Source organism: Halichoerus grypus, chromosome 1 (assembly GCF_964656455.1).
Source record: "Halichoerus grypus chromosome 1, mHalGry1.hap1.1, whole genome shotgun sequence".
Classification (NCBI taxonomy): domain Eukaryota; kingdom Metazoa; phylum Chordata; class Mammalia; order Carnivora; family Phocidae; genus Halichoerus; species Halichoerus grypus.
In genome coordinates, this window is record NC_135712.1 from 111,813,502 (window position 1) to 111,867,685 (window position 54,184).

Here is a 54,184-nt window from a genome sequence, read left to right on the forward strand (position 1 = left end):
TTTACATGCATGTAAGTAAAAGGAGGAAAATAAAAATCCCTTAATTCAACGAGCTAGTGGTATCTGCTATAAATACGTAAGTGTAAATTCACTGAGAGGTATGTGTATATGGATGTGTAGTATGTATTAATTTCAATCACTGACTCCATTGGCAAAGATAAAGCTTGGTATTTTTTTAACTGAACTTAATTTATCTTATACCTTCGGTTTGCCTAATGGGAGGTAACTTAATTTAGTGACTTCCAGGTAGCTCAGGCATTTTAAGATTTAAAGTCAATTAAATACAAGTTTCAGATTCAATCCCCTTTCTCTTACCCTGTAGGCTATGTTTGGGCTCCATTCACCTTCAGCAGGCACGACTACTGAGCCTTCACAGTGCTGGAGGCTCACTGGGAATTATGATAAGATTTTGAAAGGCTGCCCTTGAGCTCCTTAACGGAGCCACCTTATTAGCTTTTACTCTTTTATTGCCCTGGCACATTTCTGATCTCTTAAGACTCTTAAGATCTGCAGAACCTTGAGGCTACACTCTGGAAAATGAAGCATAGCTTTCTTTTTTAATGGGATCCCCAGAAATTACTGGGCTATTATCCTTCCCTTTGTGGTGCTTGGCCTAGGGTGATGGCATTCAGGCCTTTTCCCTGAGATCCACTTAAGAGATTTACTCTGTGAACTCTAATACGTCATTCCTGAAAATTCTCCTCTTCCATTGAACTTTGTCTCTATCTCCTTATGGGTGAATAAAGCAAGCAAACAAGTAAACACACAATATCATACATTCTTCCAGAACCTATTAGTTATGACATAAACTTAGAAGTTTATGTATTACAGTCAGACTTTTGGAAATTCAGATTCTTAAAGTTATTTTCTTTGCCAAGGGTTTCAAAATTCTATATTATTAACAAACTATAAAAAAACATTTTTTGTAGACAATTGTAAAAATTTGATTATGTTATTACAAGTTATTAGAAGACACCAAAGATTGATTTATTATTAATTTTGTTGGGTGTGAGAATGGCCTTGTGGTTCTGTATGAAAATATTCCTAACTTTTAGAGAAGTTAGTGAAGGGCATTATAGGCAGGCTGGGTTGGGAAGTGATAGGAGTGGGAGGTAGGGGACAGATTATAAAGAGCCACACCTGCCGTTCTTTGATTTCAAGTTCACAGCATCAAACAGGAGAGTGACATGATTAATGTGCATAAAGGGGGGATGATGAGAAAGCGTGTTTGTGACTGGGAGGTGAGTGGCTGGAGGAATTTTTTATTCCTTCCCCTCTCGGCATCCATACCCAAAACCATCAGCACACCCTGTTTGTTCTCTTAGCTTCATCATCTCCCCATTCCAAGCCACCATCATCTCTTAGCTGGACACAATTGTTTCCTAATTATCAACTAAGTAGTCTACTTCTGTTTTTTCTCTAAAATCTCCATAGAGTTGCCAGAATGAATTTTTTAAAGCCTAACTCACTTTGTTATTCTCACCCTTAATGAGGGTCTACTGCATTTAAAATAAAACACAAACTCTGCCATAGACCATAAATTTCTATGGAATCTGGCTCTTATCTTCCTCACCGTCCTCTTTGTGCTATGACTAAGTGAAAGAGTGTTCAAGTTCAAATGCTAGATCTGAGATGTAAAATAGTGACAAAGTGGACAAAAAAGTTGACTTTAGATAGCAATTTTTTTTACCTTAATCTGCATTCTTTAACAATGGGGCAATCATTACAGATCTTAAGGAGTCAGGTTTACCTGTATTTTCATATTTGCAATTTCATCTTTCAGTCTAACGATCATGGCTTCTTCATTGATTTTACACATACAACATTTTCAGTCTGAGCATTTTCTGGTGTATTTTCCAAGAACTTATTTAGACTCTGGCACACCAAAAATTGAACTATATTGCCATTTGTCTAATACTTCCAGAAGAAAGTAAATTAAAATAATTTGAAATGCCACTGTTTTCCTCTTCCTCATCATCTTCTGTTTAGTGAAATGAAGTAATAAATTGCTGCAAATTCTATTTCTCTTTCCATTGCTGGTTCATGCTTACAGATTATAGCTTAAGAAAATGAACAAATGCCTCTTGAAAAAACTGTCTTATTGACTACTCTTCATACTCTGCTGAAGGAAATGTAAAATGGAGCACTCTATGAAGGGCAAGTATCATATTGACCACGTTCACAAATACATTTCCTCTTTGATCCTACAATTCTCCTTTGACAGTTACACGGAGACTTAGTGCGGTTCAAAACCACCACCAGCTTCTTACTCTGGCGCTGCTGCTGCACCAGTTTAAAGGTCAGCTGACTTAATTTCTTCTGGGCTCCCAAGGTGCAGAGCTCAGCCTTGCCAGGCCCTTGGTTGCAGCCAGCCCACTGTACCCAAAGTACAGTTCTCTGATTCTCCTCAGACTCAAAAGCCAACTGTGGAGCTCTGTTCCTCCTATGGTCCCCGAGGAAAACAAGCTTCTTCCCACCTATTCACATGGGCAGCCACATGCCTCAGGTAAAGCTGGTCGTGCTCACTACTCCCAGCAATCACCAACTGCTAGAAATGAAAATTTTCCTTAAAAAAGAAAATGGAGGGGGGAACTCTGTAAACCTAAATTCCAATTAAACACTTCTGAATTCGTTGTGTCTCATAGATTCGCTAGTGACGCTTAAGATGAATAGTTTGAAGGCAACCACCCGAGATTCACCCCAGGAAATGAAAGAAAGTAACTTGTTGGTAGCTCCGGGGCTCGTAATATCGCGGAGCTTATTCAGTGGAAGATCCTGTTACAGGTCACATCAGATGAGGTAGGGATGAGGCAGGATGAGGTAAGGCCTGAAGAATGGGGCTGAGACTTAGGGCCTGGGGCAAACAGTGGAAAAGAGAGTCGTCTCTCTGTGTTTGAAGCTGGGAATCAAGCCGATAACGCAGACACCACCTGCATGCCACTCGTACTCCTGGGGCCGCGTGGCTTTCCCGCGCGCTCGCCTCGGGGGCGGGGAAGAACCCGGATGGAACCGCCCCTGCAGCCGGGACCCCCTACAGTCTTTGAATCCCTGCGTGGGGCGGAGTTGCCCTCCCTTCCATGCTCTGATTGGTTCGTTTCCGTAGGCTCCTTCCTCGCGATTGGACTTTGACAGTGTCAGTCACAAAGCGTCACTGGTCTCTCAGATTGTTGCTAGAAGGCGACTGCGTCGACGTCTGATTAGACTCGCGGCGTCTCACTTCCATCGGAGCGCTTTTCCTCCGGCGCTCGGATCCTACTCTGTGCTTCTCGGCTGTGGGGCCTGGAGGGAGGCGTATTGAGCCGGCTCGAGAGCTATCTGGGGCGCACAAGCGTTCCGTTCGTTACCCGCTCAGCGCCATGTCGTGGATGTTCAAGAGGTGAAGGGGGCGAGGGGGTGGGGCGCAGGGGGTAACGGCCTGTCGGCGTCCCCAGATGAACCTGACCTTCCCCGCGTTCCCTTCGAGTTCTCCTCGCGTTCTCGGTGCAGCTTGTATTCGTCCTGCTGGTGGCTCATATCGCCGCGGGAGAAATAAATGCATAGCCTTGGCTGGCGAGGGGAGGCTCCTCAGGCGAGCCTCATGCCAGGGCCTTGGAGAAATCTCTCTCAGGGGCTGTGGGGGGCCTAGGGTTCAAAGCTCCACTCTTTAGCCGGGATCCTGATCTGACCTTTATTCAACGAATACACGTTAGATGCTCACTGTGCGCTAGACGGTGTGCGCGGAATAAAGGGCCAATTAAGAAAGCCCTTGTCCCCAAGTAGCTCACAGTTTATGTGCATGCACAGACATAGAAATATGTATTTGCAGTGGAGCCAAAGGGGTATGCGCGGCGTACAAGGAAAACGCGGGGAAATAGCTTCCATCTGTTCTTAGGAGAGTGGAAACTTTCAGGAAGCCCCTCAGCGAACTTCCCCTTATTTTTCATTTTCCAAATTGGTGTACATGCCTGTTCCTGGAACAGTTATCCATGAAAGGATTGAGGGTACCCTTAAACCAACGGGAATGGGAGGCTTGAGGTCAACTTCCCATGATGGCATGATTTAGATGCCTGAATAAGGGTTCTGTTTGGAGAGAATTAAAACAGTGGATGCTGGATGTATTATCTGTAACCGTATAAATGGCTTCACATATAATAATAGTTCCATATTTGCAAGTTGTTTCTAGTTCAATTCTTATTGAAATTTAGTGTGTAATTAGAGTTACATCATATACATCTCAATTTAAATAGATGATCATCACTAGGGAAAAGATTTGTGAGCCCTTGTTGGAGTTTTCATTTTGAGTACTCGGTAGGTAGAAGAGGCATTACTGAACAGGTTAGGGTTCCTGGAAACCTTCCCCACTCACTCCAATTCCTGCTTTACCCATAGTAACACTGTCAATCTTTATACAGCAGTTCCCACTAAAGATTTAACATGTTGAAATAAAATGAGAAAACAATTGGCCTATAAATATAATACAGTCTTTGGTTAAATATTGTATCATTTTCCTGTGCTTTTTCTTTTTTAATAGAGATCCTGTTTGGAAGTACTTGCAGACTGTCCAATACGGAGCCCATGGAAATTTTCCACGCCTCTCATATCCAACTTTCTTTCCCCGTTTTGAATTCCAAGATATTATACCTCCAGACGACTTCCTAACTAGTGATGAAGAGCTAGATTCAGTTTTATTTGGAACTTTGAGAGGTCATGTAGTTGGACTACGCTATTACACAGGAGTAGTGAGTATAATAATATTAGATATTAAGTTGAAATATATTTATCTTGTTAACCCAGAAGATAAGAATTTGAAGGTGATATGTACAATTAATACTTATTTTACTTTAAGTAGAATGTATCTGGGTAAGAGATAACAAATATTTAATGGCCAATTTTCTTCTGTATTTATATGCTGCTTGTAGTGTATAAAGCACTTTTTCCTGTATAGTTTCATTTGATGACTATAATGACTTGAAGGTAGATAGAACATCTATTATCCCCTTTTTATCACTGAAGAACTGAAACTTAGGAAGGTTAGATGATTGGCCCAGAAAGCAGATACTAGGAGTGTATTTGTAGAATAACTTCCAAGTCAGTTCTTTGCTTTCTCCTCTTCTGTCCCTTAGCGCATTTCTGTACTTCAATATTTTTAATTTAGGAAGATTAATTCCTACTAGATAAGGGAATTGTCTATTTTTAGGTCCTTTTTTTTTCCTTTCTGCAGTAAGACTATCTGTCTACCAATTTTTCTCCCTACATCTGTCTTTCTGTATCTCTGTTTGCATTGTGTGTATGTGTGAGAGACAGAGATAATCTATGACTTTATATCTGGTGAGAAGTTGTCTTTGTTATGGTTATGTAGTATGTTTCTGTGTTATTTGGCTGATGTGTCACAAGTTTTAGTCTTTATTATGAAATATTTTAAGCATGCATAAAAGTAGAATAATAAAACAAACTCCCATATGTCTGTGATTCAGCGGTTAACAAATTTTTCTCACATTTCTTTCATCACTTTTCCTTTTGTCCTTTAGAACAAAAAAAATCTCTACTGTTTCAGGGTTTTTTTTGTTTTTTTTTCTTAAGATTTTATTTATTTATTTGACAGAGAGAGAGACACAGCAAGGGAGGGAACACAAGCAGGGGGAGTGGGAGAGAGAGAAGCAGGCTTCCCGCAGAGCAGGGAGCCCGATGCGGGGCTTGATCCCAGGACTCTGGGATCATGACCTGAGCCGAAGGCAGACTCTTAATGACTGAGCCACCCAGGTGCCCCTCTACTGTTTCAGTTTACATCCATATAATTCAGTATGTCTCTCTAAAAAAATTCAGACCTTGTCATTTTCATACTTAACAAAATTAGTAATTCCTTATTACATCTAATAACTAATCCATAATCAGTTTTCTTAATTGTTTAAAAATGTCTTTTTATAGTTCTTTTTTGTTTTTGAGAGAGAGCAAGCCAGAGCATGAGCAGGGAGGGGCAGAAGGAGAGGAAGAGAGAGAATCTTAAGCAGATTCAAGTGTGGAGCCCCACAAAGGGCTGGATCTCACAACCCTGAGACACTTAACCGTCAGAGCCACCCCACCTAGGCACCCCTCCTATATTTTCTTTATATTGGAGCTTCTTAGATTATTTTGTAATTGAAATGTGTTGTCTAGGAGATTTCTTAGGAAAGAGGATTTCCTGAGTTTCTGTATGTTTCTAATTGTGACATTTATATTGAAGGGCAGTTTGGCTAAATATAAAGTCCTTAGCCCGTATTTTCTCTCTATATTTTGATGTTGCATAAAATGTTGGTGAGAATTCTGATGACAATATGATTTCTCTCCCATATAAGTGAATTGGGAATTTTTGCCTCCATAACTAAAGGGTATTTTTCCTTATCTTGAAAATCTAGTCGTTTTATTGGGGTATGTCTTATGATTGCCCTGTAACTTCATTTTCTTCTATTTCAGAAAATTTTTCTTTAATTACAGTTTTAAATGCTTGCTTTGTTTTTCAGGGACTCCATTCTACCATCTATGTATTAGATCTCCTCTGCGTGTATCTATGCCTGTGTATATGCCTATTATTTTCTCTGAAATCCTTTCTATCATACTGCTTCATTTCTTAATTTTTCATCATTTATTTCCCTTACCATGTTTTCCCCAAGGTCTGTGCACTTTGTGTTCTTTCTGGTTTTTAATTCTGAAATAGTTTTACATTTCTAATTTTTTCCTGAAATCTGTTGGTTCTTATCTCCTATCCATCTCTCTTCTTTAATTCTTATATCTGTCTCTGAGCTTGCCTATTTCTGATTTGTGCTATTTTTTCAAAACTTAGATTGTTTTCTAAATTATTTTAAGCCATTGTGAAATACTAGATTATGGTTTCTGATCTTAGAACATTTACTATTTGTTGAGCTTAGAATAATTTCTATGACACTAGTAAGCTAATAAAAATGTTGAGCCCATTAAAAGTAATCACTTTTTTATTTTTAAAATATGTATTATTGGGGCTCCTGGGTGGCTCAGTCGTTAAGCGTCTGCCTTCGGCTCAGGTCATGATCCCAGGGTCCTGGGATCGAGCCCCGCATCGGGCTCCCTGCTCTGCGGGAAGCCTGCTTCTCCCTCTCCCACTCCCCCTGCTTGTGTTCCCTCTCTGGCTGTCTCTCTCTGTCAAAAAAATAAATAAAATCTTTAAAAAAAAAAAAATAAATAAAATATGTATTATTTATTTTATAAGTAATACATATTCATTATTTTAAAATGGCTAAAAGAAAAACCATTAAATCTCCCTGTAGTTTATCATCCTGGACCATAAGTTATTCATTTTATTTTTTCACACTTTACTCTGTGGGCACATGCATGTAAATTGAAATCACATTATGTATTAAAAATTGAGATCGTTATTATGTCTATTATAGTGATCACCCTTTTTTCTCCTGGTAAAATATTAGGACTATCTTTTCATGTCAGTACAAATCTATATTGTATTTTTAATTTCCTTATTGATGGACGTTTTGAGGTTGATCACTATTATGAAAATATAATAAAAATTGAGGTATTAATCTTTGCATACTTATTATTTTCAACTTTTTCCAGTTTTATTGAGATGTGATTTATATGAGAAAATACACTTTTTTTTTTTTTTAAGATTTTATTTATTTATTTGACAGAGAGAGACACAGCGAGAGAGGGAACACAAGCAGGGAGCGTGGGAGAGGGAGAAGCAGGCTTCCCACGGAGCAGGGAACCCATGCGGGGCTTGATCCCAGGCTCCTGGGATCATGACCCAGCTGAAGGCAGACACTTAATGACTGAGCCACCCAGGCGCCCCCCCCCCGCCTTTTTTTTTTTAGAAAATACACATTTCTAAGTATATGATTCCAAGAGTTTTGATAAAGATAAATACATGATAATCACCATTCTAATCAAGATACAGATTATTTCTATCACCCCTGAAAGTTCTGTTGTGTTTCGTTGTAGTCCTTTCTGCTGGACCTGCCCTAACACCTACAACCTAATTTCTCTTGGTATCAGTTTAGCCTGTTCCAGAGCTTTATATGCATTAAGTCATACATTAATGTACTCTTTAATTCTAGCTTCATTCAAACTCAGCATAATTCAAATACTTATTGAGTCAATTTTGGCAATTTATATTTTTAAAGAAAAGCATCTATTTAAATTTTCAAATTTATGCTACAGAGTTGTGCTTAGGAACATTTATACTTGAAAATATTTTAACTGTGTTCATTCTCTGTGTTATATATTTGTGTCTAGTTTTTATCAATTAGCCTTGGTAGAGGTTTATGTTTCATCTTTTCAAGCAACCTTTCTTGGATTTTTCTTATGGTTATTTTTCTTGTTTTCTGTTTTATATTCTGTTATCCAATTTCCCTAAGTTTATTTTATTTTATTTTTAGATTTCTGATTTGTATGCTTAATTTTAATCTTAATAATAATAGCTTTTAATCTTAAACATTCTTCAAAGTACTGTATTAGCTATATCTCCTAAGTTTTGATATATAAAGTTGGCATTGCTAAATTTTTTAAAGATTATTTAATTTATTTTTATTTTTTTAAAGATTTTATTTATTTATTTGACAGAGACACAGCGAGAGAGGGAACACAAGCGGGGGAGTGGGAGAGGGAGAAGCAGGCTTCCCATGGAGGAGGGAGCCCGATGTGGGGCTCGATCCCAGGACCCTGGGATCATGACCTGAGCCGAAGGCAGACACTTAGTGACTGAGCCACCCAGGCACCCCTATTTATTTTATTTTTAAAGATTTTATTTATTTAGTTAGAGCACCAGTGGGTGGGGGGGAGAGGGGAAGGGCAGAGGGAGAAGGAAAAGCAGACTCCCCGCTGAGCAGGGAGCCTGATGTGGGGCTCAGTCCCAGGACCCCTGGATTATGACCTGAGCTAAGGGCAGATGCTTAACCGACTTAGCCACCCAGGCGCCCCTATTTATTTATTTGAGAGAGCGAGTGCGCGCAAGTGCTTGCACCTGAACAGGGGGAGGGGCAGAGGGAGAGCCTGGGACAGAAGCAGACTCCCTGCTGAACACAGATCCCTGTGTGGTGCTGGACCTCCCTGAGATCATGACCTGAAACGAAGTCAAGAGTCAGAGGCTTAACTGACAGCCATCCAGGTGCCCCAGGCATTGCTAATTTAAAAATTTTTTTTTTTTAAATGTGTTTTTGTAAGCTTATGGTTAAATTTTTTATTTCTTGACACGTCCAAGTATTTATAATAAAGTAGATTATTTCTTTCCTATTCTAAAAATATTGTTATGGGGCGCCTGGGTGGCTCCGTCATTAAGCATCTGCCTTCGGCTCAGGTCATATGCCAGGGTCCTGGGATTGAGCCCCACATTGGGCTCCAGCTCAGCGGGAAGCCTGCTTCTCCCTCTCCCACTGCCCCTGCTTGTGTTCCCTCTCTCGCCGTGTCTCTGTCAGATAGATAAATAAAATCTTAAAAAAATACATTGTTATAATTAGTTGTAATTCTCTCTCTTTTTTTTGTTTTTAATATTTTTTAATACGTCCTTTTCTGTCTTGGTGTTCAGACCTTGTTTTCTTTGTTTTTATAGTCTCTAGCATTTTGGCCTATATGTATTCTATTTTAAATTCTATCATTAATTATTATCTACTATCTACTATCAGTAATTAGCTATCATCTGTAGTAAATCACAGTTACCTACTTTTAATAAGTGATGATTTATTACAATAAAAGAAAATTATCTAATTTTGTTTGAGATGAAATCTAAAAAAAGTAAGTTTTTTTACCTAACTTTTTGGGGTTATGTATTTCTTGGGATTTGCATAATTTAGTTTAAAAAAAGATCATGCTTACAGGCATTGGCAGAAAGGATGGGACTGGGAGAGAACAGAGCTGTGCTTTATGAATATCTCCAAAGGGCTAGAGAGGAATATCTGTCTGATAATCTTGACTGGTCAGGCTATAGAGAATCTTGAATCAGTACACAGATGGTGGTGGTGGTTTGAAGCAGCATTTCTTTGTCTTTTTCAGGCAATTAAAAAAGTGATAATTTACTACCATAAAATTCATTTTTATTTATTTTATTTATTTTATTTTTTTAAAGATTTTTTTTATCCATTTGACAGCAAGAGACACAGCGAGAGAGGGAACACAAGCAGGGAGAGTGGGAGAGGGAGAAGCAGGCCTCCCGCAGAGCAGGGAGCCCGATGTGGAGCTCGATCCCAGGACCCTGAGATCATGACCCGAGCCAAAGGCAGACGCCTAACGACTGAGCTACCCAGGCGCCCCACCATTTTTATTTTTTAGAGATTTTTTAAAATTTATTTGTCAGAGAGAGCGAGAGCACGCGAGCGTGCACACACAAGGAGGGGGAGGGGCAGGCAGAGGGAGAAGCAGGCTCCCTGCTGAGCAAGGAGCCTGATGCAGGACTCTATCCCAGGATGCTGGAATCATGACCTGAGCTGACGGCAGACACTTAACCAACTGAGCGACCCAGGTGTCCCAAAATTCACCATTTTTAAAGTACAGTTGAGTGGTTTGTATTCACAAGGTTGTGCAACCTTCCCCACTGTTTGGTTCCAGAACGTTTCGTCACTCCAGAAAGAACCCTGTACGCTTTAGAAATCACTTGCTATTACTCTGTCCCCTCAGTCCCTGATATCTACTCATTTATTTTCTATTTCTGTGGATGTGCCTACTCTACACATTGCATAGAATGGAACCATACAATATGTGGCCCTTGGGTCTAACCTTCATTACTGCCATCTTTTGCGTTAATATTTTCTAGTGTGCCATTTTAATTTCCTCATTTCTTTTACTATGTATTTTGAGTTGTTTCCTTAGTTGTTGCTCTGGGGAATTACAATTAATAACTTAATTCATAAGAATCTAGTTTGGATTAGTGCCAACTTAATTTCAATAGCATACAAAAATTTTGCTTGTAGATAGCTCCATTTCCCTCTTCCCCCATTCCTTTGTGCTGTTAACATACAAATTACATCTTTATTTACAGTGTATGCTCATCAACACAGATTTATAATTGTTTTATGCACTTTTATTCAGGTAGGAGAAAAAAGTTACAACCAAAAAAAATTATACTTTTTATATTTACCTATCTAATTACCTTTACCTGTAGTCCTTATTTCTTTGTGTAGATTCACGTTATTGTCTAGTCCTTTGATTTCAGCCTGTAGTTCTCTCTTTAATATAGGACAGGTCTTGGTGGTGATTTCTCAGTTATTGTTTAACTGGAATGTCTTAATTTCTCCTATACTTTTGAAGGGTAATTTTATCAGATATAGAGTTCTTGGCTTTAGTTTTTTTTGAAGCACTTTGAAAAGTTATTCCACTATCTTTTGGCCTCTATGCTATCTAATGAGAAATCAGATGTTAATCTTATTGAGGATCCTCCTATAAATAAGGAGTTGCTCCTCTTGTTGCTTTCAACATTTTTTTCCACAGCTTGATTATGATGTGTCTGGATTTAGATCTCTTTAGTTTATTTGGAGTTTGTTGAGTTTCTAAGATATGTAGATTAATGTTTTTCATCAAATTTGGGGAGTTTTCAGCTATTATTTCTTCAAATATCCTTTCTACCATTTTTTCTCTTCCCCTTCTGAGACTGATATGTATCTTAGATATGGTTGCTATTGTCCCACAGATCTCTGAGGCCTGTTCATGTTTCTTCATTCTTTTTTCTATATATTCCTCAGACTCTGTAACTGTTCTTAGACTCCCATCTAATGTCTTCATCTTCATTGATAACTTCTGCCTTCACATAATCTGCTGTTGAGCCTCTCTAGTGAATTTTTTTTTTACTTTACTGTACTTTTGACAACAGACTTTGTATTTGGTGAGACATAGTTTTTATGTTTTCCTTTAGTTTTTTAGACATGGTTTGCTTTAGGTTTTTGAACATACTTAAAATTTAAATTTTTTTCCTAGTAGGTCAAACATCTGTGCTTCCTCAGGGACAGTTGATAGTTTTTTTCCTATGAGTGAACCATACTTTCTCATTTCTTTGCATGTCTCTTTTGTTGTTATTGTTGGAAAGTAGACATTTTAAATAATGTGGCAACTGTAAAAATTAGATTCTTCTCCCTCTCCAGGGTTGTTTGTTGTTGCTGATTTTGGTAATTGTTGCTTGTTTAGTGATTTTCCTGAATTAACCCTGTAAAATCTACTGATGTCTGTACTTGGTTAGCTTAATGGTCAGCTTATGATTAAACCAGAACCAGTAAATCTATCAGTCTTTACTGTGGGGATCTGTATGCACTTGGGGCACTCCTTCAGTTGACAGTTCTTCCTTAACCTTAATGTCCTGCTTGTTCAGAGCCTCAAGTTTAGCCAGAGGTGTGAGCTTACGGTCTTCTTAGGTCTTTTCCTGATCATATGCACAGCCCTGGGCATGCATACAGCCCTCTGCTTGAATATGGCCTTCTACGTTCCCAGGAATATATTGGAGCTTTTCAAAGCCTTAGTGGACATCTTAGTCCCCAGCTTTCCTTTTAATCCTTTTGGTTATTGTATTGTTTGCCCCAGCTGTTACCCGTTGCCTGTAAAATTGTTTCTAACAAACATCCACCCAAGGAGGGTTTTTTTGTATTGGATGAGCTCAGAGATCAAATCGAAATCACTTTGCAAGTGGGGATATTCTGGAGAACCATCATACAGGTCAAATAATGACAATTCTTTGGGAATGAATCTTTGAAAGATTCTGTTCCATTGCATTCCCTTTGGTGACTACTAGACTGCACCAAGAATTTTAGCAGGTTATTTTTAAAGGCTATCATGCAGCTGAGAGTTGGAGATGGGACTAGGACACTGATGTTTAGCTGTTTTGTTTTGTTTTGTTTTCTTTGAATTAACACCCTCCAGGTTTCTGCAATTCTTTGGTTGGTTTCCAGATGTCTGGAAAAGTTGATTCTGACAATTTCTGCCATTTTTTTCATTGCCATTATGGAAGAGAGAATTTTCAGAAGTCCTTTAACTCTTCTATTTTCAGTGACATCACCCTCAGGCAACTTTTAATCTAGTAGAATCAGAATGGCATGAATTGAAGGTTGGATATATTTTCTTAATTTCATTCCATTTTGACTTATAATTAATATCTTTTTCCCCTTTTAGAGCCTGGAGAAATCAGCCTTAGGAACCAGCCTGCCTGGATTTAAATTCTAGTTCTGCTACTTAATAGCTTTATGACCTTGGTCAAGTTACTTAACTTTTCTGTGCTTTAGTGTCTTCATCAGTAAAATGGGGGTAATGATAGTACCTACCGATAGAGTTGTGAAGATTTGAAAAGTCAAATCTAGGTAATGTACTTAGAACAATGGCACATAATAAGCACTCAATAAAGATCACCTGTTTTCGGAAGTTATGATGTTGAAAATTTTAGTGTGAAACTTTTATTTAGTTTTGATTGTATCTTTCAGATATCAAGGATTTGTTAACTTCCCAGTGAATGTAAGTTTAAAAAATACTGTAAAAAACATTATAAAATATATTTTTTATATTACTATAGAAATATGAGTCTAAGAAAATCTACATTTCTTATATGCTGTTATTAAGTAAGTATTAAAAAAATAAATGGAAAGCCCAGATAAAGTTTAATGAAGAAAGCTCCTATTGTATGTTTATTATTTATAATATTATCTGTTTATTATTTTATTAGGTTAATAATAATGAAATGGTTGCGTTACAACGAGAGCCCAATAACCCCTATGATAAGAATGCAATTAAAGTAAACAATGTGAATGGAAATCAGGTTGGCCATTTAAAGAAAGATCTTGCAGCTGCTTTGGCCTATATCATGGACAACAAATTGGCACAGATTGAAGGGTAATGTACTTTGAGAGTTTAGTTTTAATAATTATAAGTTGTGATCTTTGAATTTGTTAAGAGGCTATATAGTTGCCCTGACAACTTTTATCACTATGCCTTTAGTATGTGTTCAATAAATGTGTTAATTCTTTTCCCATCTGCCTCTACTACCCCAGCCATGAAACAACTATTCCCTTACTTTCCTACTAAATTATTACAACGGAAAATAATAGACTTTGGCTCAAATATTAGGAAATCCATACCATGTGTCCAAACCTTTTAGTGCATAGATTTGGGAGTTTGGAAGTGTTTGTTTAAATCAAAGGTTGTAAACTAGTAGCCTGTGATCATATGTAGGTGAGTTTCATTTTGCCTACATAGTGTTTTATAATTTTTCATTTATTTCCAATATTCAAATATCTGGATATTCTGCATTTTATATAGGTTAATTTTTTCCCTAATTGAAAATTATTTATGAAGATTTCTCTTGACAAATGGAAGATCTGACCTTCATTTGCACAGAACATCAGTTGACTGGAGCAGAGTAGCAGCTGCTGCTTTAGGCAAGGCCTATATTCTCCCAGTTCTACCACCTCTTCCTTTTTTTAAAACTCCCAGTCTCCTTGGTTACCATTTTTTCTCTTTCAGGCGTTTAGTCTATGATCTCAATTTAAGTATGGAATGTTTAGAATATGAAAAGGTGAGGTTGGATGACAAATGCTCAGTAACGTCTTCTTACTTTACTTGTTTTCTCTATTCTCAGTTCATTAAAGTTTTTGGATATTGAGAATAAATTTTTAGTGAATCCTGGATCATAAATATAGTTGACCCTTGAACATGGGTTTGACCTGTACGGGTCCACTTAAATGCAGTACACTACTGTGAATGTATTCTGTCTTCTTTATGATTTTGTTAATTTTTTTTTTTAGCTCACTTTAAGGACACAGTCTATCATTCATATAACCTACAAAATATGTGTTAATTGACTATGTTATTGGTAAGGCTTCTGGTCAACAATAGGGTATTAGTAGTTAAGTTTTTAGGGTATCAAAAGTTACGTGTGGATTTTTAACTGCATAGGGGGTCAGTGTCCCAAAACCCCATGTTGTTAAGGGTCAGATGTAGTTCTTGCAAATCATTCCCCATTCTCCCAGAATGGGTTGCTACCATCAGTGGTTCTGTTAGTGAAAGCTCTTCCCTTTCAATTAAACTTACTATATGTACCTATCTTATAATCTCAGTTAAAGGCTACCTGGCTTTATTCCATCTTTTCAGTTTCTTCTGGCTTTCTGTTCCAAAAACAGAGGAACAGAAACTGATTGTTGTTGATCCTATTCCCTGTACTTTTTCTGTTTTTCTAGTTTGTCCGATAGTTCCTTATTTCACTTCCTTGCAAAATTTGAATGTGATGCTTACAATATTTTTTTATTTTATTTTATTTTTTTAAAGATTTTATTTATTTATTTGGCAGAGACACTGCGAGAGAAGGAACAGAAGCAGGGGGAGTGGGAGAGGGGAAGCCTGGAGCAGGGAGCCCGATGTGGGGCTCGATCCCAGGACCCTGGGATCATGACCTGAGCCGAAGGCAGATGCTTAACGACTGAGCCACCCAGGCACCCCAGTGATGCTTACAATATTTAATAGTCGTATTCTTAATGGAAGTAAAAAATAACAGTTCGAATTTTCTCTCTTTTTTTTTTCCTCAAATATAATAGGGTCGTTCCTTTTGGTGCAAACAATGCTTTTACCATGCCTCTCCATATGACTTTTTGGGGAAAAGAAGAAAATAGAAAAGCGGTTTTAGATCAGTTGAAGAAACATGGATTTAAATTGGGTCCTGCACCAAAAAGTAAGTTTAGAGTTTAAGCTCCTATTATTTTGCTACTGTAAGATGCAGGAATTATAAAACATTTCTTCTCTTGAGAAATAATTTGAGTTTGTTTGGCTAAACTAATTTGTGATGAAGGCTCTGAGTTGTAAGTTTCTTAGGAATCTTTTTAAGGAAATCCCTGATTTTTTTTTTCTCTTTATTTTGAAATAATTATAGATTCATAGGAGGGGGCGTGTGTGTGTGTGAGAGAGAACATGCACATGCACACATACATACAAAGAGGTCCTGTATTTCCTCCCTAATTTTCCCCAATGATAATATCTGGTTTAAAATCCCTGATTTTAAACTTCGTCTGATAAATTATAGACAAAAAGAATCTCCCAATAGGGAATGAAGAAGTATTATTTATTTGGCAAGAGTTTGTTAGAAAATGTGGCATTATTTTAATAATGTATTTTTTTAATGACTATTAGTTTTTAAAAAATGTTTTAAATATATTTAGAACACAACTAAAAGTTACTTACTAAAAGATAATTCATTTGGTGATTTTATTCTTTTCATTTTGTAAATTACAGCTTTAGGATTCAGTTTAGAAAGTAGTTGGGGCTCTGGAAGAGCTGGACCAAGCTATAGTATGCCAGTTCATGCTGCAGTACAGATGACAACTGAGCAGGTATGCTTCTTTTTTATTTTGTAATCTAAAAGTGAATTTTAAATGTTGAAGATTGATGTTTAAAAGAATAAGATAAATATGTATGTGCTAGTACTTGTGATCTTCAGGTATGTTAAGTTATGAAACACACTGTAGAATATATATGAAAAACTTTTTTTTTTAAGATTTTGAGAGAGAGAGCAAGTGAGAGCAAGCAAGAGCAGGTGGGAGGGGCTGAAGGAGAGAGAGAAGCAGACTCCCTGCTCAGCAGGGAACCCCACATGGGGCTTGATCCCAGGACCCTGAGAATCTCTGTTAGCCTTTTTGTCTTCTAATTGTAGTTACCATATTTTACCTGCTCGTTATTAGTAAGGCTTGAGCCTGTGTTTGGTGGGTAAACCCCAGGTTACCTCTCTAACTTTTTTATTTAGCCTGATTTCTTCTGAGCTACTGCTTTGTATTCATGTGCTAATTTATAAAAGTAATTATAACACATACATGTTGCTATAGAATTAGATTAGATCAGTTTAAAGAACCAACTAAATTAGCATAAGATTAAAATCATCTATTAATGTTTTGTAGCACCTAACAAGTTGTTTGCAGTAATAGTAAATGAAGTGTCATTGACATAAAAAAAAAGTCAAATAAATGGACCTGGTAGGATCTGACAAAATGTTTTGAATACAACTAATAGAATCATAGAACTTCAATGGTAGAAGGAACCTTAGAGACACTCTAAATTATCCCTTTCATTTTATAAGAATAAGATATAGGCCATAAAGGTTAAGTCTCTTGCCCAGTGTTATATATAGATTTGTGACAGAGCTGTGACAAACTCTAGATTTAATCTCTTCCGTATTTTGATTGTAACACAACCTCTTACACCTAAAGCACCTATTCATTCTGCCTTCAATAAGCAATGTAGCAACTCAAAGAATATGTTAGGTAACTTTTGGTATTCAAATCTTTTTGTTAATTAAATGATTTGAAAACTGAATTAAGTGAAATTTTAATTGGTTTGTTTCATGATGTTTCTTGTTGCTATTTGTTGTAGCTTAAAACAGAATTTGACAAATTGTTTGAAGATTTAAAAGAAGATGATAAAACTCATGAAATGGAACCAGCTGAGGTACTGAGCCAATGTTTCCTATTTATTTATTTATTTAATTTTTAAAAATATTTGATTTATTTAGGGAGAGAGCGAGACGGGGGGAGGGGCAGAGGGAGAGAGAATCTCAAGCCGACTCTGAGTGCGGAGCCCTAGGGGGGCTTGAGCCCACGACGCCAAGATCATGACCTGAGCCAAAATCAAGTCAGACACTTAATCAGCTGAGCCACTCAGGCACCCCCAATATTTTTTATTTAAAATGATTTGGAATTTTAAAATACACTGTTAATCTGTACAGTTTTTAGCACAATATGAACTGTTTTCCAGAATCTGCATGGAGAAAAAGAACTGGTTTAATTTCTATTTAAGACATTCCTTTTATTTATAGGCTGTTGAAACACCATTGCTTCCACATCAAAAACAAGCTCTAGCTTGGATGGTTTCACGGGAAAACAGTAAAGACCTTCCACCATTTTGGGAACAGCGAAGTGACTTATACTATAACACAATAACAAATTTTTCTGAGAAGGACCGACCAGAAAATGTCCATGGAGGAATTTTAGCTGATGATATGGGTTTGGTAATTATTTTTTTTCTTGAGTTAATAAAATTTTATTTTGTAATTATAATTTTATAGAAAGTAATTTCGAAGTAGAAAGAGATAGGAATATGTTGGTGCTGGTGTGGAACTAGATTTCACTTTCGGTATAGAACAGTTTTCTCTGTGTCTTGCACTTAAAATGAGGCTACGTTTTTTTTGTTTCAGTTTATTTGGTTAAGGTACAATTAAGTTAATTAGCAATAATGTATAAACGTATTTCTCAATTTTCTTTTGAAATTCAAGGTAGTTTATCTTTCATGGGTTTTCTTTAAAAAAAGAAGGAAAAGACAACAATGTTACATGAAATTGTATTCTGTCACAGTATTGTGATATACAGAGTATTAAATACACATTTATGATTCCTTATACCAGCAGTTTTTATACTTTTTAGTCTCCATAACCCTTATACTCTTTATAAATTTTTGACAATCCCAAAGAGCTTTTTGTATTTGTGGGTTATATCAATATTTATAGTATTAGATATTAAAACAAAAATTTTTAAGTTAGTAATTTAAAAATAATAAACTCATTACTTATTAACATACATAGCATATTTTTAAATGAAAAGGGACTATTCCAAAACAAAAGTAATTTTGATAAGACTGGCATTGTTTTACATTTTTGCAAATCTCTATAATGTTTGGCCTAAGAGATGAATTCTGAGTCCTCATAACTGCTTTTTCATTCAGTGTGTTGTGATAAGGTGTTTTGGTATAGGTACATAAGGATTAGTCCTCACACAGATACGTAGTTGGGAAATGGGAGGAGTATTTTAAAAGTAGTCTTTTTAGATAACTGTATAATTCTTTGATACAACAACAAAATTAAGCAAGTATTAGTTTATTAAAGGTTAACAATGTCGAACTTAAAAATTGTATCTGAGCTTTTGTACTCCGTTGCATTAAAATCCATTGGTGGGCTTGCACATTGAATGGATATTGCGCTCATGCATGATTTCATAACATCAGGCATTGCTTATTTGGAAAATATTGGTTCATTGAGTTACACAGATCTGCCAGATGTTGATGCATTTCATTATATAGTATCAAAAGTTTATATTCTTTGATATTACTGCTAATTTTAGTAGGCATTTGCATTTTGGGAAGCTGCTGTGCTCATGGTGTCAGATACAAGTTTTCCAACATTCTAATTTTTGCTTGAAAGTTCAGATTTTATCATTTACAACAAATCTGTCAATTATTTTCCCTTGAAAATAGCTGTACTTTGTTCATTTTTCAAAAAAAAGTCTGCCACTCAGTCATGAATAACTGGTTGTTGGTCATTCTTTCAAGTAAAAATAGTGATGCATGAGAAAATGATGATGCATGGTGATGCATGGTGCTAGTTGAGCTTGTAACCTCAGTCTCGCAAGTCATTTTTCTCTAGATAAGCGTCATATTTTGGTGTGCAACAAAAGTATTTTTATGTGTTCTTCCCTTCTTGTTATACTTAGAATATTTACGTGTGTACTTGAGGCAGGATTTAATAAAATTCATGTGTCCTGCTTCATCAAGAATATTCTTATAGAATATTCTTAAAACTAGCTTTTTTTTTTTTTAAGTGAGTATTTGGCAGCTAAGAATACAATGACCACTAGTATGATGTACTGCCAGCTGCTTAGTCCTTAGCAGTATTATGAAAATAGGTTTGTACATACTCCTGAGAGGGTCCTGGGAAACTCTAGGACTTGTGGGCTACACTTAGAAAACTGCTGCTTTAACTGTTTTAAAATTGCCAAAGAGTTATTTCTGTGTTGCTAATTATAAATTCACCTATGGAAAGTAATGAAAAATTACATGCTTCTATTTAAGAAAAATGCACAAGTAATACGTCATTTATGCTTTGTTGATAAGTTAAAGCTTTTAAGTTTTACAGTGATATTTAAATGAAATTTAATAAAATGATTATCTCATGTGCATACTGGAATTACTAATCATTTTAAATTAGCTCTGAACTACATGGCAAGCAAGTTGTAGTTTGATGATAAAGTTATTAGTTCAGGGTTAAACATAAAATCTTATAACCAGCAGTCTTCCAGTAGAATCATATTTCTCACGGATGCTTATAGTATTTTATGGAGTAAACCATTTAATAATTCTTAGTAATACAGTGTGGGAAAGCATTTCTTAATCAACAGAATTCTTTTTATTAAGACATAGATTATTTAATATAATAGTATGCTTCTGTGGCCTTGAATGCTATATAATATTTGCCCATTTGATTTTACAATTGGTTTTGGAATGTTCTCTGGTCAGTTGAGTTTCGGAGTCTGACCATTTGTCTTTTAAAAACATCTTTAAAGGGCAAAACTCTGACAGCCATTGCAGTAATTCTTACCAACTTCCATGATGGCAAACCTCTTCCTGTTGAAAGAATTAAAAAAAGTCAGCTGAAGAAGGTAAAGTATTAGTGTGTTTTCTCCAAAGTCTCTGGTTCATTTTAATTTTGTCATTGAAAAATAATTTGCCAAAAAATTGATAATACATCCAGTGTTTTTAGAGAAATGCTGAATGGCCTCTCTTATGTGTTGCTGAAAAGAGTGAAAATTGTGTACTACATTCTTGAGGGTAATTGGGTAATATGTATCAAGAATCTTAAAAGTGTTTATGATCTGTGATTCAGTAATGCCACTTCAGAGAAACTAAAGAAGTTATCAGAGGGGCGCTTGGGTGGCTTAGTTGGTTAAGCATCCGACTCTTGATTTTAGCTCAGGTCTTGATCTCAGGGTTGTGAGTATGAGCCCTGTGTTGGGCTCCACACTGGGCGTGGAGCCTACTTAAAAAAATAAATTTGTTTAAAAAAAAAATGGAAGGAAGGAAGTCATCAGAAATCCATTTTTTCCAGAGATAAAAGTACAAACTTTTCCCCCTATGCATTATTTAAAGGCAGAAAAGAAACTCCTCACAGTAAGGTAGCAGTTATGTTATTATGTAGCCTTAAAATTTAATATTTTGCAACTATAAAATCCTATTTTTGAAGAACACTTATTTTTATGATATTTTTTAGTTAAAAAAAAAAAAAAGGCCAGGGACACATTTTGAATAGAATTAAGTCTCATTTTGGAAAGGCGTATTTATGTATGTCTGAGTCTGAATGTAGTCATACATAGTGATAATTATGTCCTAGTGATGATAACATGGGTGACTTTCTTGATATTTAATTTATATATATTTTTACATATGGCATATAAACATATTTATGCTCCATTTCTAAGAATTAAAAAAAATTAGTTTTATGGGGAAAATAAATGTTATTAGAATGAAACAGTTATTTTCCATTTTCAGCTTAAAATTCAAAGAACTTAAATTAGGGAATAACTGAGCAAAAGGTATATGCAAAATACCTCTGGACTTTTCTGTACTGCTGTTCTAATTTTTTTAGTTTTCAAAGAGGCTGCGTATCAGTTTCCTGCCACTGCTTATGAAGAGTCTGTTTTATTAATTTCTGCACCTTCATTGCATTTCCTTCTTTGTACTTTTGTTGGGAGTTTAACTGTTGTCAAATATCTGAGATTAAATTCCTTACCATGACTAGTTTGATACTTTACATCCTGTGCTTCCTACATTTTGTTATTAAAACAGAACACCACCACCTAAGACTACTTACAGCTTCAGTAGCAATTGTCAGCTTAAAAAATTATCTGTTATCAGGAAGGCCTTCCCCCGCACCCTGCCCCCCGAAAATCAGCCATGCATTTAAGGTGTTAGGTAGCAGGAAGGTGTTAGAATATCTGGTTTGTCACATTCATTGAAATTGAGGCTGAAAATGTGATTTCCAGCTAAGAATTTATTGCAACAAAAATATTACACGGTTTTAAATAGATTTAGATATTCCAAGCTTACAGAGTGAAATGTCATTGATTTAAGTTCCATTAGATTGGAGTGTAATATGACTTGATAGGTTGGACTTTGTAGAAGGTTTAATTTTGAACTCTGAAGAAAAAACTTGCTGAGCAAAATCATTTCATAAAAAAGAGTAATGTAACGGACATCATTTGTGGATAAACTATTAGGTTCTTTTTTGCATGTTGTTTAATATAAATGGTTGAACTAATTATTGAAGTAAGGTAGAACATTTGATGGAAAGCATTTTTAATATCAATTTCTTCCGGGTATTGGATATAAGTGATGAATCAAATTCTACATCTGAAACTACTTATTATACTGTTAACTAACTAGAGTTTAAATGAAAACTTGGAGAAAAAAATAAAATCATTTGTCTGGCTTGTAAAAAAAAAAGGTGTAATACTGCTATAATAAAAATGGCAACTTTGGACTGCAGTGTATTTAATAATTTTATAATGGCTATGCAGTCTTAAATAATGTAAATATTTGACATTGATTAAAATAAAATATACTGAGCTCTGAAAATACAAATAAAAAATTACCTAAAATAACTCCTAGTTACATATTTCTAGATATGTTACATTTGAAATTTTCAGCTTAGTTAGACTCATACCTTTAGAAGGGGATGGATCTTTTCACCTACATTTTTAGTAAAACTTAACTGGTGGGATTTTATAAGATGTTTCAAATGTACTTTTTTAATACTAAAATCAAATTATCCTTTCTTATCCCAATCTCAGCAAAAATTACTTTGTACTCCTGCCCCCCAGTCCTAATCTCTACTCGATATGACTAAATCACCTACTTTTTTTTTTAATGGGAAGAATGAAATTCAGCCCAATTGGCATTTGTTATTCGTACCTACAGAATGAAGTTAAGAATTAAAGATTAGAGGAACCCTGCCCTATTAGACTCATGTAAAAATTTTTTACAAAGAAGTGTAAATTTTTACTTTTACAGAAGTTTTGGTATTCATGTGTATATTATTCATGTGTGTGTGTATATATATAGATAGATAGATATAGATATATAGATTCATTTTGAAACAAAGGGATATACATGAAGGGAAAAAGAAAAAGTCAGGGTTGGCAAGAAAATCTCTAATAGAGTATGATAGGAGGTACTCTGGACCCTGTACTATTGGAGCTACCCATCCTGGGAATTCCGGAGAGCAAGGATGGCAATGGCAGCCTCATTAAAGATAAGTTATTTACTGAGTAGGGACTCTTGGTTAAAAGCTTATGGTTTGAGAATTCCTTTTATTTCTAAAGTAAATTTCTATTTCATGTTCAGTGTTTCTTACAGTAATTATATGCCATTTATAATTGAGTTTTGCCATTTGTATTCCTTTTGAAAAGATAAAGACTGATTAGTTTTCTCTTTTGAGATACCTGTGAAAATTTTTTAATCTATTTGTTTATTTTTCCTCTTCACTTAATGCGCCTCCCCACATTGCTCCAGAATGGAGTACCAATCTAAGTAATCTTTATTATGTAAAGTAAAGCAATATAAAGGATGCATTTTAAGTTTATTTAAAACTGACAGCAGTGCTGTGTAAGAAATATGCCTTTTCATCCAGGAGTGTAATGTTAACGATCAATCTATGAAACTTGGAGGAAACAATACCAGTGAAAAGGCAGATGGACTAATCAAAGGTAAAGTTTACTTTTGAACATGACTCCATATTTAATTTAAATTTTTCCAGTTTGATGACATAATTCGAGCTCTGGCTTTGTAACATGTAAAAATTTTAAGATCTCTTTTTCTAAGAATCTCATGAGAACTGGTAATCAGGAAAAATTTCATCAAGGAGGTCATGATGGAATTGGGTGGTTGTACACCAGTCAGAGAAGCTGGGGCAGAACATTTTTGTTTGAGAAAAAGTTACATGAAAGGGCAGTAAAAACAAAACAAAACGATAGCAACATAATGCGTATTTTGTTCTGAGACCTCAGAGTAGTTTATGGTAATTACAATGTAATGTGCATGGACAATAGCAGATAAGGGTAGAAAGATAGGTTAGAGCCAGATTCTGAAGTTAGAGGAGAAATGAAAAGAGATCTCTGGATTTAGCAGTTACATAGTTGGTTTAGCAGTTAATGACCTTCACAAAATTAGTTTTTGAAGATTGGTTTAGAGCAGAGCAAAACTGAAAATATTTTAAGATAAGAATAGTAGGTGAAGAATTGGAAATAACAGTTGTGTGCTATTATGTATTTTGCTAAGTTTGAAATAGAAATAGAAAAATAGTTGGAGATGAAGGCAGAATTGAAGGGCTTTTTGCACAGGGGAGCATTAAGAAAGAAATCCATGGCTAGGAAGAGCTTTTGGGTACCGTGGAAAGAATTTGTTGGCCTCTGTGGGGGCAGTGAGATCAAGAGAATAGATAAGTGAATTAGCATTAGAAGGAAAGGAAGTAAGGTCGTTGGAAAATATAGATAATTGAGGGAATGAAAGGTAGGAAAATTAGGAGTTCATAGAAGATAGCATTCGATTTTCTTTGTGAAATAGATCATCTGGGAGTCAAAGGAGTTAAGAATCTAGGTAAAGGATCCAGTATGGTAGACCTTTGTGGTGAGTGGGTAGAGAGATGAGCTGGCTGATTGAAAGAACAAGAATGAAGATATTAAAAAAAGTTGAACTATTGATTTGGAAAACCCAGGTTTTAAGAAGGATACTGCTAGTCAAGGCAATTTACTAATACTCTGTATATTTGTCCTTTTCTTTGAAATGAAAGGATCTAGATGTAGTGGAGAACCCAGTATTTCAGATGTCAAGGGAAAGAATAAATATCCCAAGTCAGAGTTGTCTAGCTCTCGCCCCAAAAGGTAAACTCTGTTATGGTTTGATTGTATGTAATGTTTGTTTAAACTCTTTTTCCATTTTCTTATATGTAGGAGAGAGATATGACCATTTATCTCAGTTATATAGTTCTTTCAAATTCATTCTGTTACTTGAAACTTCCAAAATCACTGACTTAGGCAGGTAGGTGTTCTCATTTTATAGGTGAAGAAAAGTAATACTGATCTATAAAAGGGAATTGGTAGTTTTTAATAATCACTTACCTTTCTACCACTTTTCTGTTTCTTTCACATAGGAACTAAGATCTAGCTCCCAAGTTTTTTGTTTTTGTTGATTTTAGAAGTTTTCTTTATATTTTGAGGAGATGAAAACTGACAACTATTAGATGATTTGATAGAAGCACTCTTTGCTCATCTCAGTTCTTTGTCATTTCACCTTTAGAAGTAAGATATGATGAAGTTATTTTAGAGAGTATTATATTAATGTAGACTAGAGGGAGAATTTGAATAAAATACATAATGCTCCTCTAATTTAACTTGAATCTGTTAACTTCGTAAATTTCATTTGCCCTCAGAAGTAGGTCTAAATACTTTTTGTTGTATTGTCTACCATAATATCTGCAGGTGTGATCGCAAATCTGAGTCTCTATTAGCTAGTTCAGTAAAGATCTCAAAACTGGGGCTTTGTTAATTGTTCTCTATCATTAATACCTATCTAAACTGAGCACAAAACCAGGACTCCTGTTTCTCATCTAGATATCAAATCTTACAACTCTTAACTGACCATGAGTGTGAGAACAGCACTGTTAGGTTGACCAGATAAGATTAAAGGACATGGAAATAGTAAGGAGGATGTGGGGGGAAAACTAACACATATATGATAGTTAATACATGTATGTTTACTGTGCAACAGGCACTATTTTAGGGGCATTGAATGTAGTAACACATCTTATGAAGTGAATTGTATTTTTATTCCTGTTTTCCAAAAGAGGAAACTGAGGCATAGAAGAATATTAAGTGACTTCCCTAAAGTCACATAGCAAATAAGTAGGGGAATGGAAATTTGAATCTAGGTGGTCCGACTCCAAAGTCCATTATTTTTAGGTGCTTAACTACTGTAATGTACTGTTTCTACACAAAATACATAAAATTTTTCATTGTGAGAGAATTATATTTTTGCATCTTAGCTGCTCATTTCATTATATTAGAAGTATTTTTGATAAGAGTTACTTCTTTTTAGTTCTAGTTTTATATAGGTGTTTTGTTTGAATTGCCAGATATTAAGCTCAGTATTAAAAATGATTATTTTAGGATGGTTGACCTTTTCAAATTTAATAATGGTGCTACTGTATTTTGTATAGTAAATGCATCTGCATATGAAAGCAAAATGCTTTTAGCAAATTTACTTTCACTTGTCAAATTTTCCTTGAAATTTTTTCGAAAACCAGGCAACACAGAAGCATATGTAGTGCATGTATTTACCTGTGTTTTCATATCCCATTTTGTTTTGGTTTGATAAAAAATTTGTGTATATTTTAGAAGGAAAACTGCAGTCCAGTACAATGAAAGCAGTGATTCAGAGGAAAATGAAGCAAGTGAATTGCCACAGAAAATGAAAGGTAATATGAAATGGACTTGATTTGATAATGTGTCTTATATTCTAATTTCCCAGTGTGACCATTTTTGTATTTGGTTTTGTTGTAGGCAAACTGAAAAATGCACAGTTTGAGACTAAAAGAGTAAAAGGTACGTATAATAAATCTCAGTATACGTAATCTACACTTAAGGATTATTTTAAAGTAAAACTCCAGGGGCACTTGGGTGGCTCAGTCGGTTAAGCGTCTGCCTTCGGCTCAGGTCATGATCCCAGGGTCCTGGGATCGAGCCCTGCATTGGGCTCCCTGCTCGGCGGGAAGCCTGCTTCTCCCTCTCCGGCTCCCCCTGCTTGTGTTTACTCTCTGGCTGTCTCTCTCTCTGTCAAATAAATAAATAAAATCTTTTAAAAAAATAAAAAAAACAAAGTAAAACTCCATAGGTTTATATCTCTTTAGCTTGGATTCTTTAGTAATAGGTCTTACACTTGACTGCTGTTTACATTTGGAGCTAATTAAGGGTGGTAAATGAATGAGGCAAATTGAAAGATTAGTTTCAAATTAAAATCTAAGAAATATTTAAACTAACTTTAAACAAAGTAATTTTTACTACTTATTAAAGGACTCCAATAAAATCTTATATGTACAGATTACAATTACAAAGTTGAGTGGGAGCACCTTCTTGGTAATATTACTGTTCGCATTGTCATACAGCTGTAAAAGTAACCAGTCAGTATCATTACTTTTTCCTTATCTCTAAAACATAACTATTTTATTTTCTTGTAAACTGGATGGTACTCTATTCCTAATTAGTTGAGAAATTGTATTGCATTTGGAAAATTACTCATTACCACCAGCTGATAATGAAAATTTGGCAGCCTCATCATTAGAAGTCAAACACCTGTTTCCTTGAGAATACTCTTCCACCTGGAAGCTGAATCACTTTGCATGTGGCTGCTCCTACTTTCACATCTCTTCCTCAAGAGAAGTAACACTTTATGACAAGTGACTATATTCCTTCTTTGAGCTGGAATTATATGCTTAGTGTCAGGCAGTTTTGGTCACCAGATACTTTGTTTTTATTGAATAATATACACTCTTAAGATTTGGAGTATGGAAGTGTTGTATTTATTTCCTATTCTCAGGAGGTACCTGTACCTAAGCATAGGAGAGAATTAGTTTTCAGATATCTTAATGATTCTGTGGTTTTATTTTAGCAGGATCTTCTAAGGTTAAAGAAGATGCAGAGTTTGCATGTGCACTTATTTCATCTACCCCTACAACAAAAAGGAGAATGTTGAAAAAGGGTCAGTAAATCTCATGGTTTTTTAGCTTTTGTTTTTCAGTGTAAAAATTTTTTAATGACAAAAGTTATGAAAACATGGTACAAGAAGTTTAGAAAGTAGAGAAAAGAAAAAGATAATCCCATTTTTCTTGGAAGTGCATGTTTATGTGTTCTCCTAGTACCTTTTCTTATTCTGTTTATTTTAGTTAGGTCAAAAATATGGAAAAGAGGTCCTTTACTCATCTGAATAACAGAAATGTTTTCTTCTAGTGAAGGTCCAGAGCAATTGATGGCTCTTTAAAACCTCATTTAATTTGAATTTATTTAAATTATAATAAAGATTCAGTTCTTGGCATGAGTAGAATTTGTTTTTTACTTATGAACGCTAGTGATCTTTATTATGATTTTATATTTTGTAGTTCAGAGGAAAACATTATATAAGAATCTAAATATTTGAGAAGGAAAGAGTTTGAACTCTAAGGTTAAGGAGATCTGGGACAAGTTATTGTATCTCTGTAACTTAGTCTCCTATATTTTATATGTTGGGGATATACTAGGCAGAAGTATATGGAGCTTATATCTGATGATGGGAAAACATAAACAAGTGAACATGTAATTTTAAATAGTAGACATTGTGAATAAAATAAAGAAGGATAGTGAAATATTGATTGATGAAAGGGACCTGTTTAAGGAGATGATATTTGACCCAACACAGAATGATGAAAAAAGAGCTAACTTTTGGTCTAAGAATCAGACAATTAATTGAGTTGAAAATAATACGCATTTCAAATACTTCTTGACCCTAATTTTAGAAATTTTAAGAAATGTGGAATTTTCTTTTGAGATAGAATTCAGATAGAATTAAGTTCACTCTCAAAAAGTGCCTTCTTGCAGGCACATAGCCATAATAGAAGAGAGGAATTTAAAAAAATCATAGCTGTGAAAAAAACAAAATAAGCACATTTCTGGAAGAAAAGCAGAATAGAAAGAAAAATCAGTGAGTGGAGACAGAAATCATAGTGCTTTTTTAAATTTGACACAAGAAGTCATAAGGAAAAATTGATGAGATTCTACTACATTTTAAATTACCATGCATTAAAGTGCAATATAAACAAGGTGAAAAATGATAAGATTGAAGAAGATATTTCTCGTAAGTGTAACTTACAAAGGATTAGTATTTAGAATGTGTAAAAAGAAACCTCTACAAATCAATTGGAAAAAGACAGTCCAGTAGGAGAATAGCCACTAAGAATACAATTATACAGTTTAAGGAAAGAAAACATAACCAATAAACAGGGAAAGCTGTGCAGGTTCAGTCACTGGTAAAATCATATTAAAGGAACAGAGAGGTACCATTTCACCTGTTATATTTACAAACATTTAAAAATCTCACAGGGTGCCATGTATAGGCAAGGTTGTACAGCAACAGGAACTCTTTACGCACTGTGGATGGGAGTATAAATTACCATGGTGAGCAGCAAGTAGGCCAAATATAATGAAGATAGATATATCACCTAGATATGTAGCCATGAAGAAGTAGTTTTCCCTGCTGTGTAATTTTAGAAAAATATTGGAAATAATGTAAATACTGTCCAGTACGGGAATGGAAAATAAAATTATAGCATGTCCTTTCATAGGCTGCTTGAGTATTGTTGCAACATGGCAGCTGGCTTCCTCCAAAGGGAGTGGTCAGAGAGAGGGAGAGAGCACCCAGGACAGAAACTGCATCCTTTATAACTTAATTTCAGAAGTGATACACCACCACTTTTGCCATATCCTGTTTGTCACCCTAGTAGAGTGTGGGAGGAGACTGTATGACGTTGTGACTGTCAGAAAGTGGGTATCTTGGAGTCTGGTTACCATATTAACTAGAGTACAGATTCCAAAAACTGCATAAAACAAATGTTATTTTAATGAGTAACTATGAATAACTTAAATACATATCAGGAGATATTCCAGACTTTTTCTCTGTGTCCCCTCTCAATCACAATTCTCTCCCTCCCCCCATAAGTAATCATTGTGTGGATTTAAAAGTGACAAGGTAAAAAATAACAAAAGTGACAAGGTAAGCTCTAGTTCCTGTTACTTCATCATGGCTGGAAATAACAGTCTGTCTACTTTATTTTAGTTCTTCCTGTTTTCTCTTTTCATAAAGGCACATATTGTCATCTCTTTATTGACTTCATATATATGAGAAGAAAACTAAAGACTCTCAACTGATTCACTCTTTCAGGAGCATCTGCAGTGGAGGGTTCAAAGAAAACTGATGTTGAAGAGAGACCAAGAACAACACTGATCATCTGCCCACTTTCTGTGTTAAGCAACTGGATTGTAAGTCTTCATAACCTTTTTTTTTTTTTTTAAGATTTTATTTATTTATTTGAAAGAGAGAGTGAGATAGAGAGAGCATGAGAGTGGGGAGGGTCAGAGGGAGAAGCAGACTCCCCGCTGAGCAGGGAGCCCGAAGCGGGACTTGATCCCAGGACTCCAGGATCACGACCCGAGCCGAAGGCAGTCGCTTAACCAACTGAGCCACCCAGGTGCCCCTCTTCATAGCCTTTTAAAAATGTGACATGATTTATATTTTAGTCTTGTATGATAAAAAGTATTGTTAGAGTCATCATTGGGAAAGATAATGCTTGGTCAGCACTTTAAGTTAAAATAATTGTTAGGTGAATTGGGATTTTATTTACTCAATTGAAGTAATTCTTTGAAGATTTATAGTAGAGAAAGAAACATCATTAATTGTTATAAGATTAGGTTTGTACTTCTTTCTCTGCCATTTCTGTCCCACAAGGTAGGAAAGATACATAATTTAAGACTGCTACATTTACGAATTACTGAAAACTCTTTTCTAAGAACTACACTAACTTCTGTGTATATAATAACTTGTAGCATTTAGTCAGCTCCTATGTGCTCAGTTTTTCCCTAGGCTCTTTTCATAGATTTTCTCATTTAGTCCTCACAACCATTATTCTCACTTTCCTGGTGATCAAATTGAAACACACAGAAATTAAGTAACTTGCTTAAGATCATCCAGCTAATAAATGATGGAGATAGGATATAGTCTCCAACATTCTGATTCTATTGCCTCTGCTTTTAAGGTTACCCACCAAAAAATTTTGTCTTTTTTTTCCCCCCTTCCAGATTGCTTTTCTATTCTAAAACATTACATTGGAATGGAACCTCTTGATGTATTATTTGTAAGGAGCAGCTTGGTTATGTTTCCTTTCCAGTTTGAGCTTCAAGCTGCATGTTACAATGAAATAACTACTCTATTAGAAGCATTGTGAACATAAAGACCACTGGATGTGAACTTCTGTTCTTGCCACGTCCAAGGTTATTGCATCTCTCCTGACCTTTCCTCCTCTAATCTCAGAGGTGGAAGAGGTCCTAGTCTTTGTAAGACCATTACCTCAGTCTGTACATAGGATTCCATCTCTTCCACCTTTGCATTTTATCTGTTATTTTTCTCTTTGCCTGGTTAGTCTTTTTCTACTGGCTTTTTCATAAAACATACTCGAATCTTTTTCATTTTTAAATACTTCCTCTTGATTATGTCTCACCTTTAAGTTGGCTACTCTTATCCTTTCCTTTGCTGTCATAACTTTTGGGGTTTAATTTTCACTTTGTGATTTTACTTACTAACTCCTTGTAATCTGGCTTCTGCCACTTGTTCTCTAAATTGCTTTGGAAAAGATTAGTAGTTATTCTCTAATTGTCAAATTCTATGCTTCTTTACTTTCTTCTTGACTTTTATGTACTCTTGCCTTCTTCGATTCTTATCTTTTTAAGTTTTTGGTATATATATTTTTTAAAAATTAAACCTTCTGATTAGTGTGTCATTTTTCCTCTTAGGACCAGAGTGAGGGTTAGTTCTTTCTTGCTCTTTTTTTTATTCCAACAAAAGTATTCTTTCTTTTGAGATGTAGTGCATTTTGGGAAGGCCAGTACATGGGTACTAGAATGAGTTTCAGGGTGAGGTTTACAAGTATTAATGGGGGTATAAACAGTAGAACTGTGATTCTTTAAGAGCTTGGGTTGGGGATATGTATTTTAAAAATGGGTCATCAGTATTTCATTACAATTTTATATATGAAAAACAAAATTTTAGATAACATAAACTTTAGAGACGAAACCTTGGCAAAGTCTTGCCTAATGAGATTATGGAAAAAACTGATTTTTATTTTTTTTTATTTTTTATTTTTTTATTATTTTTTTTGGAAAAAACTGATTTTTAAAGGAATGAGGAATGGTTGGGCATATATGGATTCCTGGTCAAGAATTAGAATTTTGTGTGGTGACTGGGTAGCTCAGTCGGTTTAACGTCTGCCTTGGGCTCAGGTTATGATCCTGGAGTCCTGGATTGAGCCCCGAGTCGGGCTCCCTGCTCAGCCGGGGAGTCTGCTTTTCCCTCTGCCCCTCCCCCTGCTCATGCATGCACGCAAACTCTCTCTCAAATAAATACATAAATAAAATCTTTTTAAAAAAATTAGAGGGGCACCTGGGTGGCTCAGTCGTTAAGTGTCTGCCTTCGGCTCAGGTCATGATCCCAGGGTCCTGGGATCGAGCCCTGCATCAGGCTCCCCGCTCTGTGGGAAGCCTGCTTCTCCCTCTCCTGCTCCCCCTGCTTGTGTTCCCTCTCTGGCTGTCTCTCTCTCTGTCATATAAATAAAATAAAATCTCTTAAAAAATTTTAAAAAATAGAATTTTTCAATCTCTCAATAACCTACTCTCTTCCTAGCCTCCAAGTAAATGACATAGCACCCTAATGAGCAGGCTAGATCTACCTTATCATCCTTTTTTTGTCTTCGGATAGGGGAGAGTCCAGTTAAAGGTGTAAGATACCAATCCCACTTCCACCACATACTTATTCTGGATATTTGGACAAGTTATCTTCCCAAGAGAAAATGAAATAACACGTATTTTATTCACACACACACACACACACACACAACTGAAGCACAGTGACTAGAAACTCAATACTATCGTTCTTTCTCTAGAAAGTTAATTTTTTTCTATTTCGGGTCTAATCCTGCCACAAATTTGTTCTCTTCCATTTCAAGGCAGCCCATTGATTCAGTTTTCTCATATTGAATTCTTTCTCTTTTCCTTTTCCACCATATTTCTTTCTTTTTTTTTTTTTTAAGGTTTTTATTTGTTTATTTGACAGAGAGAGACGACGAGAGAGGGAACACAAGCAGGGGGAGTGGGAGAGGGAGAAGCAGGCTTCCTGCTGAGCAGAGAGCCCGATGCGGGGCTCGATCCCAGGACCCCGGGATCTGACCTGAGCCGAAGGCAGACGCTTAACAACTGAGCCACCCAGGCGCCCCTCCACTAGATTTCTTAATAAAATTCTCTGTGTTTTCACCTTTACTCTTTCATGTTTTATCCTCTTTCTTAGTATTTTTGCCTTTACTCTTTCAGGTATCATTCTCTCTTTAGCCCATAGTAGTCTGGTTTTTGCTCCCACCCTCTATAGAAACTGTGAAGGCCTTCAGTGACCCCATTGTTGCCGTGTCCAGTGAGTTCCCTTTGTCTTTTCCTCTGCCCTGACTTTTATTTTTCTTCTAATGGCATTTTGTTACGTTTTATTTTGTAAGCCATCTTTAAAACTTTCTGTAAAGAGTGGGAATGAACATAAATTACAAGTTAAAAAATCAGCCTTGTATTCCTTCTTGAAATTTTGCTATTCTTCCCCCGCCCCCCAATTTTGTTGCTTCCCCAACTTTCTGACCACTATTTTTCTCCCATGGTTTCTATTTAGTCTGCCTCCTCCCCCTCCAAGGCATGGTATCTTTTTTGAAATATTAGGAAAATTTTTAATGAGATCTGCATTTACTTAACAAGATTCAAGAATTTCAAAAGTCTGCCACATTTGCTTTATTTTTATTTTTCTCTTTGCTGGAATATTTTAAATTACCCCAATAAAAACAGGCCCACTGTTTAAATACTGCCATTCTGTAGGTTCTGCCCCTAACCTCCTTTTCTCATTATGCCTGTTCTTGGAAAATCTTACTCATTCCTATAGCTTCATGTACTATCTGCTGATAACTTTGTAAAGTCCATCTCTGCATTGTATTACAGACCAATATTTAATTTTTCCTAGTAGGGGTGCCTGGGTGACTCATTCCTGTTGAGTGTCCAATTCTTGATTTTGGTCAGGTCATGATCTCCGGGTCCTGGGATTGAGCCGTGTTGGGCTCTGCGCTTGGCGGAGAGCCTGCTTAGGATTCATTCTCTCTCTCTCTCTCCCTCTCCCTCCCCTTCTCCCTCTCTGCCTATCCCCCCACTTGTACATTTCCTCTCTCTCAAATAAATCTTTAAAAATAAATAAATAAATATTCCTAATATATGTGTCCAGTCAGACATTCTGTAGTGTCCAAGAATTTTAAATGTCTAAAACAATAATACTTACTATTTCTTTCTCATTTTAAGATTTTATTTATTTGAGAGAACAAGAGCTCGAGCTAAGGGAGGGGGAGAGGGAGAGGGAGAGAGAGAGAATGATTCCCAGTTGAGCACAAACCCCCAACATGGGGCTTGATCCTAGGACCCTGAGATCATGGCCTGAGCCAGCCGAAGTCAAACGTTTAACTGACTGAGCCACCCAGGCACCCCATTTCTTTTCTCATTTTTATACCCACTTTCCCCTTCTTTTTTTAAACTTCCCCCTTCTTTTTTTAAACTTCCTTATATCTTGGGCGCTTGGGTGGCTCAGTCATTAAGCGTCTGCCTTCGGCTCAGGTCATGATCCCAGGGTCCTGGGATCGAGTCCCACATCGGGCTCCCTGCTCGGCGGGAAGCCTGCTTCTCCCTCTCCCACTCCCCCTGCTTGTGTTCCTGCTCTTGCTGTCTCTCTCTCTGTCAAATAAATAAATAAAATCTTTAAAAAAAAAACAAAACTTCCTTATATCTTTATCACACAGTTCTTCTAGGCACTCACTTGAAGTATCAGAGGCTTCTTTGTTTCTCCCTTTTTTTTTCATATCCCATATTTAATTAGTCCTCAAGTCCCATCAGTCCCTTTTTCTTGGTATCTTTCTTTTACACCTGTCCTTCCCATTCTGTTCTTACCTTGATACTTTAGGGCTTTATCATCTCTCACCTAATAGATTCTCAGCTTTGTTTTTCTGGTATCCTTTTTTTTTTTTTCCCCCAATCTAACCATGATTTTTTTTTCCTGCTCAGAATCTCAGATTTGAGAGAAAAAGTCAAGTGTTTTAAACAGATCATGTCCTCAGTGAGGGCTAGGACCAGGTCTTATTTTTCTTTTTAGCTTTACTACATTTCTGGTTGATGAACTGGCAAATAGTAGGTTTATGATAAATGAATGAAAGTGGATACTATGCTTGAATCTCTGCCTACATTCTTGAGAATATTGGTTGCTCTTTTAAGGTTTAATTTTGATATTACAAACTTTACTAACTGGAAGCATTAAAGATCCTTTCTGTTAAAATATTAAATTTTTTAAAAATTAATTACAGTTTTAAAGAAATTTGGTAATTTTTCCTCCTAAAAATGAAGTGGCTGCTCATTGGTAGGGCCAAGCAAAATTTATATAATGCATTATTATTGCATATATGTCCATTTTCCTGACAATAAAGTAATATTTAGTATTGTTATTATCATTGTTGTTATTTTAGTTTAGATTGCAGGAAACTTGATTTTATGTAATTTTAGTAGTTTGATTTGTGTACAGGACAGTAGTTTATCAAACGTGACACTAATCTGTTCATTATTTTAAATATTTCTAATTTTCTTCTAGGACCAGTTTGGACAACATATAAAATCAGATGTGCATTTGAATTTTTATGTTTATTATGGTCCTGATCGTATAAGAGACCCAACCTTGCTTTCAAAACAGGATATTGTTTTGACTACATACAACATTTTAACTCATGACTATGGAGTAAGTATGCTGACACTCATATTTCAGAAGTTGAATTTAAGAAAGTATGCTTCAGGTTTCTAAAGTGTTCTAAAATTCAGACTTTATACTCTTCCTTTCTTTCTAAATACTTAAGAATATATAGGAAGTAAAATAGGAAATTGTCTTTTAAGATTCTGCAAAAAAAAAAGGTTGAACTTTCTTCAGCAATGAGGAATATTTTCCATTTAGGACATTTGAAGTTACAGTTTTACATTGGAATTGTAACTAAGTGTATATAGCAGTTTATAAGTGAATTTTGTTTTTTCTAGTATTCTAGAATATTATTTTCTTGATCAAATCTTCTAAATCAGATTTTCTAAATCAAATCAAGTATGATTTGATTAATAATTATCTCAGCTTAAAAATAAGCTTTTTTTAATAGCTGAAGTTCATGAGTTTCCCAATTAATTTAGAAGTTTAATTGTTTGTTTGCCTGTAATTCCAATTGTTAAAATGCTTTTCAAAAAACCTTATTGTCAAAATTTCGATCTTCCAGTAAGAACATTAACTTCAACATAAAAGAAACTAATTATGTTGTATTCAAATAATTCTTACAACTGAAAATTTTTCTTTCATTACTGTTTTGATCTGAGGCAGAATTAGCTCAGTGTATGAACCAAAGTCTCAATAGAGAGCTAGACTACCTAGGTTTAAATGGTAGCTCTGCTATTTCTTAGCTGTGGTACTTTGAGCAACATATTTCCAGTCTTGGTGCTTCAGTTTTCTCATTTGTAAAATGAGTAAATAATACTACTTCATAAGCTTTTGGGCATTCAATAACTTAATGTATATAGTGCTTAAAGCAGTATCTACCACAGAGTAAGTATTGATATTAAAGAATAATAACTTGTGTTTACCAAATTATAGGAAGTACTATTTTACTTTCCTGTGTTTTTAATTCACATGAAACATTTATTTCAGACTAAAGGTGATAGTCCATTACATAGCATAAGGTGGCTAAGAGTGATCCTGGATGAAGGACATGCCATCCGAAATCCAAATGCTCAGCAGACAAAAGCTGTACTTGATTTAGAAGCAGAAAGAAGATGGGTGTTAACAGGTAAAAAGGTTATATTTTTTAAAAAAATTAATTCTCAAATACATATCATTAAGTTTTAGTGAGGTAACTTTGTAAACTTCACATGGATATAAAATTTGTCCATAATTAATCATAGAAGTCATTTAATAAAATATTTTGAGTTGTTTTTCACAGTTGCCCATGCTGTGGCAACATTTGAATTATAGTCAATTTGTGGAACAACCACTAGACTTTTTAATTTTTATTTTTATTTATTTTTTTAAAGATTTCATTTATTTGACAGCGAGAGAGGGAATACAAGCAGGGACAGTGGGAGAGGGAGAAGCAGGCTTCCCACCGAGCAGGGAGCCCGATGCGGGGCTCGATCCCAGGACCCTGGGATCATGACCTGAGCCGAAGGCAGATGCTTAATGACTGAGCCACTCAGGCGCCCCTAGACTTTTTTTTTAAACTTTGGAGATTCATTAGACACTTTAATTCTCTAATCAGAATCTCGATTTCTCTGTTTCTCATCTTGAAGCCAAGCCTGTTTGCTACTTGTGACACCTCTACTAGAATACGGGCAAGAGAATGTAAACTCAGTTTCATTTTTCCTTCTTGCTAATACTGCTGATTTAAAATCAAATAAATGTTCTTGGATAAGGAGAAAGTTGAATTTACTGGACCTGTGGTCTTTTTCTTTGTTAGTATGGCAAGTGAGAGCTAAAATTAGAGCAAAACTATATTTTGAAGTTGCGTATATGTTTAACAATGGATTATAGTTACACCTTGATAGTTAGTGGGTGTGCCTGCTGCAGAATGCACATTTTCAACGGTTGTTTCCTCTGATTGGGTCAGATGGATATACTATAGAGTTACAGCAGTTTTCTGTTATTTTTACGTACTCCGATTCACTGTAGCGTTACAACAGTTTTCTGTTATTTTTAGGTACTCCGATTCAAAATTCTTTAAAGGACTTGTGGTCTCTTCTTTCCTTTTTAAAACTTAAACCATTTCTTGATAGAGAATGGTGGCATAGAACAATACAGCGTCCTGTCACAATGGGAGATGAAGGAGGACTTAGGTAAGTAATTTCATGAAAACTGATTAAAATTAGCAACAAATAACTGTAAGCAGCTTGAACCAGTTATCACTTTGATTACTATTTTAACTTCACTGTTGTCTTTCTTCTCCCAAGAGCGTTTATAGCTTAATGCCTTTGGCTCTTAGAACCTAGTGATTCTTGTTTGGGGAGACACTGCAACTAAAACATAAGCCTTCCCTTACTTTGATTTTAGTCAAACTGAAAGGAAAGGCAGAGCTTTATGGTCTTTGTGTGTTGCTATTGCCCTCAAAATCACCATTAATTGATTAAACAATGACAGGAAAAACTGTATGCCCTGAGGATCTAATATGCATTAAATTTTCACAACTTACCTTATGTAGCTTTATATAGTGATACTTGAATGGTATGACATACACTGGCATCAGCAAAAGTTTAAGAAAGAAAGTTCTTTCTCATGGAGACAGATAAATGAAATTCAGCTTGGTGATAGCCATTTCACAGGGTACTAGGCTAATATGTGGCTTAAGGTTTTTGCCTAGAGCAGTGGTTTTCCAGAGTTTGGGATCCATTAGGTTGTGAAATCCTTATAAAGATGGCATCTAGCATTATAAAAGAAAATGAAATAGAGTTGAAGATTTAAAGAAATTTAAATCTTCACACATAGTAAGTACTGTTTTGTGAAGGGTTTCTGTCATATGTGTATGTGTTTTGATAATATACGTTTGCTGGATGGAATAAAATGTGTTTCTTACTGTGGTTACAGTGAAAAAGGTTCAAAAGTCACCAACCTAGTTTGTAAAACTGCTTGATTCTCAGAACCAACTATGTAAATTCTAATTTAAGAAATTGTATTTATATTTCAGTGTCAGGAAAAACCTTTCCTTAAAAACCTTTCTTTCCTTAAAGAATTGATGTGCCTCCTTTTTTTCTGATACCGAGAAGGGAGTATAAAGGTTGTAGAACCTAGAAGGCATATCTCCCTCTTCTGAATAGTCACATCATGTTTTCTTTTTGGCATCTTTACTTTGTAAAAATTACTTATTTTTGTACCTTGATTTTCATATTACTGAAAAATCTTTTTGAAGGTAAGATCTTTCCTCACATTTATAGTTTTATGTTAGTATAATGCCTTTTACTTTGTGTAGATACTTATAGGAATGTGACTTGAATATTGGGTGATGTAGTTGACAGAAGTGAGAAGTAAAAAAGTTAGTGAATAGAAGAAAAATGGGGAGAAGTTAAGAAAAAGACAGGATAAAAGAAGATTAAACTGTGACAGGTATTGAATTGAGGGCAATGAATGCATTATTATAATTTTCTATTGGTAGAATATATGTCTGATTATCAGATTGGATAGAACTCAAAACAAAGAGATTTTTTAAAGAAAAACCTTTACTTTGGTTCTAAAACAATAATATATTAAAATACTCTTTTTTTGTTCTTGTTGAATCAACTTATATAGAAATAAAAAGTTATGTAATTCTTTGTTTTGTTTTGACTTAGGCGTTTACAATCCCTAATTAAAAATATTACCCTAAGAAGAACAAAGACAAGCAAAATTAAAGGAAAACCTGTTTTGGAGTTACCAGAACGTAAAGTATTTATTCAGCACATTACACTTTCAGATGAAGAGAGAAAAATTTATCAGTCTGTGAAAAATGAAGGCAGAGCTACTATTGGAAGGTATGGAAAAAAGAAAGCCATTTTAGGAAATAATTTTTATTTTATTTCCTGTTTAACTGAATAGTATTTCTTAGAAATGTTAGGAAAGTCTGAAGTATACTGAAAGATAACTTGCTTTTTTATTTAAATTTTCTACAAATTAGTTGAAGTACATGAAATAGTATTATAATTTACAGGTAAGTTATTCCTTAAGTTAGGAAACAAAAGTTTACATGAAATGGCAAGTTCTGAGTGGCTAGTCAGAAGACCTTGCTTGCTTCTATTTCTGGCTCTTTATCATGGGAGTAGATAAAAACATTGAGAGAAGTGTATTAGTGAGAGATAATAAACCTATTTAAGGAACAAAACTTTGGGGAATGTCCGTATTTAAGAAATAGGGAAATAAAGAGAAATTACTGTAGAAGATTCTGTCAAGGACAGAATTAGGAAAAAAATGTAAAGAAAACTGTTGGAGAATCCCATGAAAGCATAATCATGAAAGAGGGAATGGTCAGTAGTGTCACATGATGCAGAGACTTAGAAAAGCTGTTTAATTTGGTGATTCAGAAGTTGCCAGTCTAAACTCTTAGCATAGTTTCACCAGAATACTGAGGTGTGTACCAAATTGTAGGAGTAAGGGAATTTCAAAGAAGTAGCAGCTGTAGGTAGGGGTAGACCCTTTTTCATGACGTTTGCAAAAGGAAGAAGAAAGTGAGACTGGTACATAGGATTGATAGTTGTTGCTCTGTCAATTTTTTGCATTTTCTTTGGGTTAACTGCCTTGAGAAGAGAGCATAGAAGAGACTACAGATAGAGAAGAGAATAAAGCAAATTGGTGGAGAAAATGAAGCCTAGTGGGGGGTAAAGAGTAGTCAGTGAAAAATGAGACAAGGGTATCTGCAGGGAAAGGTGTAGTGGGAAATTGAGGAAGATAGCGGGATTAACAGCCATTCTAAAAAGTTGTGAGGTTCTTAGTGTGGTAGATAGGCTTGATGTAGAATTGGATATATGTAAAAGTCAATATGACTTTCCAAACAACACATGTAATCTGGGAATAGGAACTAATGAAGTAGATAATAAAGGGATCGGGGATTGGTAGAAGGTGAGAAATTCTAGTCCAAGCGAGAACGTATTTGATGTGAGTGCCCATGGGACCAGAATGAGTAGGAGACAGTGAAGGCAGAACTGTGCTGAGAAAATAGGGGAATCTTCAAATTCAAGCACTTCATTGAAATACAGAGCAGGTTTAACAAATTAGAGAGATTGAAAAAGATTGTTCTTACTAAGCAAGTGATTTCTTAGTTCAAAATCTTGCAGTGGTGATTGAAATTTCTTTCATATTCATTCTTCCAGCCAAAATTTAATATGTGCCTGTGTAACACATACTGGGATATAGCATAATAAAATAGATAAAAATCTCCACCCTCAAGGAGTTTATATTTTAATGCAGAGAACAATTTTAAAAAATTAAATTTGGTGGAAAAAAAATTAAAGCAGAGAAAGGGGATAGGGAGTGCTGAAACTGTTTTAATAGGGTATTCACTGAAGACCTTACTGAGAAGGTTCTATGTGGGAAAAGATCTAAAAGAGAATGGAGTTAGATATTTCAGGCAGAGGGAACAGCAAATGTAAACCCCTGAGTTGAAAGAATATTTGGTGAGCTTGAAGAACACAAAGAGTTAAGTGTGGCTGGATAATATGAGCAAGATGTCATGATGGAGTGGGATCAGTATCCTTGCTCCTAATTTTTATTTGCTCTATGGCAACACTTTTTGGTGAGTTTTCTTTCACTGCCATTTGTTCCTCCCTTGCTCTTTGCTGATTATTACTTATATTTGAATGTCTTGAGTTCTTTCTGGCCTAGCTATTTGCAGGAGGTTAATATGAACGGGGGGAGGGGGCATTCTGTGTCCCAGACTGGTAGGAAGTATCCCTATTTAATTATGACTCAGGGTTATATCTGAGTTGTTTTAAGTTTTATTTGTGCTTACAAAACAAAGATCGGAAGCTGTAGGGTTCCTTATAATGTGGAATCTTGTGCCTATAATCTTTTCTGAAAACACAGTAGGTCTATTGTGTTTCCTTATTTAGCTTGCCTTCTTTCCTTGGTATAAAACTTGTCCATGCAAGTTCAGATCACAGCCATGCACCCTGTTTTTGTTTTTGCACAAGAAAGATCTTGATTTTCCCCTCAGGGCTTGCTATGTATTTTGAAGAATTGTGCTCTGGCAGGTCTGTTTGAGATCTGTAGTCCTATCTCTCAGCATCTTCCTATTCGATTTCTATTGCAATTGGCAGCCATTTCTCATATAAATAGCTTTATGGTTACAAATCTCTTGTGGTTTTATTAAAGGTAGTTTTGAAGTGATTTTCAGAGAAGAAAAGAACAATGCCATTTTTATTCCACTGTTTTAGAATCGGGAATAATATTGTTTAGAGGTCTTCATAATACTTAGCATTTTTTACCACTAGGTATTTTAATGAAGGGACTGTCCTTGCGCACTATGCAGATGTCCTGGGTCTTTTGCTTAGATTGCGGCAGATTTGTTGTCATACTCACCTTCTTACAAACGCAGTGTCTTCCAGTGGTCCCTCAGGTAAGTAGATGTGATTTGTTTACACTGTTATATTTGTTAGGGATAGTTAAATCAGAATGAAATTTTTCATATGGCCTATAGTGTCTTATTTGTCAAATGGACATTGTTTTTAGAATGGGACACAAGTGGAATATACTTACAAATTTTTACCAATGAAATGGAATAATAGTGATGTCTTCCAGGATTTCCAGTGATAGATACTCTTAGTCATTTCAAATTGGATCTGCCTTTTATTCTGTGGTAGTATGTGCAGATTGTAATGATGCTTTTGTGTAAGGTATATTATGTGGGTTAGCTACTATTTTAGCTTCTGAATTTTCTTTAAATTAATTAATTTTTTTTTTTAAGATTTTATTTATTTGACAGAGAGACACAGCGAGAGAGGGAACACAAGCAGGGGGAGTGAGGGAGGGAGAAGCAGGCTTCCCGCTGAGCAGGGAGCCTGATGTGGGGCTCGATCCCAGGACCCTGGGATCATGACCTGAGCTGAAGGCAGACGCCCAACGACTGAGCCACCCAGGCCCCCCTGAATTTTCTTTAAATTTAAATCATGCTTGTTTCCTGTGATAGAAAAAGCCTAAATAAAGACTACCCAAGCAAAACTTTTCCCTATATAAGAAGATTAACTTGTCTAGTCATATTACAGATCTTGCTGTGAAATTAATTTTTCAGCCTTTTCTCTAGGAAATGATACACCTGAAGAACTACGAAAGAAGTTAATAAGGAAGATGAAGTTAATTCTGAGCTCAGGTTCTGATGAAGAATGTGCAATTTGCTTGGATTCTTTAACAGTTCCTGTCATAACACATTGTGCACATGTCTTTTGTAAACCCTGTATTTGCCAAGTCATTCAGAATGAGCAGGTTAGTTTTATGCTAGGTACAGATTCAGTGTTTGATGGAGTGGTACACCAGTCAGTCTTGAGTGTAATGAAACCCAAGTCCAACAGACTATTAAGAGTTTTGCACTTGGATTTACTAGTGCACGTTTTATGGTCAATTATGTATGTCAGTGTTTCATAGTGATATATTTCTTACAATTAAGCCCTTTTAAACATAAGAAGACAGTACACTTTTAGAGGCATGATCAGTCAATATCCTAGTTCTTTTGTTGAGATCATTGCTGTCTAGTAGATAAAAAATGTGAGACACAAAGGTAATTTTAAATTTTCTAGTAGAAATAGATGAAGTTAATGAATTTTTATTTATCCAATATATCTAAAATATAAAAATTATTGAGATAATTTACATGATTTTTTAACTTAAGTGTTCAAAGTCTGGTGGTATTGTACACATACAGCACATCTCACTTTGGCTTCGCCACAGTTGATGGGCTTAATTGCCACATTTGTTTATTGGCTGTTAGATAAGGTAAGCCTGGATTCTTATGTATGGTAGAATTTTTTGAAGTGGAATAATCCTTTAAGCAGTTCTTCAGCTGAGGTAGAGTTTTGTTTCGTTTTGTTTACATTTTCATTGGTATAATATAGAAAAAAATGCACAAGTCATGGTTGTACAGTTGAGTGAATTATGAAGTAAACACAATCATGTAACTACTACCCTGGTCTTTTTGTGTCCCCTTCCAATCAGTTACCTTCTCCCTCCTTCCTAAAGGTAACCCCACCATACTGACTTTAAACATTGTTCAGTTTCAGAATTTTTTTTTTTGTAATGGTATTTGGTATATAGTTATTTAGGAGAGATTTTATTAGCATGTCTTGGTAGGAATGGGCACAACAAATACTGCTTTGAATGAGCCTGATAGGATTTAACAGGTCTAGACTAGCTTTATAAGCCATTCAGATGGAAATTTTTTTTCTTCTAAAGGACAGTTCCAATTAGTGTGCTATATTGTAGTTAGGTTCAAGATACTGTTATTCATGGTTTCTTTACTTGTCTGCAAATAGTACAGTTCACCCTGAACAGTTGCAGGGGCTAGGGGTGCTGACCCCCCTGTGCAGTTGAAAATCTGCATATCACTTTTGACTCCTATAAACTTAACTACTAATCACCTACTGTTGACCAGAAGCCTTACCGATAACATAAACAGTTAACACATATTTTTGTTACATATTATATGTGGTATTCTTTTTAAAGTTTTTATTTAAGTAATCTCTACACCTAATGTGGGGCTCACACTCATGACCCCAAGATCAAGAATTGCATGCTCCTCCAACTAAGCCAGCCCGGCGCCCCTATATGTGGTATTCTTTCAGTAAAGTAAGCTAGAGAAAATAACAAAATCATAAGAGAATATCCATTTATAGTACTGTACTGTATTTATTGGAAAAAAAAATCCTCAAATAAGTGGACCTCTGTAGTTCAGACCCATGTTCAAGGGCAAATTGTATTATACTTGTTTCAAGCTCCTGCTGTTAGTCAAGATCACATACCATACTTTTGCTCCCTTTTTTACCCAGTCCCACTTAACAAGCTGGAGTTCAGCTTGTACAGATTTACCTCAAATGGATGACTCTAATAAATCTAATAAAATGCTAGCTATTAAGGATTTAGAATTTTACCATACTTTTTAAAAATTTTAGGTAAATTTATATTTTTTCCTCATAAACTTCACTTATCTTATTCTTTCTTATATAGCCACATGCTAAATGTCCTTTATGCAGAAATGATATACATGGAGACAATTTATTAGAATGTCCTCCAGAAGAATTGGAGTGTGACACTGAGAAAAAGTCTACTATGGAATGGACATCCAGTTCAAAGGTAAAATACACGTGGGCAAATATTTGAGTATTTGTTTTACATTTATATATAGATACCATGTCTTAAAATAATTCTGCTTTTAATCCTATCATTTGAATATTTTTATTTCTAGTGGTGAATTTGAGAGGAAAGGAGCTTCAGTTTATGAGTGCATTCTTTCAATCTTAATTTTTAAAAACATTAGTTGTCTTTTACTTTTCATTTTAGGGAAGTAATGGGGCAGGAACATTCTTTTCCTAATTAAAAAAAGTTGTATATATTTTGCCCATTCAAAATGGAAGCTAATGGGTGTCCTGATTTTTTTTTTTTCAGATTAATGCTCTAATGCATGCACTGATTGACTTAAGAAAGAAGAACCCCAACATAAAAAGTTTAGTTGTTTCTCAGTTTACAACATTCCTGTCTTTAATAGAAACACCACTCAGGTAAATTCAGTATTGATTCTCACTTTGAGTAAAAGGATTTTATGTAAGTGTTTTGATTTGGATGGCAAAAAATAATATGTTTTACCAGTTATATTCATTTCATCTATCTAAAATGAGAGTCACAATACAGAATATTTCCCGGGAGCATAGGATTTAAAGATTTAGTCCTGAATTTATCAGAAAAAAAGTTGACTGCAGAGCATGACACGTTAGTAGATGGTTAGATTTGTCAAAATAAATGAGTAGAAGAATTGGTTGAATGAAGAGATTTGTAATTACTTAACATGTTTTTAAATTGTATGGAAAGTGTTACTTATCTTTTTTGTCCCTCCATTAGAGCCTCTGGATTTGTGTTTACTCGTTTGGATGGTTCCATGGCACAGAAGAAAAGAGTTGAATCAATTCAGTGTTTTCAAAACACTGAAGCAGGATCTCCAACTATAATGCTTCTATCCTTAAAAGCAGGTGGAGTTGGTTTGAATCTTTCCGCAGCTTCTCGAGTGTTTTTAATGGATCCAGTAAGTAGTTCTGTAGACTTTTTGGTATGTTATTAAACTTAAAAAAAAAAAAAAAAACTATTTGGTAAATATCTTCCTAGTTATAACTGATTGTGAAAATTCTTAGGCAAATTTTAAAATTAGCTAATAACTCAGTAAATGTGTATTGAGGGCTTTAAGTGCTTTATATGTTTCAACAAATTCTCACGGTATCCCTAGGATATCCCTGTGATGGATCCTTATGAGGTTTTATTACTGTCCTTATTTTACAGGTGAGGAAACAAGCACAGAGAAGTAAAATAACTTGCCCAACATCATGCAATAATATGCAGACCAGGATTCCATGTTTTTAATTTCTGTGCTGTGGTTTTCTACTTCTATATATAGAATTAGTTTCTGTTAACTGTAATGCTTTAGTGTAGTGGTTTGGCCAACAAATAATGTGATCCTACATTGTGTCAGGGAGTCTTACATGCACCCGGAATCTGGCTATAAACATAGGTAGTCAAAGTAGCTACCATCGTGATGTTAATGGTCTCAAGTTTTAATGTGCAAAGAATTAGGTAAAATGTAATTTCTCACCTCTGTCCTCAGAGATTAAGGAGTTCTTGGAGACCCAGGAGGCTGCATTTTTATATAGATCATAGGTGATTCAGGTGCAGGTGGTCCATCATCACAGTTTTAGAAACTAATACCGTATCGCTTCTCGGCCTTTTGGCTAAGATTAAGTGTAGAAACTAATACCGTTAATGGAATATTTTGGATAAATTTTAGCATCTAATACAGTACAGTCACTTGTAGTTGTACAGTATAGACCTAGCTGTAGAGTTGGAACTAAAATTCACTCTGAACTTTACTCACCAAACTGTGACCTAAGAGAAGCATGCATAGAGGAGCGGCACCTTTTCTAATTGCACAAAGAGCTGTAGGCACTCTGGACTAATTCAGTTTCTAATTTGCACTGGGTTACTGTCAGGGCTAGAGGCAACCCTATTTGCTATTTCTGTGATTCACAGATTGAAGATTTGTAGTTTTAGCTTGTTACCTGAAATTCAGAAAATTTCATAACAAAGTTCACTGAGATACAAATTTGAGTTATTCTGGTTAGGCTATCTAGTTTATAGATATATCTGTTACCAGGGCTTTTTCGTCACCTGAGGGTAACCTCCACAGTAAAATACCAACCAGAACCATATTTTGACATTCACAGATTTCACATTAACGTTATGGATGGCAGTGGTCTGTTGTATTTTCTTGCCTTAGTTCTGTGGATGAAGTTTTAAATCTTTGCTAGAGTTTTAATATTTTATGGTTATTATAAAAAACAGTCATTGTAACCGCATATTGTTATATTAACTAACATGATAATCTTAGATGATGATTTTTTGACAAATTCCCAAATTATTTGCTGCTTTTGTTGTAATCTTAGTATCTGATAAAGAGAAGGTTGTTGGTACGAAATATAGTATTATAAAGCTGATCACAGACTATACTCTTTAGTAATTAAAAAAAAAACTTCTTTAGTAATTTAAAAAAACTTCTAGAATGTTTTAGCAGTTCATAGTAAATTGTTTTTCGTTGAACATTTCAAATGTTTCTAACTTTAAAATGAAAGCCAGGTCCCAGGAAAATAAGATTGAATCAAAAAATGTTTACTCATGAAAATATTTTACCTTTTCATGGAATGTTGCATTAGAGTTAAGATGTATTTTAAATGTTCGATTTTGGGCTTTTGATAAAGCTAATTACCTTCCTTCATCAGTACTGGTGAAAATGGAAGCTATCAGTTTTATATTATCATGAGATAAATTTGATCCCAGGTAGGGGTGCCTAGGTAGCTCAGTTGGTTAAGCATCCTACTCGATCTCAGCTCAGGTCTTGATCTCAGGGTTGTGAGTTCAAGCCCCGTGTTGGGTTCCACGCTGGCCATGGAGCCTACTTTAAAAAAAAAAAAAAAAAATTGACTCTTGGTAGTCATACTAGATGTATACTGTCAGCTCACTAGAAGGTTCCTAGATAAAACAGAGACAACAGAAAGGAACATTTATTTACGTGGGCTCTTGGTATAACGGTTTCAAAATGTATCCAATCGTGAAATACAGAATATGCATAAAATGTGATTATCAGTTTTAGAAAATCATAAGCTAAGTATATTCTTAAAATCTGACTTCTATATGAAATATCACCCAATACTCAAATTATAACAATAGTAAAATCTCCTTTTCCCTAGAGCTCGTGGGAACTTTATTTTTTAATTTATTTTTAATTATTTTTTTTTTTTTTGAAAGAGAATATGAGCCAGGGGTTGGGGGAGGTTCTATGTCCAACACAGAGCCGGATGTGGGGCCCAGTTTCACGACCCTGAGATCATGACCCAAGTCAAAATCCAGAGTCAGACGCCTAACCAACTGAGCCACCCAGGTGCCCCATCAAAGGAACTTTAAATAGAAAATAACAGCCTGAGGATGAGTCATACTATAAACTTATCATTTACATATGCATTTGCTATTTTGTTTCGTTTTCAGGTAGTTTTGCTGTATAGTTTCTTTTGCCCTAAACATCCTTTAAGAATCATCCCATAGTTTAAAATTTAATGATCCCTACTCTGATAGTTCATGATAGTCTTTCCCAATCACTTGACTCCTATCTTTCTAGACTGGAGAATCTATATCATTTTGCTTTTTTTCTTTGCTTCATTGTTTTATTCTTCACTTTAAAACAGTCCCCATGATAATGCCTGTATTTAATGAGTTAATGTTATTTTAGTTCAATTTTGAAGTCAAACATTCAAATACAGATACAGAAAATTACATCAACAAAGCCTTTAATTTTTAGGACTTTTGATTATTCCTGAAATCTTTTTTTGTGCTTTTAGTTAACAAATGGAAGAAAGTGAAAGAAAAAGAATCAAAAGACCATGAAAAGGGGAGAAAACTTTCTCATAGACTCAATTACATATCTTTTCTGATATAAATTGTCATTTAAGAGGATGTGTAACCTTTTTTTTCCTTTGTTAACAGACATAGATCAATTTTAAAATAGAAAAAGATACTATTTGATTACTTAATCGCTCATGCTGTGTGCTTTCTATGTATCAGGCACTGTATTAGATACTAGAAGCAGTGCAATGAACTGATGGGGGAGAATACCTGCCTATCATAGTTGAGGGTGGGGTGTATTTTTTTTTCCCAGAGCATTTATGACAGTATCTGAATTCAGTCAAAAAATTTGTGTCAGTAAAAGGTTAATGAGTAATACTGAAAGGATTTGTGCAGAACACTTACAGATCAGGGTGGTAATAAAGCAATTCATATTCTTGTTAGGCCTGGAATCCAGCTGCTGAAGATCAGTGCTTTGACAGATGCCATAGACTTGGCCAGAAGCAAGAAGTTATCATCACAAAAGTGAGTTTTTAAGCCATCTATTTTAAAATTAGGTTGACGAGATTTTTAAGATTATACAAATAATGCATGAATATATTATGAAAGATTACAGTAGAATTGGGCAGAACAAAAAAAGGTTAGCTTTAACTCTAGAGGAAACCACCATCAATAGTTTTACATGTTATTCAAAGTCTCTTTCTCAACGTTTACGTAGATGCACTTGTATGTATCTCTCCTTTAAAAAATTTAAGGTAAATGGGATCATACTTTATTATTCTGCAACATACTTTGTCCCCTTAACAGTATATATTGGGGACTGTCCATATAAGTATACTACCATATAAGTACATATAAAACCTATTCTTTTTTTTCCCCATATAGTGGTAAAACATACATACACATAACAGTATTTATCATTTTATCTATTTTTAAGTGTACACTTAAGTGGCATTACATACTTTCACATTGTTGTGTAATTTTCAACATCATCCATCTCCAGAACTTTTTCATCTCAAATCGAAACTCAGCCCTCAGCAACCGCCCTTCTATTTTCTGTGAATTTGATGACTCTACAAAACCCATTCTTTTTAACATCCATATATAGATACATCATAATTTAGCCAGTCTAATATTTTGCTAATAAAAACAGTGCCATAATGAGCATTATTGTATTATATACTTGTATTATATACAAGTACTTCTTCAGGATTGATTAAGAAAACGAGAATTCTGGGGGTGCCTGGGTAGCTCAACTGGTTAAGCGTCTGCCTTCGGCTCAGGTCATAATCTCAGGGTCCTGGGATCGAGCCCCACATTGGGCTTCCTGCTCAGTGGGTTGTCTGCTGCTCTCTCTTCCTCTGCCTGCACCCCCCCCCCATCCCACCAGGCTCTCTTTCTCTCAAAATCTTTAAAAAAAGAAAAATAGAATTCTGGATTTAGGATTCTTTTGTTTTCAAAACAGGCTTAATGATACATGAGAATGATGTAAATTTTTGCTTATGTGATGGTCAGGAAAGAGCTCTTTTAATTTACGTATACCTAAGACCTTGAGCATATTCATTTTTCACTTATCTGTTGTCAGTTAATATTTTTTTCTGTGCATTGCTTTTTTGCCCAGTTTTCATAAAGTACAAAATATAGTTTTATAATATAAAGGACTCTTACATTCTGATTTTAAATTTTTTGTTATGTATATTGGAAATGGTTTATTTCAAACTCTTATCTTTGAACTGGATGGGTTTTTTTTTTTTCATGAAAAAGCTTTAAAATTTTTAAGTATATCATTTTTTCCTACTGATTTGAAATGTCACTTTTATTATAAACTAGTTCATATATATTAATGTGAGTCTCTTTCCGGACTTTGTTTCTGTGTTTCTATTTCATTGATTTCTTTTCCTATTCCCAGGACAATATTACTCTTATAATTACTATGGTTTTTTAAAGTATGCTTTGATATCTAGCAGGGCAGAGTGCTCTCATTACCCCTCTTTTTAGAAATTCGTTAATACAATTATTTACTCTTGAATTGAACTTTGGATTTAGGTTACCAGATCCCATTTAAGAAATCTTGTTTGGGATTTATTGAAGTTATGATTAATTTGAGAATGGTCTTCTTTATAAATATATAAATACTCCTTATAAATAAGGAGTGTTCCCATATAAGAATTTAGTATCTCTCTTCATTTATTTAGGTCTTTTATGCATTTCAGTAATGTTGTATGTTACTGGACCTCTACACAATGTTGACTATTAGTAGTGATAGTAATCATTCTTGAACTGTTCCTTTTATTGTTTTACATTGTGACTACATTGTTCTTGGTAAGTTTCTAGAGGATACACTTAAGACTGAGGGACATTTAATTTATAGGTTAATGAAGACTTTATCAAGGTTTTTATCAGAAATGCTTCTTAAGCATCTATTGATGCTTTTTTTCTTAACTTTTTTCTATTCTTAACTTTTCCACATTATATTAAGTTAAACCAGATAAAGGCGTATTCTTGCATTTCTGGGAAAATCTCATTTGGCTACTTAAATATAATGCTGAATTTATTTTGCAAGTATTCCAGTTACAGAGTTGCCTGTAAAGTTTGCTGGTTTTGGTGCTATTCTTAAGATGTAACTTATGGCCTTACAACCATATTCTTTATACAAGAAAACCATATTGAGTGATGAGGGAAAGCAATGCTCACTCTGGTTATTCTATCATATTCTAAATATGCTCACTGCATATTGAGAAAAAAAGGAGAGCTAAACAGTTTCTAACAGATTATTGACCAATTCTGAAAGCTATATAATACTGTAAGAAAGCAAATTTTTTTATAGTGGACCAACATTTCAACATATCTTAAATTTTCATTTTTTTTAATTGAAGATTTTAAATATTGTGACAAAAAGTTTTTTTTTTTTTTTTAAGTTCATTGTGAAGGATTCTGTTGAAGAAAATATGCTGAAAATACAAAACACAAAGAGAGAACTTGCTGCTGGAGCCTTTGGAACTAAAAAAACAAATGCTAATGAAATGAAACAAGCTAAAATTAATGAAATCAGAACTTTAATTGATTTATAATTTGTGGGATTTGGTAAGGTCAGTTTGATTAGATATATATGGAAATTTTGGAAATCAGAAAATAGAGTTTTAGAAATGAGATCTAGAGTATGTCTTCTAAAAAGAGCATATCATTTTATATTAGTAAAGTATTACTGATATATAGTCTCTTCTATATATGAACCTATTTTTAATGATATTTCAAATAGCAATAAGTTCTGTTATATACTGTGGCCTAAAATAATTTTTTGAGAAAGTTACTTTGTTATTCAGCTTTTCATATTGTCTTTGCTGAGTATTTTCATATATCTTTCAAGTACTCAGCTTTTTCATATTTCAAATAAGGTCAAACCTTTTATACTTTTGACCAAATAAAGAGTTATTTTCTGTGTTGGACACATTTGGTTAATCACTAGAGCCTTCCATTTGTGATGTGATGGATTCACAGTCCTTGTAAGCGATTAATACATAGATTATATACAAGAGATTTTATTACTTTGAAAAACCATATTTGCATTCCAGAATCAAACCTTAAATAAGAGACTGAAGTCCAGGTTAGCAGGTTAACTTACAATTTTTTTTTTTTTAACAGTTTGAGATCTAATTCACATATGTGATTTGCAGTTTTATGTTTATGAAAAGATAGGGACTGTGTTAGAATACGATTTTTCTCCATTTTAGTCAAGTAGTACTGTTGTTTAAATGTAATTCAATGTGTTAGTGTGTAAATACAGTCTGGGGGTGAGAAGGAACCAGTTCTACCCAGTTTAATTTGAATATTTAAATTATGGAATTGCTGAATAGATATTTCTATATAGAGAGATAATTTTTATTTATGTAGCTTTTTTTTTTAAAATAACTTTATAAATTTTTATAATTCAGAAGACTACTATATGTGAGAGGCGTGATATCTGGATGGAAGTTGGGCTGGATGACCTCCAAAATCGTTTCAACTCTTAAAGACATCTTAATCCTGAATGGAAAAATTTCTTTGTTATTGTGTTTAGAATCAGACATTGATTTTGGAACTTCAGTAATTCACCCTACATTTATCTATAAAATTAGTCCTCTTTTTCTTATTTTTTGGTTAATCAGACTCACGGTAGTTGCCATGGCATTCTAAATGACTCTTTGAGTCACATTTAAATAAGTTCTGCATTTGCCACTCACGTTAGTTAGTGGTGTCCTTCCTTAAGGGGAGCTTTTTAATCCAAAGAAAGATTATTGTACAGGAGAAGCTTCCTGTTTGACCATGCAGACTTGAGAACACCTTTCATTTTACTTACAGTGTTAAGAAATGACTTAAAGATAAGCTTGGAGGCAGTGTTGTGTTCTAGGGCATACATCGAGCTATGTGCTGAATCTATCGACAGCTAAATTCTCCCCTCCCTGTGCCCGGTCTCCTGCTCCAAGGGAGCAGTGTATTAGGCAGCAAGAATCTTCCCAGCCCCTTTTCTCTCTGGCTGCAGGTAAGGCAGAGGGCTGGGTAAAAGGATCAGCAGAACTTTCTGTACAGATAAGAGTGGAATAATAACTTGGGGTTGGTCCACTAGCATTAGGAGCAATTCGGAATTTCTTTACCTTGTAGAACTAGCATTACACAAAAAAAATCAGGTTGATGAAAATCTCATGAAATATACTATGTGGATTTCTATATACCAGTACTCCCATGAGATTAAGTACAAAAAGAATGTTCAGCAAAAAAAGAGAGATATATACTCTTCTTGCTTACAAAGGCAAAGCCTTGCAAACTCACTGTAAAAGACTTTGCTTGCCTCTTTACCTAACATTTATAGACTTGTGTTTTTAAACATAATGATAAATTTGGCAAGTCATTTAAAAAATACCTGTTTTTGTACAGTCCTATTAAATGGTGTTAAACAAATTTAATTCATCCTAAGGAAATATATATATAAACCACCAGAATGAAAAGTTCGTATTATGCTCTGCTGTTAATTCTGTTTCATCATTATGTAGAATAATAGCTTTAGAAGTATCTTGAAGACATTGTATCCCACTTGTGGTTCAAACTGAATTTTGTGGTTCAAACTGGATTTTGTTTTAAAATAAATAAAGTTTTAAAAATCCACTTCTGTGCTATAATTTTTGTGACTTTTTCTTTGAAAGTTTTTTATAAATCTCACACTTCTGTGAAGATACCTATATTACACAATTGTTTTTCACTGACAGTACATAAAAAGTACTATGAGTAACAAGTTTATTCTTACCACCTCTTTTATTTTGCTCAATTTGGCTGAATTTGTTTAGAAATCAGAGTGTATATATTTTTAAAGTTAAGTGACTTGATCTTCTAAAACATTGGTTCCAATTATTTTCCGCATCTACCAGGAAAAAAGGAGATGCAATAATACTTACGTGTAGTGATATTTATTACTAGATAGCACTCTGCATTGTAGATTTTGCCCTAATCTAGGATTAGAATAATAAATCAAGAAAATATCTTGTGTTTATTACTAGTGAGTACCAATGAAATTATCATCTTCAGGCAGTGTATGTTTTCTATTGGGGGAAGTCAAAGGCATTGGTGTTTTTTTTTCATTATAGTACTTGCCAAAATTCTATTCATTAGGATTTGGAAGATTCATTAAACACATGTGGACAGATATGTTTGGCTTAACAATAACTCAGATGTTTAACTCTAAGTTTTTAGCTATATTAACTTTAAAATACTTATAAAAGGTGTAATACTGTTTTCCCTCATTCATCAGTAAGTATGTAGTAACCAAGTTCTACATTCTGGAATTGGATACCTTACTTGTGTGGTACTTCTGAATAAGAAGAGCCAGAAACTGGTAGCTGTGCATAATGACTGGGATGCTTCC

At 34.9% G+C, this 54,184-nt stretch overlaps 1 protein-coding gene, 1 long non-coding RNA gene and 1 pseudogene across 8 annotated transcripts; 2 read left to right on the forward strand and 1 right to left on the reverse strand.

Annotated features, from left to right (window-relative positions):
* Nucleotides 1–3,142: 3,142 nt before the first annotated feature.
* HLTF (helicase like transcription factor) lies at nt 3,143–53,430 on the forward strand. 7 transcript variants are annotated; one of them, XM_078070580.1, is made up of 26 exons: nt 3,143–3,376; nt 4,511–4,718; nt 13,628–13,794; nt 15,492–15,625; nt 16,183–16,280; nt 17,314–17,388; nt 17,756–17,947; nt 20,271–20,366; nt 23,393–23,468; nt 24,551–24,641; nt 26,154–26,233; nt 26,319–26,360; nt 27,424–27,513; nt 29,725–29,822; nt 35,260–35,403; nt 36,346–36,484; nt 37,391–37,526; nt 39,012–39,191; nt 41,643–41,767; nt 42,440–42,630; nt 44,365–44,490; nt 44,803–44,915; nt 45,253–45,433; nt 48,736–48,816; nt 51,210–51,380; nt 52,224–53,430. In XM_078070580.1, the coding sequence occupies exons 1-25, from the start codon at nt 3,357–3,359 to the stop codon at nt 51,360–51,362; spliced, it is 3,036 nt and encodes a 1,011-aa protein (XP_077926706.1). In that variant the 5' UTR covers nt 3,143–3,356; the 3' UTR covers nt 51,363–51,380; nt 52,224–53,430. The 7 variants fall into 7 exon arrangements, with proteins under 7 accessions (XP_077926706.1, XP_077926711.1, XP_077926697.1 ...); XM_078070585.1 differs by having other exon boundaries at nt 51,210–51,375; XM_078070571.1 differs by having other exon boundaries at nt 51,210–53,430.
* On the reverse strand, nt 17,942–46,942 carry LOC144381601 (uncharacterized). The gene is made up of 5 exons (XR_013447059.1): nt 45,995–46,942; nt 37,880–45,470; nt 37,348–37,495; nt 24,879–25,050; nt 17,942–20,331 (listed from the first exon to the last, which is right to left on the reverse strand). It is a non-coding gene; the product is annotated as an uncharacterized LOC144381601 (long non-coding RNA).
* LOC118550517 (U2 spliceosomal RNA) lies at nt 46,111–46,269 on the forward strand (annotated as a pseudogene).
* Nucleotides 53,431–54,184: the final 754 nt, after the last annotated feature.

Coding starts and splice junctions, on each gene's coding strand:
- HLTF (XM_078070571.1), top strand. CDS start 3,357: ATGTCGTGGATGTTCAAGAG. Junction 27,514..29,724: donor AAGGAGAATGTTGAAAAAGG/GTCAGTAAATCT, acceptor TCACTCTTTCAG/GAGCATCTGCAGTGGAGGGT. Junction 48,817..51,209: donor AAGAAGTTATCATCACAAAA/GTGAGTTTTTAA, acceptor TTTTTTTTTAAG/TTCATTGTGAAGGATTCTGT.